The following is a 72,089-nucleotide window of genomic DNA, read 5'->3' as shown; positions in this document are numbered from 1 at the left end:
ATTTTTATGGTTTTTGACTGAAAAGGGTTCTTCTATACATTTCTGTGAAGAAGGTTTTTGAGCCGAACTTTGGAGTTACTGCCTATATATTACGCTTCAAGCTTGAACTTCAAATTGTGCATTGCCTGGTTCTGTAAACTCCATCATTGTAAGACCTGGAAACATTGAATTCTCATCCATGAATTCAGTATTGTTGGTATACTTCCTATTTCAAAAATCTAGCAAGCTACAGTGTAGTGGACTAAGCAAGGGTTATAGCAGCATTTTGGTTGAACAGGTTGTAAAGGTGCATGGAATTTGTTTAGCATGAAAACTATTTCTCAGGACTGGCACTGTATTCAATAAGGAAGTTATTTTTTAAGGGCTCAATTCACTGTTAATTTAAAAACAACCATAAAAATAGATGCGCAATTGTATTACATACACATTTCAGGGCAAGGCCATGTCTTTTAGCCATTTGATAATGTCACTGTGCTGTGGCGTGGGCAGCCAGTGTTCATTTCCCAGCTCCAGCAGTTAAGCTTGGCAACTCCACCAGTTGCTTCCTGCTGGTGACAATATGTGTGTGTGATTAACATTTGACAGTCCTCAAACATGGTCAGTAAATATGATGTCTGTCATCACACCTTTGCAGTAAGTACTAGGAGATGGTGACTCCAGGTAAAGTTACCAAAGATCACTGCTAATTTTAATTACCATTTTACTAGCATGCAAGCTAGCTATACTGACCATTGGCTGTATTCCTGCTGCCCTCAGATAGGCTTGTGTCACAACTCTCCTACACACTACTCTTGACTACTCTTACTTCTGCCTGGTCTCCAGTTATTTTTTTTCTGTAATTCTTTAGCATGCAGTATTCAACTGTCATACAAATTCACTGTCATACAAAATGAACTGCTTGATGACTGCTAACTGACCTACATTAGACACACATCTGAAATGTTTTCTCTGTCACAGAGTGACTGTACAATTGTAATCCTCCTGAATCTACCAGCTGTATTCGACACAGTTGACCAGGTCCTCTTAAATATGAAGTATCCCAGGAAAATGGATGTGATTTTTTTTAATCAAGATTTTCACAGTATACAAAGTACAAACAACACCAAACCCCTAAACCCACCCATACCACCCACCCCTCAGACCTGCACCCATGAAATAAAGCTATTTGTATTCCAAGATTATATAAAAAGCGGAGATACATAATAAAAATGATAATAGAAAGAAAACAAACAGAAAAAAATTAAAAAAGAAAAAAAGGGGGGTGGGGTGGGGGAGAGACATACTACAGAGTTAGATTCTCAGGCTCCATATTTTCCACAAATATCAGGAAGGGCCACCACATCGTATATAATCTCATTACGGACCCTTGGAGAGAATAACATCTTCTCTAGCTTCAGATATTTCATAACCTCTTTGATCCATTGAGAGTAAGTAGGGGGAAGAGTATCTTTCCACCTAAACAATATTAGTCGCCTGGCTAACAAAGTGCAAAAGGCCAGTATATTGCATTTGTAATTATTTAGTTGGACGTCCGGCGGTGCAACCCCAAATAATGCAATATAAGGGGAATGGTCTATTGGCACCTCTAGAATTTTAGAAAGAGTATCAAAAATAGATTGCCAAAAATGATATAGCCCTGGACATGTCCAAAACATATGTAATAAGCTTGCAGGAGCTTGTTTACACTTATCGCAGGTAGGATCCAAATTTGGTCTGATTCTAGACAACCTAACTTTGCACCAATGCATGTGCAACGATGCAACGATGTACTAATTTGAATTGTATAACAGCATGCCGTTGAGAGATGGATGATGAATAAATTCTTTGAATAATTTTCTGCCAGATTTATTCTGAAATTAGTTCATCTAAGTCCTCTTCCCACCTACTCTTAAGATCATCTAAAATTGTCAAATTATGTAGATTGAGAAGATCATATATCCTACCTATAATCTGCTTGCATCTGTCCTGAGTTTGAAAATAGAGTCTAACAGGGACTTGGGGGGATGTAAAGGGAAACAGTCGAAATGTGAAGCTACAAAGCTCTGTAACTGTAGATATCTGATTAAATGCTCCGTTTGATGACAAGGGGGTAAACATGGTTTTTAACTATTGGAACGGATAGTGAGGGATTGTGAAGTGTAAATGAATGCTTAAACTGGTTCCAAATTTTTACTGACTGTACAACGATGGGGTTGTTGCTATAATAAGAGATGGGCTTTTCCAAAGGGAGTTTGGAGCACAGCAACACTGGTAAGGAGGTAGTGCCGCAGGATAAACTCTCTAAGATTAACCATTTGGGGGCATCAGAACCGTCTATGTCTTTCAACCAATACATCAACGCCCTAATTTTAGCTGCCCAATAGTAGTACCGAAAATTTGGGAGTGCCATACCACCCTGAGCTTCTGCAGTATGCTTTTCTGTATACGTGGGGGTTTTTTATTCCAAATGAAGGTTAATATAAGTATATCTAAAAATCTTCTTAAAAAATTTGGTCAAAAAAATAGGAATACTTTGAAATAAGTATAAAAATCTAGGTAACACATTCATCTTAATTGTATTGATCCTTCCACCCAGAGAAAGGGGCAGCAAATCCCAACGTTTGATATCCTGTTTCAAACAAGATACCAAGGGCAGAAAGTTGGCCTTATAAAGGTCTTTGTAATTATGTGTAATCCAGATTCCCAGATACTTAAACTTCTTTGTACTAATTTTAAAGGGAGTTGAACTAAAGAAGGTGCTCTTGGCGGTTGCATTAACTGGTATCAGCTCACTTTTAGAAAGATTTATTTTGTAGCCGGGTAATTTGCCAAATTTACTTAGTAAGTCTAACAATCTAGGAAGACTTGACAGAGGGTCCGATATGTACAGTAGTAAATCATCTGCATAAAGCGACAATTTATACTCCTGGCCTCTATGACCAATTCCTTTAATATGAATATCTTGTCGCAGGGCTAGTGCTAGTGGTTCAATAGTGACGGCAAACAGGAGAGAAGACATTGGGCACCCCTGTCTCGTACCTTGTTGCAATTTAAAGTAAGCGGATAGATTATTGTTTGTACACACAGCAGCCATTGGGGAAGAGTATAGAGTCTTAATATAAGATATAAATTTTGGACCAAAACTGAACTTTTTAAGAGTGTAAAAGAGATAATCTCACTCCACCCAATCAAAAGCTTTTTCAGCATCAAGTGAAATCTCTGGAGTAACGGATGAAGAGGGATTGTAGAGGATATTTAGAAGGCGCCTTATATTGAAAAATGAGTACCTGTTCTTCATAAAGCCTGTTTGGTCTGTAGAAATGATTGAGGGAAGGGACACTTCAAGACGGAGGGCCAAGAGCTTTGCAAAGATCTTTACATCTGTGTTTAAAAGTGAAATTGGACGATATGAACCGCATTGAAGGGGATCTTTGTCCCTCTTTAGAATAAGCGAGATGGTTGCCTCGCGCATAGTTGGGGGGAGGGATTGAGAGGAAAGCGATTCCTGAAATACAGAGAGAAGAAGGGAGGCAAGTTGTTCTGAACAGGTTTTAAAAAAACGGACAGCCATCCAGTCCTGAAGACTTGCTGCTTTGCATACTCCTAATCAATTCTACAATCTCCGTAATAGAGATAATCGTCCTCCAGCTTCACGGCTAAATCGGGATCTACTCTGGGGATATCAAGATTATGACAAAATTATCTAAAGCAGACTCATCGTCTTGTGGCTCTGACGTGTAAAGGGAAGAATAATAATGATGAAAACATGAATTTATCTTTAAATGATTGGTGTGCTTTAAACCTTGTTCATTACTTATTTCAGGTATATACTGATTGGCGGCCCTCTGATGCAATTGATGTGCCAAAATTTTCCAGCCTTCTCCCCATGCTCATAGGAGCAGTGCCTAGATTTTAAAATAAGATTCTCCATTTGACGTGTTGAGAGAAGATCAAATTCCATTTTAAGTGCCAAGCATTGTTTAAGTACATCATCCGTTGGTGAATGGCTGTACACTATATCCAGCTTCAAAATATCATCTGTCAACTGCCTGAGGTGTTTAGTATCCGCTTTCCTATGCATTGCAGAGTATGAAATAATCTGGCCCCTTAGGTATGCTTTCATCGACTCCCATACTATTGAGGGCGACATTCTCGGGGTCTGATTATGGGCAAGAAAAAATACAATTTCAGATTTTATGAAATTTACAAAGGTTTCTTCGGAAAGGAGTAAAGGATTAAGTCTCCATGGGCGATAGGCACCACACCAGGAATGCGCACTCTCATTGTCAAGGGGCTGTGGTCTGAGATGACTATGGATTGTTATTCACAATCAGTTACCATGGGGAGAAGCTTCTTGTCAATAAAAAAATAATCAATTCGCGAAAACATTTTATGAACCAGGGAAAAGAAGGAATAACTTCTAGAAGTGGGATTGCAGAATCACCATATATCTAATACGCCGTATGTCTTAAGAAAATTTATTTTGTTATTTTGATTTCGACTTGGATGTTGCCATAGAGGAGCTACGATCTAAATTTGGGGAAAGCACGCAGTTTGTGTCTCCACCTAATATAAGATAATGCGTCTCCATGCTTGGCAGTCGGGAGAAAAAATGAATGAAAAATGCATTATCGTCAAAATTTGGAGCATAAATGTTGGCTAAAATAATCGGGAATCCATACAATCGAGCAAATACAATAACATAACGCCCTTTAAAGTCAGATTCTATGCTTGACATTACAAATGGTACATTCTTACTGATTAGAATAGCTACCCCCCTTGCCTTGGAGCCAAAATTGGAATGATATGCTTGTCCTATCAATCCTCCCGCCAATCTGGATTGGTCAGCGGTATGGAGATGGGTCTCTCGGAGGAAAGCAATATCAGTTTTGAGATGTTTAAGATATGTGAGCACCTTTTTACGCTTCACAGGATGGTTAAAAGACTTGACATTACAGCTTACAAAATTGACCGGGCAACCTTTAGATTATATGCATCCCCCATCAGGAATAATAATGGACAGTATATTATAAATACGCCCCCAAAAAGCGAAACAGAATCGAAAACATGTAAAACAATTAACAAAATAAACAAGTACACATACAGGTCTGATAGATCCCCAGCCCTCGTCACCTAACTGAACATGGTGATTATAACACCCCTTGTAGAAAAATCCACACATAACATCTTAGTAGTGGGGTACAATCTAGTGTCCAGCAGGCCAGCCCCCGCCAACCCCCTTCTTTCTTTCAATTTGAAAGAAAAAGAAGCGCATGAAGACATTTTAACATTCAGTGATGTCAGTGGAGCAAACATGAGTGCAGCCTCTGCTGCTATAATGGTATTTTTCACTTAGGCCATTGCTTTTTCCAGATCCAGAAATTCCTTGACGAGCAGGGAATAATATACCATAGCAAATGTCACGTCGGCCTCGGAGAAGGTTCCTGACATCACTGAACGCAGCACAGGCCTTGGCAACACTCGCAGTATAATCTGGAAATATTGGTTCTCCCTTGTATCGAAGCGGGCCGTTCTCTTGGGCTCGGCGCAGCACATCAACACAGTCCTGGTAGTAGTGGAGTTTGGCGATGATGACCCGTGGTTTACCATTGGACTTTCTCGGTGCCAGACCTCTGTGTGAGCGATCGACCAGAATGTCTTTTTCCAGGTGTAACACTTCTTTCAGAAGCTTGGAAATTGATGCAGTGGAACTCAAACCAGGTTCCTCCGCGATACCCACGATTCGGATATTACATCTCCGCATCCTCCCCTCCATGTCCTCACACTTCTCCCTCAAGTTCGCCATTTCAGTTTTGAGTCCAGCCACCGCAGTCTGTAGTGCATTTATCTCACTCAACCATGTTAACAGGCCTTCCTCCATGTCCTTGATAGTGGTCCTCATAGCATCCATTTCAGAGCAAATAGCCGTTGTGTTGTTTACAATTTCAGATTTAACCTCTTTTAACTCGCTTTTAAGGAAACTAAACTCTTCAGCGAGTGCGTTCTTTAGCTCCGACTTGAAGTCAGGCAGGAGCGTCTCCCAGTATGTCCTACTCCATTGCCGTGACTGTCCATCACGACTCTCTGTAACATGGTTTAAAAGCTTAATATCAAAATATGCACCTCTGCCTGACAACAGAAATTTAAGGCACATTAATCTATAAATGGTTCATTCTTTAAAGCAGAATTATAAAGAACGGAAAAAAATGTTCTCAGCTAAATTCTTAAAACAAGTAACAATGTTGAATTGCACAATATTTTGTACATTCTGGTATTTAATACAATACAAATAGTAAATCATATCACTGTGAAGTTTCCTGCTGCTGTACAAAATACAGGCCCATATCAGAGTGAATGTTTACACGAAAGTATATCAAACATAAAACAATGCTACTCAGGTGATGCGTTTTTGAGTGAGTCTATTCTAACTGGTCCTGTGCATGCCTTGATCTTACACTGTTACTCTGTTACTCCCATTCTTCTTTGCAAAAATTCCTTCAAATTGAAAGGGGATCTCCTGTGTACAGCTCTCTTTAGGTCATTCCACAGGTTTTCGATAGGATTGAGGTCTGGGCTCTGGACCATTCCAAGACTGATTTTCCTTTTCTGAAGCCATGCTTTGGTCGACTTGGATGTGATCTTTAGGTCATTGTCATATTGGAATGTGAAATTCCTCTTCATCTTCAGCTTTCTGACCGAGTCCAACAGGGTTTGTGCCAAAATATCTTGATATTTTGGAGCTATTCATTATCCCATCTATCTTGATCCCCCTGACCCAGCTGAAGGGAAGCAACCCCAAAGCATGATGCTACCACCACCATGCTTCAAAGTCTGTATAGTGCTCCTTGGATGATGAGCTTTATTGGCTTTTACACTTTAGGCCAAAAAGTTCAACCTTTGTCTCGTCAGACCACAGCATGTTTTCCCACATGGTTTGGGGTGGCTCAATGAATCTTTTGGCATAATTTAGACGTTCCTTGTTGGAAGAAAGGCTTTCCATCTTGCCGCCCTACCCCATAGTCCAGACATGTGCAGAATACGAGAGATGGTGGTCACATGCAAGGAGTGACCAGTACCTGCCAGAAATTCCTGTAGCTCCTTCAATGTTGCTGTTGGTGTCTTGGTAGCCTCCCTAAGTTTTCTCCTCGTCCTCTCATCAACTTTGGAGGGTCGTCCTGATCACTGCTATGTCTTTGTGGTGCCACATTTACTCCACTTATTGATGATGGTTTTGACAGTGCTCCATGGTACACCCACTGCTTTCGATATCCATTTATATCCCTCTCCTGATTGGTACATTTCAACAATAAGCTCTCGCAGTTTCTTTGGCAACTCTTTGTGGACCATGGCTCTCCCAGTAGGATGCAACCCCAAACATTCAAGCAAATCCTACAGCAACAGCTGACTTTAATCTGGGTTTAATCAGAATCACTTTCATTGATGGCAGGTGTATGCTATTTACCTACAGGCATGATTTTGAATGTGACTGCTGAACACAGCTAGAGCCCCCATTATGAAAGGGTGTGCAGACTTCAATCAGGGTGTTGTTTTTTTATTTCAAATGTTCCTAATAATTAACTATGTGCTTTTCTCTGGATTTTTGTTTGTTGGAAGATCACACTACAGATGGAAAAAGTGTGACATTTACATTGTTGTTATTTCTGTCTTTACATTTCAAAAACCTGCAATTTCATAAGGGTGTGTAGACTTTTTATATCCACTGTTACCTAAACTTTTAATCAAAATATTACCAGGTGCCAGGGGCTCTAGCAATCAACACACAATACAAGAATGACTTAAAATTTATAATGGCTTTTTTTCAGTAATTATCCACTAAGAGTCAAGGGTCAAGAGAGATTTTATTGTCAGCCCATCCATATACAAGTATACAGTAGGGTTGAAATAACATTTCCCTGGGACCCATGGTGCTACATTCAGTCAGTGAATAAATACACAAGACAATAAATAGACAAAATATCAAGAAATTAAATGGTAAAAGAGGCAGGCAGAAGTGTGCAAGTAAAGTGTCTTAAAGTGGCTACGTGCATTTAAACTTTGGGGTACTCAGTCCAGGGCAGTAGACGGGGGCATTCTGTGCTCCGTGTGTGGGTCCTTTCTTATACAGTGGCAGGAGGGGAGGAGGGGACAGCAAGGAGTTGAGGAGCCTGACTGCCTGAGGGAAAAAGCTGTTGCAGTGTCTGGTAGTGACCATACAGGTGCTCTGGCTCCTTCTGACAGATGGAAAGGGGGTGAACAGTCCATGGGAGGGCTGGGAGGGGTCTGTGGCAATGCAGGTTGCATGCCAGATGCAGTGTTTATTGAAGAGTTCATTCAGGGGACCTTAATGATCCGCTCAGGTCCTCACTATCTGCTGTAGGGACTTGCAGTCAGCAACGTTGCAATTCCCAAACCAGACGCTGATGCAGGTGCAGAGGATGCTCTCTATGGTCCCTCGGGAGAAGGTGGTGAGAATGGGAGGAGTTGAGACATTGTTGGGCCTTTTCAGTTATGGTGGTGGTGTTGAGTGTCCAGGTGAGGTCCTTTGCTATGTGCACTCCCAGGAACTTGACACTGTTGAGTGTCTCCACGGCAAAGCTGTTGATGTTGCTGTTGAGGAGTGTAAATAGCAGGGCTCTTCCTGAAGTCAACAACCATCTCTTTAGTTTTCTCAATGTTAAGAGACAGATTGTTGTCTCAATACCAGTCCACCAGCCGACTGACCTCTGGTCTGTATGTGGACTCATTGTTATTACTGATGAGCCCCACCACTGTCATCTGCAAACTTGATGATGTGATTAGAGCTGGGCTGGGCAGCACAGTCATGCGTCAGCAGTGTGAACAACAGTGGGCCCAGCACACAGCCCTGGGGGGCACCGGTGCTCAGCTTGACGACCCTGGAGGTGTTCTTTCCTATACTGCTGGACTGAGGCCTGTCAGTCAGGAAGTTCAGGATCCAGTTACAGAGGAAGGTGTTCATGCCCAGTAGGCTCAACTTTGCCACCAGCCTCTGCGGAATTATTGTGTTGAATGCTGAACTAAAGTCTATGTACAGCATTCTGGCATAATAGCCCTTTCTGTCCAGGTGGGAAAGGGTGAGGTGGAGGGCAGTAGTGATGGCATCATCAGTTGTCCAGTTGGAGCGGTAGGCAAATTGCAGTGGGTGCAGTTAGTCCAGGAGATGGGCCTCATGTGTCTCAGTACCAGCCTCAGTACCACTTTGTGATGATGGTTGTGAGTGCTACAGGCCGGTAGTCATTGAGGCAGGACATGGTTGACCTCTTGGGCACTGGTATAATCCTGGTTGTTTTGAGGCAAGCAGGTACTGTTTCTGTGCTCAGGGAGATGTTGAAGATGTGCATGAGAATGCTGCCAGCTGCTCAGCGCATTCTCTGAGCACCTGACCCAAGTATGTTGTCTGGTCCAGCAGCTTTACATGGGTTGACTGCTTAGAATATTGCTTACGTCAGCTGTGAATACGCAGAGGACTGTATTCATCTGGTTGCTTCATTAAATTGAAGGGGCCTGTGTATGAAACCAACGCGTTACCACAAAGGGGTAGAAAGTTAATTCTTTGGGTGAAATTCCCAAAGTGGCGTAGTTTGCATAGTAGCACCTGCTACATTCTGGCGTAGTCGGCAGGATTATACAAACAGAGACGTGCATTCTGTATTTTTGCCAGTTGGTTTGTCATTGTGAAGTGGTAACAATTGTTTGTAAGAAATTAGTGGTGTAAGGCAAAACAGCAGCTAGCAAAGCCCTCATCGGTACCTTAGAACCTCCTCAACAGCGACAGTCCAGCCTCATCATCATTGTACTGTGTGATTTGTGGTGTAACAATGGAAAGTGAATTGCAGGAACTGAGAGAGGTGATTCTGCAGCTGAAGGCCGATAACGAACGTCTGATACAGGAACGCGCAGAAGCACAGAGCCTTCTTCGGACCCAAACTACTGTGAATGAGCCTACACCCTCCACTGGTCCAATGTTTTTAAACCCCTGGTCACTGAAAGAGTATTGTATGTCCCTCGAGAAAGAAGGTGCCCTATGTTCCAAGGTAGTACTGGTGTGTGTATAGGAGAATGGATGGAAGAGGTGCGCTTGTGTATGTGGGCAAGGCATTTGTCCACCATTGATCAGGCATACTTTATTTATGACCACGTGGAGGGAGAGGCAAAGGACGAGATAAAATTCAGACCTAGAGCTGACAGAGAGGACCCAGAGAGAATTTTTGCCATCTTACAAGATCTTTATGGGTGCTCACAGTCATATGTAGCATTACAAGAACAGTTCTTTTCACTGAAACAATTAGAGGGAGAGTCCCTTCAGGAATATTCCCATGCTCTGATGGCGCTCATGGAGAAAGTAGTCCAGAGTGCGCCTAATAGCGTGCCTAACTCTACAATTTTATTAAGGGACCAATTTGTTGATAACGTTAATGACACTTCTCTTCGTAGAGAGCTGAAACATTGTCCGCCGTCATCCAGACTACACACTGCTAGATGTCCGGGGTGAAGCCATCAGGTGGGAGCGAGAAGGGATGCCCAGTGAAGCGAGGACAAGGAGTTATTCTGTTCCTTCCATTTGTGGCAGGCAGTGTGAAGTCCGCGGGAGGCCAGAGCTTAGGCTTAGTGCGGGATGGGAATCTGAAATGGCAGAATTAAGACAAATGTTGAAGCAGCAGCAAGAACAAATTAGTCAGCTGACACAGAGCGTGTCATCGTTGCAACACCCTCACAGGCAGTACAATAGGGAGGGCCCAATCATTTGTAGGAGGTGTGAAAAGCCAGGACATTTTGCACATAATTGTGTTAACGAACGTGTAGCCCCTCAGGTCCAGCCAACCTCCCATCTACCAGCCGTGCAGACTGCCCAGCAGCTGTCGGGAAACTGAGGCCCTCTGATCTGCGGAGCCACAGCTCAGAAGGGGCCCTCTCTAGCTCAAGTCCCACTATCCCGGTGAGCAACCAGCCTGTTGAAAAACTGTTAGGTTCTTGTCCACAAGTAATGGTAAAAATCGGGGGTGTGAATGTGTCTTGCCTGTTGGATACAGGTTCTATGGTCTCAACTATTACCGAGAGTTTTTTTTGGCAAAATTTTGAACCTTGGGGTGGGGAGAAACTTAAAAATTGTCACTGGCTAAAGCTACAAGCAGCAAATGGGCTTGATATCCCCTACATTGGCTTAGATGTAGAGGTATTGGGAAAGGTGGTCTCCAAGCAGGGGGTATTGGTGGTTAAAGACCCCCTGGGCGTTATAAATAAACAGGGAGTGCCAGGTATCATAGGAATGAATGTGATACGTGAATGCTATGATGAACTTTTAAGACAGCATGGCCCTGCCCTGTTCGATCTCCCCTCTGTGCAGCAAGGTGGCAATCCCTGGCAACAGGTTTTACAGCACTGTTACCAAGTCTCGGATACATTAGAAAAACTGGGTGTCCTAAGGGTTAGAGGCGGGGGAGTCATACGCATCCCAGGGGGCACTATGAAACTCGGAGCTGCAACGTGTTCCCAGCAATATGCTGACCCATTAGGTGCAGTGTTGTTTGAGCCCCCCGATCATGGAGAGGCCTTGCCAGCTGGTTTGTTAGTGTCTCCAGCTATGGTGACAATACATCGGGGTACTGCGTATATATTCCTGTCGTTAATGTGGGGGTCACAGAGGTTTCCCTCCACCCACGCACTAGGATGGGTGTATTGAGTCATGCCTATATTGTCAATCTGCCCAAAGGTGTAAGTGCAGTGCAGGAAAAGCCCAGCCCTATGGTTACAGCTAACCTCTCCTCTCAGACTGTTCAGGGGAAGCCAGTCCTGGAGTATACTGATGCAGTTGACTTGTCTGAATTAACTGACTTGGAACAACACAAAGTACGTTCTTTGCTGTACCGCTATCAGTCTGTGTTTTCTGGTCATGAGGGAGATTTCAGTTGTACTAACCTTATTTTCCATGAGATCCCTTTACTAGATGAAGCCCCAGTCCGCCAGAGGTACCGGCGTATACCTCCCTCAGAGTATGAGGCCGTTAAGGCCCATATTCGGCAGCTGCTGGATAGCCAGGTCATCAGGGAAAGCAGCAGCCCTATGCCTCCCCCATTGTCCTGGTGAAGAAAAAAGATGGCAGTCTGCGCATGTGTGTGGATTACTGACAGCTAAACTGCAAGACACGTAAGGATGCTTTCCCACTCCCTCGCATTGAAGAGTCCCTTGATGCTTTGTCTGGGGCACAGTGGTTTTCCACCATGGACTTAGCCAGTGGCTATAACCAGGTCCTGGTAGCAGAACGAGACAAGGCCAAGACTGCCTTTTGCACGCCCTTTGGGCTGTTTGAGTTTAATCGAATGCCCTTTGGGCTGTGCAATGCTCCAAGCACCTTGATGGAACGCATGTTCGGGGACCAGCGCTTTCAATCCTTACTGTTATACCTTGATGATGTGGTGGTCTTCTCCTCAACAGTGGATGAGCATGTGGAGCGTCTCGAGCTGGTCTTTGGTCGCCTCCAACAGGAAGGCCTGAAAGCAAAGCTGGAGAAATGCTGCTTCCTACGTAAGGAAGTCACTTACCTTGGGCATGTGATCTCCAGCGCAGGTGTCTCCACCGATCCCGAGAAGATCTCTGCAGTCTTCAATTGGGCGCGGCCTGTTGATGTCTCCGAACTGAGGTCCTTTTTAGGGTTCGCCAGTTACTATCGACGATTTGTTGATGGCTTCGCGAAACTGGCTGCCCCCCTGCACCGCCTGGTGGCCGAGATGACTGGACCAAGGAAGAGAGTACAGAGAACCCTGGAGGGCAACTGGAAAGAAGAGTGTGAGCAAGCGTTCCAAGAGCTGAAGGCAAGGTTAGTGGCGGCAGCTGTGTTAGCATATGCAAACTTTTCTTTACCTTTTATCCTGGAGATTGATGCTAGTCACAAAGGCCTGGGCGCTGTTCTTTCCCAGGAGCAGGATGGCAAGATCAGGCCCATCGCCTATGCCAGCCGTGGACTCCGGCCCACTGAACGGAACATGTCTAATTACAGTTCAATGAAGCTGGAGTTCCTTGCGCTAAAATGGGCTATGACTGAGAAATTCAGAGAATATCTGTTGGGACAAAAATGTGTTGTGTACACAGATAATAACCCCCTGAGCCACCTTACTACTGCAAAGTTGGGGGCAACAGAACAGCGCTGGGCTGCCCAACTGTCAGCGTTTGAGTTTACCATCAAATATCGTCCGGGTCGCTCCAATGGGAATGCAGACTCTATCTAGGCAGTATGGGTCTGACGGATCCGCCACCATTGAGAAGACCTTACCAGGGACACCACTTCCAGAATCCCTGCAACAGAGAGGTGATCAGATGGAGAAAAGGGAAGTGATACAGTCCCTCATTTCTGCATTACCATGCCACTCGGCTACTGATTTGTGTGTGTTGCAGGAAGCAGATCCTACCATAAGTGGCTTTCAGCAGTTTTGGCGGAGGGAACGGGCACCTGACCAGCACGACAGGAAGCTACTCTCTAAGTCCGTGCTAGAGTTGCTCCGCCAGTGGGATAGGGTGGTGGAGCTGGATGGGCTCCTCTACAGGAGCATTTATTGGCCAGATGGTGGGGAGCAAGTCTACCAGCTGCTCCTACCAGAGGCGTTAAGAGAAGAGATGCTTCTCCAGCTGCACAATGACCACGGACACCAGGGTGTGGAGCGCACCACAGAACTGGTGAGACAGAGGTGTTATTGGCCAGGGATGCACCAGGATATTAGGGACTGGTGCCACAGGCGTGAGCAGTGCACCTTAGCCAAAGCCACCCAGCCTCAGGTCAGGACCTTCATGGGTCATCTGCTAGCCTCTCAGCCAAATCAAATATTAGCAATCGATTTTACCCTTTTAGAGCAGGCCATCCCCACCAGGGATCAGCGTGCTTCAACCGTTGCTAGGGTGCTCATACATGAGTGGTTTTATAAGTTTGGAGTGCCATCTAGGATCCACTCGGACCAAGACCGAAATTTTGAGAGTGCCCTTATACAGCAGTTGTGTGACCTTTATAGCATCCAAAAGACCTGTACCACACCCTACCACCCCCAAGGAAACGGGCAGTGTGAACGGTTCAATCGAACCCTGCATGATTTGCTGTGCACCATACCCTTGACAAAGAAAAGTGAGTGGACCGAATACCTCCCACAAGTCACCTTCGCCTACAATACCACGACCCATCAAGCAACCGGAGAGTCTCCTTTCTTCCTGATGTTTGGTCAGGAACCCCAGTTACCCATTGACTTCCTGTTAGGGAGAGTGCGGGAACCTGCACCAGGTGGGGTGGTAGAGTGGGTCCAGGAACACCGGCGCAGACTACAGGTAGCCTATGATGGGGCAAGAGAGCGACTGAAGGCAGCAGCACAACGTCGGAAAATCAAACATGATCAAGGGGTAGGTGACGTTCAGCTGAAAGAAAATCAGCTAGTCTACCTGAGGGACTGTGGTGTAAGGGGTCGGAACAAAATTCAGGATCAGTGGAGTCCCACTGTGTACAAGGTCTTGAGGGCACCAGAAGAAGGAGGACCTGTATACACAATTGCACCTCTCGACAATCTGCAGCAGCTAAAACATGTTCACAGAAACATGTTGAAATTAGTCCCTACAAACCTTGCTCCTGATCTTACCCTTAGGAATGCTGATGATGCCCTGGCACCAGTAGAGAATTCCACGGAGGAGGAAGGGGATCTATGGATTACGACCGAGACATTAGCACCTGCAGCACAAGCCATACTGCCTAACCCAACCGTCATATCCCCAGTCTCTCCTAGGGATGGTCCAGGTCCCAGTGGTGTCCCACTGCGTAGAACAACCCGTACCACTGCAGGAAGGCACACTAACATCCACCACCTACCAGAGACAACAGTGGGGAGGGTAAGGGGTCATGCGGATTCCCAGGTACCTGGTTCTAGTGGTATGCTATCTGCTATATTTAGACCCTGGAGTTTGTGTAGTTTATCGTCAGGACGCCGATACAAAACCTAGGGGTATATTGTGGCATAGCTAGCTGGTTGGACGCTTAATGCGCGGCTACCAGGCAACCAGCTACTCGATTGGATGTCAGGAAACGCAATCAATTCCCTATCCCTATAAATAGGTTGTGGTAGCCAAATAGAGAAGAGAACGTCTTACCTGTTCGGTTCCAGTTTTCCGCTGGGCACTCTGAATCCATGTCCTGAGAAGGTAGGCTGGCGTCTTCATTCACTTGTCGTACTGCTTTTGGCAAATCTGACGAGCCTTGTCCATTCTAGGTTCCTGTGGACAGACGAGCGCTGCTTGATTGAGATCGCTGTCATTATATTCCCAAGGTTAAATGACAAACTAAATAACGGCATCAAGATGTAAAATATCTGTAGTTGAGTGTAGGTATCCCTGGCTTTTTACCCTTTTATTTGTTGCAATGATAGCTAGCTACATGAAGCATTCTACTCCGCATGTTATATATTGTTATATATATTGCACAAAGTGGGGAGGACCTGCTAAGAAAAGATTACATCGAGATACTACTCGTTTTAACTGCTTTTCCTATTTTTTTTAGGATTGCTGGCTGCTGTTTTGCCTGTGTGTTTTAGCTAGCTAGCTTTTATCAAGTGTTGCCTATTGCATATCAAGTCATCAGACACACAGACTTGCTACATAGCGTACTAGCCACTTAGCTAGGTAGCTAGCAAGCAAGCCCTCTTTCCCAGTAGCTAGCAAGCGACGGGTTGTTTACATTGTGTGTGGTGTTGGGTGATCGCTAACCTTTAGCTTATTGGACAAACCAACTGTAGAGTTGGGGCTCGGTCTCCGTTTTGTTTTTAAAATTGTTTTCCTTTTGGTTGATTGCGTGCGCGGTGAGAGACTCCGTGTCGGTGGAGATGGGTGACCGCGCGCTTCGGAAGGGGATCTTTTGTTCACTTAAGTGTGGGTGTGCAGACATTGAATTGCATGAGGTTGTTTCACTAACTTGTACTTCACCATTTTGCAGTGTGTGAGTGTCGGCCACGGTCACGTGTGCTTGGTTGGTCCCTTTCCGGTAAGTCACTGACTCTCCCCAGTAGCTCTCTCACCCGCAGGCATTACAGCCGTACCTCCCCTACTGGCATGGAGGAGGAACAACTATTTTTTTATTGATAAAATCTTTTTTTTTTCGTGTGCGTTTTAATACTTGTGTTTGCTTTTGCCTGGAATAAACAATATTTTTTTATGGAATTCACGTCTCTGGTTGCTTCATTAAATTGAAGGGGCCTGTGTATGAAACCAACGTGTTACCACTAAGGGGTAGAAAGTTCATTCTTTGGGTGAAATTCCCAAAGTGGCATAGTAGCACCTGCTACACATAGGAACATTTTAAACAAAAAAAAAAAAAAACACCCTGATTGAAGTTTGCACACCCTTTCATAATGGGGGCTCTAGCGGTGTTCACCAGTCACATTCAAAATCATGCCTGTAGGTAAATAGCATACACCTGCCATCAATGAAAGTGATTCTGATTAAACCCAGATTAAAGTCAGATGTTGCTGTAGGATTTGCTTGAATGTTTGGGGTTGCATCCTACTGGGAGAGCCATGGTCCACAAAGAGTTGCCAAAGAAACTGCGGGAGCTAATTGTTGAAAAGTACCAATCAGGAGAGGGATATAAAGAGGCCAATAGCAACACTGAAGGAGCTACAGGAATTTGCCAGGTACCGGTCACTCCTTGCAGGTGATCACCATCTCTCGTATTCTGCACATGTCTGGGCTATGGGGTAGGGTGGCAGGATGGAAACCCTTTCCTCCAAAAAGGAACATCTAAATTATGCCAAAAGATTCATTCAGCCACCCCAAATCATGTGGGAAAATGTGCTGTGGTCTGACGAGACAAAGGTTGAACTTTTTGGCCTAAACTGTAAAAGATGTGTTTGGCGCAAAGCTAATAAAGCTCATCATCCAAGGAGCACCATACAGACATTGAAGCATGGTGGTGGTAGCATCTTGCTTTGGGGTTGCTTCTCTTCAGCTGGGTCAGGGGGATCAAGATAGATGGGATAATGATTAGCTCCAAATATCAAGATATTTGGCTCAAAACCTGCTGGCCTCTGTCAGAAAACTGAAGAGGAATTTCACATTCCAACATGACAATGACCTGAAGCACATATAACCATGAGGTGTGGGGCACAGGCAAAGCTCAACTACGCCACCTTGGGAGTTTCGGCCAAGGAAATAGTTTATGTATGTAAACCCCAAGTATACACCTGCGCTACAAGAAAAGGGTTCCCTCCAGTTCTTCTATAAGGATAAGACAGAGACTTGTGATTCTGGGAAGCACAATAAATTTATTAAAGTTGAGAAAAGTCTATTTAAATACATTCCATCATTACACAGTTTAAATATATAAAAATATTATACTACTAAAATTGGGCTAAGAGCTGGTTGGGGAGAAGTATACTCACCACTAGGGATACCCGCATGTGAAAAATACTCACCTAAGTGCTCTCTCATTCACTCTCAAACCGCATACGCGTGCCTACGTGATTAAGTGCAGTTAGCATTAAGACACACAGTGAAGAGGAATACCAATATGCTAACCGCCCCACCAAACAGCTCCTTGCCCACTATACTCGTTCTAAAACAAGCGGTTAAACCTACCTACGACCCGTTGGTTTGCGCTGGATTGCGGGTAGAAACACGCCGCCACACACATAAAACACTAGGAGTTCCCGCAGTCTAACCTAACCCACTCCGTTGAGGGCGGAACTATCGACAGGCAAAACAGCAGCTAGTGTTGCAGGAGGGGACAACCTAAAACACAAGGACACAATCAACTCTGTATCGTCGCATGCATTATGCACACAGGAATTACCGTAAATGCTGGAGAAACAAATTTACGCCATGAATCATTACCTCGACTAAACACAGCAGGAGCCACTACTCCCAAGAGCTCACAGACAGAGGCAAACTATGGCTCCAGCACTGGCCGACCGATACTCTGAACAAACATAAAAGCTTTAGGTTAATAATACATGTATTGACATATTCGCATGCACTTCCCGTTTAATGCCGCTATGAACTAAACCTACCTATACACCCGACAGGGTAAAGATTACCTCGGTGGGCAAGCCCAGGACACAGGACAGCTGACAGCGTGCGGTCCAACACCACTGCACAGACAGGAAGCAGACGCAAGGTCGCTAAACAGGCAGGTATACGCAGCTTAAATAAGGAAAACTAAGTGGCTATGCGTAAGCTACCACACCCCCAATTATCTACGCCACGTAAAGTAAGAGGACAGCCTACCCACGTTACACACACATCCAAGTCAACCAAAGCATGGCTTCCGAAAAGGAAAATCAAAGTCTTGGAATGGTCCAGTCAGTGCCCAGACCTCAATCCCATTGAAAACCTGTGGAATGTCCTAAAGAGAGCTGTACACAGGAGATCCCCTTGCAATTTGAAGGAATTTGAACTTTTTTGCAAAGAGTGGGATAAAATTCCAAAGTCTAGATGTGCAAAGTTAATAGAGACTTATTCACAAAGATTTGCTGCTGTAATAAATGCAAAAGGGGCTTCCACAAAGTATTAGTTGGGCGGGGTGTGCAGACCTATGCAATCAGGGTGTTGTAGTTTTTTTAATTTATTTATTTTTCCTAATAATTAACTCTTTCTTTTTTCTTTCTCTGGATTTTTGTTTGTTGGAAGGTCACATTAGAGATGGAAAGAGACATTTATGTTGTTATTTCTGTCTTTACATTTCAAAAATCTGCAATTTCATAAGGGTGTGTAGACTTTTTATATCCACTGTACTAGATAAACTCAGAAGAGGTTTTGAAGACATTGCATTTTTTCAAATGGTAGATCTACCATATAGAGCAAGGGTGCAAAAGTGCATGTCATGTCACAAGTTGCAAGAACAGTGGTGCACACACAAGGTGACAGCCCACCCTATCGGAAAGCTAAGTGCCTATATTGATGCCTGAAAAGGGTGCTAGTCTTCTCCTTATCTGAAGCTACATGAAGCCATCATGATTTGTTTACTCACTTAATATGATGCCCGTGTTATGATGGAAAATTGTAGCTACCCAGACAAAGCAACCTCAATCATAGTTAATATGATGCATTTTTATTAATATTTTGTCAAGTTTCATATTCATTTTTGGGTACGTGAATCCCTTATTGAATAATTCAGTGCAATTTAGTAATGATGCCCCAAACCTGTGTGTTTATACTGTAGTATGTCTGTGGTACACAGCAGCATTGTTTGTATTGTAGTATAGAAAGGCTGTATTTTATGAGAAAATCTAACCACTTTCAATTCAGCACATTTTTACAAGCAAGGTGGCATCTGTGCTGTATGTAAATGAAGAGCAAAAAAAACAGTGAAACAGTTGGAGCAAAAGAAAAAGAGCAAAATATCCCGTACATGTAAGTTTCGTCAGAGGAATTACTGCAGGCTCATTTTATCATTCTGTAGTAGTGTGTAAATATCAATGCAGATGTATAAGAAAATATGCCCTCAAACAAGAATGTGGTGAAGTTTGGTGTAGTTTGGCTGTGGGTGTGGCACTGATGAGCATGTCTCGTTTGGTGAGAGGATTAAACACACTGATCCCCCCTCACTGACCGCGCCACATCCTCCATTGTGTTATGGATGACATGGCGTCCTCAGTACTGCAGCTCCAAATTCCACCACGTGTTCGGTAAGCCTGCCACCAATAAATTCTTGGTATTTAAAATAATAATAATGTCTTAAGTATGTCTTTAGCAGTGGTAACTAGAAAGCTGTATAGAACCAGTAGTTCAGATTTTCAGATGATAAGTGATAAGATTATGATAAAGAACATTAGTTTGAAATATTCATTGAAATATTTATGTAAGCTAAAAAGAACGGTTCCAAAGAGTGACAATAGTTTACATACTATTCATGTAGAAACTAATGAACATTAATCTCAAATGCAACAATGAACTCTTAATTATTCAAGTTATTTTTTTCTTAACACATAAATTTATTATAAATTTGCCATTAATTTGGATTCAAACACCACTTTATCCAACTGTAAGGAATACAAAATAATCTCATCAGAACAGTGGCTCCTTTATAATCCATGAAAATAATCACAATAAACATTCCTCGACTGAATGTTTCACAATAAAATTAGAAATTATATGTTATGATATGTGCCAACTTCTGTTTTTGGTGGTCAGTATAACTGCAGAGAAAATTCAAGAAAATAGGATTAAACTATTTCCTGGTCCAAGTTCATGAGGTGAATTGCAGATTCTGAATGGTCATGAGGATAGCATTTCAAAGGACTACCTGAGAGAGTGCAACAGACCCTTTGTGGCTGTTACACTGGTCCCAACGTAGGAACCACAAGGCATCCTTTACCCCACACAAAAATTGAAAGAGCAGATGCCCTTTGCATTGGCTCACTGTGAATGTCTGAAATAACATTATATAAAAATATATAGAACATATAAAGGTGTCCACAGGCTAATGTATGGATATGAGTCTGAGATATAATATAAAATATAAAATGCATCAATCAGGTTGATGGTTTGCTTCAGTATTATGAGAAACAATAGCTGTGAACTGTTAGCAGTAAATGCTGTGTCACAGTAAATGCTGTGTCAATGCTGTGTTACAGCTGTGGCGCCACTGATAAAATGTTCAGCATGATATGGGACTTAACCATCATAAGCATTAAGAATGAACTCCAAGCATGACTGGTTGAGTCCAAGTTCAAGTCCATGCACAGATGTCCAATCTGGAAAGACTTTTTCCATTCAAGTACAACTGAAGGCCCAAATGCTCATCAGATATTTGCAAGTGGTCCTTAAACAGCTCTTTCGATGCTTACAAAACCCACCCCATCAATAATCTTGCATGGAAACACAAATTGATGTGTTAGCAAAATATTTATTGAATTCCCTTTAAGTCATATTTGTACACAGCAATAGTGCTTCACATTCAGTTCCATGTAAATGATGGTATTCACCATTTACACAGTCCTTTACCTTATTGAAATGTGTGGCAAAAAAGGCAAACCTATTTCTCTAGTGTCACTACATGCTTAAACTGTCATGATCTGGGAGACACACAAGTGAACAGTAATCTTTACCACCTTGTGCAAAACAGTATGCCATTAATCTATATGCCAGCGTTATTATCCTCCTCTAATTTCTTAATGTTTCGCTCAACTAATCTTTCCTGGTGATGATTTTACCTGTGGTGTGAGATATGGCTGAAGTAAACAGAGAAATGTCAAGAACTAAACACAACTTTGCGAACTCTCAATGTCTAATGATTGAGGTGCTGAAAAGTATGTGTGGTGGAGGAAGCTTCTGTACTGGTTTGTAAACACCAGAATATTCAGCAGATCAGTCCCTACAATATGCAAGCCTTTGCTACTTTATTCTATTAAGGCAGTGGAATTGAAGATCATTCACAAAGATGTCTTTCTGGATTTTTTTCTCCAAAGATGAAAACAAAAATGAATAAATTCAATAAAAAACAAATTTCTGTAGTCACAGGTTAAGAGCTGAACTGTCCCACTTACATTGGCATTACTTTTACTCATTCAGATGCTATTCATCACCTAGTAAAGTTACATTTTGTCCCTTTTTCCTCCACTTTTTCATTTAAAATACAATAAAACACACGACATTCAGCTTAGTCAAGCATTAACAGTCATTACAATCTGCAAATTAAGGCTAAAACAATAATTGAAAATCCACTGTGTTGAAGAATCAAACAAGAGCTGTCTAGTCCCCTGTCCACCATTTCAACATAATGAGACATGGTGGAGACACACCAATTGTTAAAAAGTTGAAGACAGATGCCACACATTTTCTATAAAAGAGCATTAAAAAGACTTGTATAGGTCCAAAGCATACAAAAAATGCCAAAAGCATGATTTGGACAGCCTTAAATCTGTGTGGTAGTGTAAAAATGCGTCACACATGACAACAGAGAGGCAGAGAGCTTGTGGCAGAGAGGGGGGTCATTCCTGTGGCTGGGACCATGTCCCCTTGGTACTGGCTGGAAATGTCTGAAACTGAGGAGGGGAGCATTGGAAACAGACTGGCAGGGGGGCTGCGCTTCTTAGCAGGCTCCTTGGGAGTTGAGTACATTTTTAATCTCCAGCTCCAGCTGCTTTATCCGCACATCCCTCTGGGTCAGCAGCTCCCGTAGGCGGCGGATCTCCTCCTGTTGCCGGTAGTATGTCTGTAGGAGCTGGGGAACACAGAATCAATAAACTGTAAGACTATGATAAAACATTAAATCAATGTCCTCATCCAAGAACAGCAACCATAGAGCTTTCTCTAAAACTGGCATGACTCCTCACAGTTTTTCCCAAAGCCCTGCCACATTTCTTTCCAAGAATATTGCCCTTCATAGTCTGGCAAGTGAACAGCATTTAAGACAACCTCATTCTTGTAAGAATCAGTGCCCCCTCTCAAACTCACCATCAAAATGAGCAAACAATACAAAAAAAAGTTGTTTAAAAAGCAATTACTGTTATTATATTTACAAGAACACTTCTTCACTGCTGTAAGCAAGACAGTGGTTCGATCTTCATTAAATTCTTAATTCCTTATGGATGGTGAGAGCTGGTAGCTCATTTAACTTAACAAAGCCTTACATTGCTAGTAGTCATTTGGATAGTCTTTTTGACTATTCCCTCGTTCTTGGTCTAGTCCATGAGTACACAGACATAAAAACACGACAAGTGTGCTTGTACACACCACATTTGTGGATTCCATGTCCATTAATCCAATGAAATACAATGTCTAGCAATGTTTGCTGTAAAGTTTGGAAAACAGAATCCCTGTATTTTTTACATGATGGCTTAAATATCTCATTCTGGATAAGATAAATTAAGTACCTCCTACTTCTGTCTTGTGTTATAATTAGTGTGATTGCGATGCAAAGCATCGCAAGCACACTATTGTTATTCAATAGTTTTATTAGTGTGATTGCGAAGCAAAGCATTGGAAGCACACTATTGTTATCCGATAGTTTTATTCTTCTTATTCCACCAAATTTTGTACTGCTTCTCCTCCCAGAGTTTTTGAGATATCGACCCCAAACCAACTGTAACCCATCCAGTCTGACCCCGATCGGGTTGCTTGTATACAGCTGAGCCATACTCACACTCATTCTCTGGTTTTTGTCGTTTTTTCATCCCTTTTTCCCCATAGACTCCCGTTCATTTTCAAAATCACCCCCCTCACACTTCATGACCTTCCCACTCGGTCACTTTTCACCCTATAGCCACCGTACCTCGCATGTTGCCTCGGGACAAATTACCCAACACTCATCCAAGACCGTCTTGACCCGCACTTGTCTTTTTGTCATTTCTCTCATCAGTTTTTTTGCTCATTTATTCACCCCTCCATCCTCCCATTGACTTCAATTCATTTTTCAAAGTCTTACCGCTCGGTCACCTTTCTGCCTACAGTTTTCAGTACCTCATATACTGCCTCAGGTCATGCCACCCAACACTCACTGAAACCCATACTGACCCCACATTCATCTTTTACTCGTTTACTCATCCCTCCGTCCTCCCATTCACTTCAGTTCATTTTTCAAAGTCTTACCACTCGGTCACCATTTGACCAATAGCCAAGGGACCTGATATGCTGCTTTGGGTCATGTGACCCAACACTAACCAAAGGTGTGTGTGTCCCTAGCAACCATATTGTTTACCCTAGCAACAACCTAGCAACACCCTAGCAACCACCTTATATACCTTAGCAACCACCTAGCAACAGCCTAGCAACCACTTAGCCATATCCTAGCAAATGTCTCATATATGTTAGCACATTTTCGCTGCCGGGTTGCAATCACACTGCATTTTCTTCAGGAAATGCACTTATCCAGTTGCTTGTTGTGCTCTAATTAATTGTTAACTTAATTTCATATTCATACAGAAACATCATCAAATAGCGCCCCCCTTGTAAAATGTAATAAAAAAACAAAACAAACCCTTGATACAGCAGGTTTACTCTGCCAGTAATACCTCACTAATACCTCATTCTCAGTTTTAGGAGGGGAACACGTCATGGGTTCTTGTCCGTTGGACACAGCAGCTTGACTCTTGTCCTCAAATTCTTGGCAGGATTTTGAGTCGTTTAAGGTCTTAGGTTCCTTGCCATCTTTGGTCTGTAGATTCTCCTCGATAAAGGCCAACTGCAGAAGGCCGGGGCGACTCTGGGACCGCCTGGTATCCAAAGAGTTGCTAAAGGCTTTACCTGCTGCCAGATCTGGGTATGCATCTGCTGATTTACTTCCAGGCCTCAGAGACATCAAGACAGGGTCTGGAATAAATTGAGAAAAACAGCATTTATATGGCCAGTCAGAACTTTCCTTTGCCCGTTTCCCAGCTTTCATCTGAGCATTGAGTACATATTTTCTCTTTTTCTGTGGTAAAATCATGTTTCTGTTTTTTATAGTTTATAGTTGTTTTTTATAGTTTTTCTTGTTTAATTAAAGTTACTGTACTTAATTGCTTAAAGTTATTATTTTCTTTCAATATAGGAAGCTTACATCTCTAAAAGGTGTAAGCTGTTAGACTGGATTTGTTGAAATGTAATTTTTACAGCTGCTCTCTTCCTTTTTTGGAATTGTCAGATGTACATTAGGCTGTCTTTTGAGAGGCACACAGGCATCTGGAGAGCTGCAGGGTGCTGAGAGCAGTTAGCAGTACAACGAGGGAACAGTGGCCAAAAAACACGCCCAATCCTCGTGGAACAAAACCAGACACAACTGGCTGCCTTCTTCTCCTACAGGCTCCTTGTCATTGTCATCTTATGACAAGGCTCCTGAGTCTTAACTGTGGTACCTGTGCTTAAAACAATAACTGTAGTCAGAGGAGCCACTCAAGAGCCCAAGTGTTCTGCAGTTTGCTGACTGTAACTGCAGTGTCCAAAATTAATTGATTATTGATCAATGAATTTGGATTTTGTAATAATAATACGTATTTTTAGTATCTTGTTGGATTCAGCTAGAGTGAAATTGTGTTAAATAATGTGTTTGTTAATGTGACTTTCAGTTCTCTTTTATTGTAATGCAACGTTATAATACTAAGGAGTCATTATTTCACTGATTCAGTGTTTCTCCATTATAAAATTGAGAAAATCTTTAATACAATCATTTACTATGTGCCACTGCAATGTTTGAGACTGAATATGGAAGTGAGTGAAGAATATGATGAATGAATCATGTTGCCACAGAGACACATACCTTTATTAAGGCCTGTCAGCCATTCAGCTGCTGTCATGGCTGGCTTGCTCCCAGCAGTCATGGGGTAGATGTCTTCCTGGTAAGACTCTGACTGTATGGTGGAGATAAATACACCATTACAAATCTGTTTCAGTCTGGACCCACCTGTATGTATCCACTTTAATCTTGCACTTAGTTAAGACAAGTTCTCCACTACGACATGATGCTGCCCGGAAAATGTCTACATGCATTTAACTCCCCTGCAATATACATTACATTACATTACATCACTTAGCAGATGCTCATACCCAGAGCAACTTCCAAATAAGTGCATCAGTATGCTGAGAGTAGGTATCGAGAAGTATCACAAGAGGTCAGTAAGATACTGAGTTTAACACTAAGTGCTAAATTAGTGTAGAGTGCTTTTTTTAAATTTCCAAATTGCCAGTCACCTGTACGGCAAAAGCCCGTTAGTGAATTCAATAATGACTAATAATTGATCCTCACTGATAATAAAGATTGTATGCACATACATCTTTCTTGCTCTCAGCTCTGCCACACATGTACTTAGAACCCTGTCTCTGTGTTTAGAATCCTGTCTCTGTGTTTAGAACCCTGTCTCTGTGCTGCAGCTCCAGTCCTCTCACTCTGCGTGGGACTATCATGGAAAGTGGCTCGATGAGACTTTTGATTGGCACCAGCTTGTAGAATCTGAACACTTCACAGGACGACACATCCAGTCCACGCTTTGGCATGATCCCTTAATGATGGAAAACAGATGTTATTACTCAAGCCGCTCCCATACAACAGGGAGAAAATCCTGTGAAATCAGTGTGCTTACCAATGCCTTTCTGAGGTAGGAGTGAGCGGTACTCTGTAAGGAAATGCATGTAGGGCTTCTCTGAGCTGACTTCATAATACCTGATATTACCATCCCCCTGGAAGAAAACACAGTAGTTTTATGGGACTGATTGTATCCTGACGCTGTAGCGAAGGGCGAGAGCAGTCACCCCACCCAGCCTCAAACCCAGGTCTATGGGGTACTAAACCTGGAGCCTGGTTCTTTGGCGTTGCGGTCAAAGCTGCAGTTTGGTAACCTGCAGACCCGGGCTCAAGGCCGGGTGGGGTGACTGCTCTCGCCCTTCACTACAGACACCATTACAACACCAATGACAGAAGGGAGTTAAACATTAAAAAAATCTTATGTAACATTTAAAATTAAACAATGACCACTGCATTCCTCAAGCTGATGAGATTTGTCATTTGTTAGGTTGGTGTTTTCATCTTCAAGAAAGTTCATCCTCAGAACTTTCATCAGAACATCATAAATTTTATTACTAGATGCAATATCCAAATGTTTGTGTATGTGCTCTCCCAGCCTTAGTACTTTCATTGAAGATTTACATGTGGATGTGAAGAATTGGGCAAAATTCCTAGGGTATGGTTCTTAGTTGCAAATTTCAAATTGGTTAGGATATCTGACATTGTTCAGTAGTGATCATCCTTTTGGGTAAGACTTCACAGAGTCACACCTGTCTTCAGGTGTCACTCTGTGAAGTCTTTATGTTGATAGAGATGTGCATGCTGATTGGTGAGGGTGAGGGAGACTCACCTTCCCTGCCACATACAGCATGTGTATGTCAGGATCATAGAAAGGGAACAGGACCCCAGAGGAGCCATCCAGGTCCTCCTCCAGCAAAGGCACAGAGAGGTCATCCTGCAACACTCACAGTGTCAGAATCCCAGTGTGCAAACTCACTGGTAACCTCACAACATACTAGATCTCACCCTGAGTCCCTGTGCTCAAACTAATGGGTAACTTCACAACATAAACTATCCCAGAGTTATTTTATCACAGCCGGGGAGTTACTGCAAAAGGCACTGCATGAAAAACCGGATTTTCACCCCCGTGAACGCCCGAAAATCCCACTAATTCCCAGCAGTTAACGGCTGTTTACAGCCTGTGAAGTTCGCGTTGGCCTGTGTCATAAATTGGCGAGAACGAATCACTGGCAGTGGGAGGGGGGGTGGTGATGTGGAGGGCAGCAGCGGAGGTGCGAATGGCTCTAATTAGCATATGAATCGCTGTGAAACCGCCTGGCTATAGAACTTGCCTCACTCCAGCATTGGATGAAACCACAATTTTTTAAAAAGAAAAATCACTCATGATTGATTGGTAGATCTGTTGCTATTGGTCACCCTGGGCTATTATAATACAGGCTTGGGTAAACCCCTCCCTTACAAAAATAATTATAATAATAATTTAATTTTAAGTTATGTGTATAATTAATAAGCCTAGATCAAAAATATTGCAGTTACTAAAGACTATATATTCATGTGATATATGCTATATGTTGTATATATTCATGTTATTGTTATCCTATGGGCTACACAATAATCAAGGACATGAATGAATTTATTGGGCAAAGAAAAAAAACATTTGCGAGGAACATGTTAATTAAAAGTAAGAGCTTTATTGATACATAGGGAAAATAGCAAATGCACAAACACTAGTGTGAGAAAACAACTAAACTAAAGTAACTTTCAAAGTGTCCAGCCACTAGAACAACCTGGGGCATCAGATGCACCTTGAAATGTCTTTTTGCCACCTCGGAGTCGTATGTATTTGTCAGCATTCCGTCTGAATGTGGTCCAGGGTGCCGACGTCTGTGATGTGTAGCCGTGTACTTCCGATTAGCTTCCAGTCTCGTTGTGAGGCGAGCTCAGTCTGTGAAAACAAAATGTAAATGCGTCAGAGAATGTATTTATTTACTTTTATACAGAGTGCATGTAGCCTATTTTTTTTTTAATCTTACCCTTGCTCCGGTTCGTAGTGCCTGCAATTTGCTTCCGAGTTGTGAAGACAATGCACCACTTCCTATAAAATACAGCAAGACAAAAAGTCATTTTGTGAAGAAAACTTACACTGGTTCTGCTCAAGCACTCATAGCTTTCTCGCCCAGTTGTTTACACTCTATTCAGATCTGCTAGTTACTTTTAGCTTAGCAGTCACCGAATATATTCTTACCTTAATTTTGGGATTGTGCGCCCGTCTTTCACTCGTAGTCTCCTCCACACTTGGGCAGCAGTTGGATTCCAAAGCAGCCATACTCTCCTCTACGGGCAGCAATATGGTGTTCACTGCGGTGAATTGCTGATTCACATCCGCAGCAAACTGAGTCAGCTGTTATTTTTGTGTCTTTTTAATGCAAGCATAAAAGACAATTTTGAGAGCAAATTTCTCGCATTGCAATCAAAAATAAAGTTTGTCTTTTTTGCGTCGCAAAAAGTTTTGATTACGAATCAGTCCCCTTCGGTTGGGTCAAAAAGTTATATGAGTCAAAAAGCAAGTTGAACTGGACATAATGGGCGGGATGAACGCTGATGAATGAGAAAAGAGTTTCTATTGGTGGGTTTGAGTTCAGATCGACAGCATGGCTACACCCATAGATATAGAAACGTAGATACCTCATTTGGCCGCTGCAGTATGTTGCCGCTATGCGTCTGTGTGATAGCCATTTTGGAGCGGTCAAGATCCACTAGTAAACGAATACAATGTGTATTGAGAGATGCAGACTCCTCTACAAAATGGGGTGTAACTTGCTTAAGTCTGAGCCGATTTTCATGATTTTTTTTTGAGAAATTGAACATGATACTGGTTTCTTATTGGAATTAAATTCAGTTACTGGGGGTAGATCTAGTCAGCTCTATGTCAAAACATTAACCTTCTGAATAGCCACATTTTCCTCTGGGACATTCAGACTCTGATTTATGAATGAGCAACACCAAGTGTAAATTATTTAGAATTTCAGCTTTTGTGAGTTTCTCCAAAAATCAGTGGCAGCTGGTGAGCTGGAAACAGGGGAAGCCAAAACACTACCTTTAAATCTATCATTACTCTCAACCTGTCCCCCTTTATCCTCACAGAATAATTGACACCAATTGCGTAATTAGAATAAATGATTATTATTAAACACCGCAGATTGAAATTTGTGTGCTATTGCGAAAGCTACAACATGAGATTGTTTAACAAGGTTGGCATTTATCGATTTAAATTACATTATATGCTCATGACACATCACAGCTTTTATGAGGTCAGTGTTCTAAACGTTATTGTTCATTGCACTCAACCTAACGTAAAAGTTTATTCTCAGTAATTTAAATTGATTTAACTAAATTTAGCTCCGTTTTGTAATTTGAATTTTGTAACACAAGAAAGCTATAATGTGAAACATTTAAGAGAAAGATTTGGGATTACTTGTCATTCTTGTTAATTAAACAATCTCATGTTGCAGCTTTCGCAATAGCACACAAATTTCAATCTGCTGTGTTTCGCGAGTGTAATCATTTGTTCGTAAATGTACACGACTGGTGTCGATTATTCTGTGAATTATATCAGGGATAATCTGATTATTTTGTTCATTTGAAATGTTCATTTGTTCATCTATTTATACCAGAGATTTTCTTAAAATGGAGTTCGTACCTTTTATAAAAAGGTGTCACCTCTGGATCAGTGGTGAGTAAAACCCCCCCACCCCCACTACCCTGATTTGCATTGTATAGCTCATAGCATTTTCATTTACATGTGAAAGCCGCCCCTAGACCTAGAGGATGGGGGGTCAACTGCAAAGCTTCGCAGGCTTGTAATACTGCCAGAAATTCAAACCCCACGTCAATTCCTGGCAGTTCCCGACAGTTTTCTGTGCTGCCTACAAATTCCTGGGAACAGTCATTAACCTGAATTTCCACGGCAATCTACACTGCTTCTTACTGACGAAAATCCCACTTTTCATGCAGTGAGGCAGCAAGATCATATGTAAAAATATCTTGAAAATTCAGAAGGAACTAAATACCCATCTACATGCAAATGATGTAAACATGTGCCAGAAGGTGAAATCTAGGCACTGTCATCAGACAGAAAGTGGTAATAAGAATGCTACTGCAGCATAGGTCCACTAGAGGGCATCAACAACTGAAGCACAGTCATCACCTGATCCCACAGAGCCATCTGTCTGTGGTTCCACCGAGAATTTCCAGTTGAAAAGATCATCTTCAGATTTCCTAAAAAGAGCACTTTGTTGGCTTTATGGGACTTGCAGTTAGCCTCCTGAAAGCATGGAAACAATAAGGAGATGAGAAAAAAAAGAGAAAAAATCTTAAAAAAAAAAAAAACCGAGAAAAAGCTTACATGGCTACAACATGATCTGACAAAAGATATATTGTCATTGTGTGAAATAGAAATGAATAAAATGGCATTAGCTGTAAGATTGCTTTACCAGCCACCACAGAGCTAAGACAAAAAAATTTCATGACTCATCCATTTTGACCCTAGGTCTGTAAAACTATGCTTCCAGCCCTGGTTTTGTGAAGGTGTCAGTTTTGGCTGTGTGGTGCTGGACAGGAAGAGAGCATGGGACCACATACTTCTGCTAGCATTCAGCCAGGACCATGCATCAGGCACTCGCACATAAAGCATCACACAGATCACAGCACTGATGGATCCATCTCAAACCCACCACTGTTGCTAACACCTCAACCTTACAGCTAAATAGAAAAGAATTCAACATGAAAAGTATTGTGAACTATATATAAGTGTACACATTCATAATACAACTTTAGTGATTCAGTAGTAAACTAATACTCAGAGGATTCAGTAAAAGCAGAAAGGGGTATATGAGGGTAAAGGGTTCAGGAATGGTGATTTCACACCTGCAAGAGGGCCCCGGTGCGAGGGTCTATGACCCGGATCCTCTTGTCCTTGCAGGAGGTGGCCATCCTGCTGCCATCAGTGTTGAAGGACATGGACAGGACCACATCTATGTGCAGACCAATGGTCTTCACTGGGTTCTTGATAACCTGCTCTGGGGAGTCTAAGTTCCATACCATCACCTGTGTGGACACAGCAAGGCAGTGGTCACTGGCTAGATGTAGTGTGCTTCACATTTACCATATTAAAGCAAGAGGACTTAGGGCTGAGAGTGTTTCACATATACTGTCTTAATGCAAGAGGCTTCAGGACTGAGAGTGCTGCACATATACCATCTTAATGCATGAGGCCCTTATGGCTGCACATATACCACATACCTGAAAAGTGTAGAGAATCTTGAGGTCCTCTCCTGGAGAGACGGATTTACAACCTAATTCTGCAGCAGTTCTAAGTAGGACATGCTATTCACTACACTCTCCATGAGAGATGATCCTCAAATCAATCCCTTGAAAAAACTCCAATTAGAGGAGATAATGTTGAGGGACAGTAATTAATTCAAACTGCCCACATAAAGGCTCCACTGAAAAGTCCTTGATACCAGAAAGTAGAGGTTGATATTGACCTGCTTTATAGAGTGTTAACCCATTTGCACACAAGGCTGACGCTAATTTTGCTTTGTGTGATTGTGCCTTGCAGCAGGAGTGTCAGTACCCCTGCTCTGTACCTGGTAGTCGTAGGCGGTGCTGAACAGGATGTTGTTGGCGGTGGGATGCCATTCAATCAGCCCCACCCTGCGGGCGTGTCCCTGCAGCTCCTTACATGGCACTGTGATATTCTTCAGCACACCATGCTTTGGAATCTCCCAGATTTTCACCTGGGACACAATTGAGTCAGATAAACAAGATCAACTACATATAATACAAAATATTTTGTAAATAATTTGGTCTTTTTATCAGTACAGTTTCTCTACCCATGACCCACAGTTTACAGTTGCATAGTAACACCTGCACCCCACTGTCTCCCACTCACACACTACAAAGATGTGGTTCATCTCACCCTCCCTGGAGAGAGCGCAGCTGCATGAGTACTGACCATGGTGTCCTCCGAGCAGGAGGCGATGCAGAAGTCGTTGAAAGGGTTCCATTTGATGTCCAGCACTTTTCCTCTGTGTCCAGAAACACGTGGGTGATGAGGGTCCACCTTCCCAGTCTGTCAGAAAGAACAGAGGCTGTAGCCTTCCCAATCCTACACTGATCCTGATCCCACCATGCTGGTGGGCTCAAGCCAGGGGACAAGTGCTTCTTTAACTTGGTATGTGCTGAAGAACAGCGCTTTCAGATTACTCACAGCTATCAAGCTATATCTGAAAGATGTACACTGGTTTGAAATCATAGACAGTATCAGGCACTACAGTTATTACTTCTTCAACATAAAAATCCTAAATAAATAAATGAATAAATTCCATCTTAGGTTTTGTTTGTGAAAACAGTATTTTGCCCATGGTAATTCAGAGGTGCCAGCTAGACCCGTGCCCTAAATTGCATGTGCCCTCAGCTTACCTTCAAGAAGCACAGAAATTTAACTAATTGTATTCTCCCTTTAATTTACTTTCTGTGCTCGGGTTATATATACCTAAAAATGCAAACTTGTGACAAGCAGTGTATCCATAAGAATTCCATCATCTCAATCCAATTCATTATCATACACACAACCACAATACACTGAGTACACACACCCAGTGTACAGTACATAGTACTGCTACCTCAATGCGCTACATGTTACTTTCAGCCCCCTTCTTAGTCTTTGGTAAAGAGCTGGGATGGCAAACAACAGAACAGGACAAATTAAATTTTTACTAAGATAATTATATAATATACTGTATATCATATAATAGTGTCATCATAGGGATTATATTAATGGATTGTAAATTCATGTACTTTTCTGTATATATAAAACAGGCCATTATAACAGATTAAATAACAACACAGACTTCTGAAACCATTCAGAGATCACACTCAGAGGTACTGCTCAGTCAGAGAGAGCTTCAGTAGGAGTGACTCCTCTTCACAAGTCAGGACAGGAATGTCATAAATACCACAGCATACCAAAGGACTCTCAAGACCTGAAAAAGGCAGCAGGCATGCACAGAGTTGTATGCTGTCTAAAGGCCCAAATTTGACTGAGCAATGGTTTCAAGAAATGAGTAAATACTTCCATGGTGTTTCACCAAGTTTCAGCAATTCAATGTACCATGTTTTATGGCAGCAGTTCTACAACACTGATTACTTTTTAGAGTCATTTACAGAAAACAACTAATTCCTGGATTACAATTTCAAACATTACCCTATCTCTGATAAACAAATTCAATTAAGTTGGAGATTGTACTGGATAATGAATCTGCCTCTGGTCTATGTTCCAGTAATAAATCTACTCTTTGTACAGAAATCCTCACACAGGTGACTATTAAAACTAAGCCCTCAAAACTAAGGATATCCTGTGACATTGCTGGTGTGGAGGATGACATCACTACAGAAGCACAGTCTGCCTAAAGCATCAACATGTAAAAACAACAGGAATAAAATGTGAGACAGAGTGAAGGTGTATGAGCTATTGCCCCTTATTGGGGAGAGGTTTGTAAATGTATTAGATTACATCACAGGCTGGGTGAATTTGAGTGCAACAGAACCATGGATCAGTCATCTCTGACGCAGATATCCAGCGGAATTTGAACATAGCTCAGGCTGAGACACAGCAACCAATCAACACACAGAATGTACTCTTACAAAACCTTTATGCTACTCAGAATTACTCAAATTAAACTGTTGAGAGAACAATTATTTTTAAGAAATTTTAATGGTGAAAAACCATTAGAAGAATGGTTAGGAAAAAAGGATGAGATGCTGTATGTAAGTCTCCCACATTGTAACTATATTTATCCAAACTGGAGCCCTGAAAGATCATGGTAAAAACATACAAAGTGCAGGTACTTCTTCTCTGCCTTCAGAAGGATACTTTAAAACCTGAGGTCAATTCCATTTTCAATTCAGTCAATTCAGGGAATGAAGTGAAAATGCACCAATATTTTCCAATTAATCAACTGAATTTCAATTCATTTCCTGAACTGAATCTGACTGCTCTTTAGTGATAAAAGATTCCTTCTATTGCTAGCTGGCAATTGACATTAATATTAGAACAGCACTTGTAATTGGTAAACCAGTACTACCATGGGCTGGTTGACAGGGAGGGTTGTAACAGCAGCATATGAGGATACATGTTGTAACAGTACTAGAGACAAATTATTAACAGAGAATAGTTGTAACAGCACTACAGATAGATTATTAACAGAGGATGGTTGTAAGACCAGAAGATGGTTGCAACAGCACTAGAGAAAGGGTGTTAACAGAGGATGGTCTCACATGGTGAAGAGAGATGACCAGGAAGGCTCCGCCCCCTGCACACTCCGTGATGACTGCGATGAAGCATGGGTTGACCGCACAGAGGTGGTTGCCATGGACACTTCTGGTGATAGGGACACCATCGTAGCAGTTTTCCTTGGTGGCAGGCTTACCGAACACGTGGCGGAATTTGGAGCTGCGGTACTGAGGACGCCATGTCATCTATAACACAATGAAGGATGTGGCGTGGTCAGTGAGGGGGGGGGGGGGGGGGTACCAGTGTGTTTAATCCTCTCACCAAACGGGAAATGCTCATCAGTGCCACACGCACAACCAAACTACACCAAACTTCACCACATTCTTGTTTGAGGGCATATTTTCTTATACATCTGCATTGTTATTTACACACTACTTCAGAATGATAAAATGAGCCTGCAGTAATTCCTCTGACAAAACTTACATGTACGGGATATTTTGCTCTTTTTTTGCTTTTCATTTGCATATAACACAGATGCCACCTTGCTTGTAAAAATGTGCTGAATTGAAAGTGGTAAGTTTTTCTCATAAAATACAGCCTTTCTACACTACAATACAAAGTGGATATAAAAAGTCTACACACCCTTATGAAATTGCAGATTTTTGAAATGAAAAGACAGAAATAACAACATAAATGTCTCTTTCCATCTTTAATGCGACCTTCCAACAAACAAAAATCCAGAGAAAGAAAAAAAGTTAATTATTGGGAAAAATAAATAAATTAAAAAACTACAACACCCTGATTGCATAAGTCTGCACACCCCACCCAACTAATACTTTGTGGAAGCACCTTTTGCATTTATTACAGCAGCAAGTCTTTGTGAATAAGTCTCTGTTAACTTTGCACATCTAGACTTTTATCCCACTCTTCTTTGCAAAAAAGTTCAAGTTACTTCAAATTGCAAGGGGATCTCCTGTGTACAGCTCTCTTTAGGTCATTCCACAGGTTTTCAATGGGATTGAGGTCTGGGCTCTGACTGGACCATTCCAAGACTTAGATTTTCCTTTTCTGAAGCCATGCTTTGGTCGACTTGGATGTGTGCTTTAGGTCATTGTCATGTTGGAATGTGAAATTCCTCTTCATCTTCAGCTTTCTGACAGAGGCCAGCAGGTTTTGTCCCAAAATATCTTGATATTTAGAGCTATTCATTATCCCATCTATCTTGATCCCCCTGACCCAGCTGAAGAGAAGCAACCCCAAAGCAAGATGCTACCACCACCATGCTTCAAAGTCTGTATGGTGCTCCTTGGATGATGAGCTTTATTGGCTTTGCGCCAAACATATCTTTTACAGTTTAGGCCGAAAAGTTCAACCTATGTCTCGTCAGACCACAGCACATTTTCCCACATGATTTGGGGTGACCGAAAGAATCTTTTGGCATAATTTAGACAGGCTTGGATGTTCCTTTTTGGAAGAAGGGGTTTCCATCTTGCCACCCTACCCCATAGCCCAGACATGTGCAGAATACGAGAGATGGTGGTCACATACAAGGAGTGACCGGTACCTGCCAGAAATTCCTGTAGCTCCTTCAGTGTTGCTGTTGGCCTCTTGGTAGCCTCCCTGATAAGTTTTCTCCTCATCCTCTCATCAACTTTGGAGGGTTGTCCTGATCTTTGCAATGTCTTTGTGGTGCCACATTTTCTCCACTTATTGATGATGGTTTTGACAGTGCTCCATGGTACATCCACTGCTTTTGATATTCATTTATATCCCTCTCCTGATACATTTATATCCCTCTCCTGGTACATTTCAACAATTAGCTCCCGCAGTTTCTTTGGCAACTCTTTGCGGACCATGGCTCTCCCAATAGGATGCAACCCCAAACATTGAAGCAAATCCTACAGCAACATCTGACTTTAATCTGGGTTTAATCAGAATCACTTTCATTGATGGCAGGTGTATGCTATTTACCTACAGGCATGATTTTGAATGTGACTGGTGAACACAGCTAGAGCCCCCATTATGAAAGGGTGTGCAGGCTTATACAATCAGGGTGTTGTAGTTTTTTTATTGAAAATGTTCCTAATAATTAACTATGTGTTTTTTCTCTGGATTTTTGTTTGTTGGAAGATCACATTACAGATGGAAAAAGTCTGACATTTACATTGTTGTTAGTTCTGTCTTTACATTTCAAAAACCTACAATTTCATAAAGGTGTGTAGACTTTTTAATCCACTGTACATGTGAAATGTAAAATGCACTTCAATGCTATATGCTATTGACCAGTACATCTCTCCTGTTATATGCTATTTACCAGTACATCTCTCCTGCTACAGATTACTGACCAGCACATCTCTACAGCTATACGCTACTCACAAGCACGTCTCTACTGCTATATGCTACTGACCAACACCTGAGAAAACACAAACATGGTTCTTAAATCATTATTTCATTGATTTCATAGAAAAAGTCAGCAATTACCCATATTGCCCCTGTGAAAAAGTAATTTCCCCCTTAGTTTTGAAACAAACAAATCAACAAAATTTAGTTGATAATTAGATTCAGGTGACTGAACACAGCCAGGCTTGATTGCAACCAACCCTTTTGAATTAAAATGTCATATATACTGAACCTTACCTTCAGAGAGAAGTAGTCAGCACAAAGCTTCTACAGGCACACAATGTCATGATCAAAGGAAATTCCAGAACAGCTGAGAAAAAAAATTGTTGAGATAAATCAGTCTGGAAAGGGTTACAAAGTCATTTCTAAGGTTCTTGGACTTCACCAAACCACAGTGCGGGCCATTATCTCCAAATGGAGAGGACTTGGAGTGGTGGTGAATATTCCCAGGAGTGGCCAACCTGCCAAAATTTCTCCAAGGGCAAATCAGCACCAGACAGTCTCAAAAGATCTCAAAAACTTCCAAAGAACTGCAGGCCTCTCTAGCATCAGCTAAGGTCAGTATTCATTCCTCAATAAGAAAGAGACTATACAAACACAGGCTTCATGGAAAAATAGCAAGACGGAAACCACTGCTCATCAAGAAAAATATAAAAGCTAGTCTAACATTTGCTAAAAAGTACCTGGATGATTCCCAAGAATTTTGGGATAATATTCTATGGACAGATGAGTCAAAAGTAGAACTTTTTGGAGGGTGCAAGTCTTCCTATGTCTGGCATATAGCGAATACAGCATTCCACTGTAAGAGCATCATACCTACAGTGAAACATGGTGGTGGCAGTGTCAAGGTATGGGGATGTTTTGCTGCCTAAGGACCTGAGCGACTTGCTATCATTGAAGGAAGCATGTATTTTGCTATGTACCAGACAAGGAGACCAGGAGAATGTCTGACCATTAGGTGATGCAGCAGGACAATGATCCAAAACACAGAAGCAAATCCACATCTGAATGGCTACAAAGAAGCAAAATTAAAATTTCAGAGTTGGCTAGTCAAAGTCCTGACTTGAATCCAATAAAGATAATGTGGCAGGACCTGAAAAGAGCAGTTCATGCTCAAAGACCTACTAGTCTGTCAGAGTTAAAGTAGTTCTGCAAAGAACAGTGGTCCAAGATTCCAGATTCCTCCACAGAGATGTGCAAGGCTCATATCAAATTATATGAAGCATTTTGCTGTTAAGGGTGGTCCAACCAGATATTAGGGTTAATAGGGAATTTACTTTTTCACAGTGGTGATATGGGTGTATGTTACAGTATCTATTTTCCTGAAGGAACAAAATAAACCATTCAGTGCTGCAAATTTGCAATAACAGAGAATATCAAGAAGGGGAAAAATACTTTTTCACGCCACTGGGTATTCTGGTTTTGTACCACAGACCAGACACATTCAGGTAATGACAACTGGACATGCTATATTGCCCATTGGTACAGAGTTAACCGAATATTTTCCATCATTGACAGAATTTTTTTTTAACAATGACGGAAAAATCTGAAGGCCGTCTGCCATTTTGACAGATTAGAACGCTGAGGGTGATCTACTATAACTTTAAGTAATTCACACCCCTGTCCAGTTGGCTAGATGCTAGACTAGCTATTGTCTAGTCTTGTCTTTGATCTCACATGCATGACCTCGTTATTTACATTTACATTTATTTATTTAGCAGACGCTTTTATCCAAAGCGACTTGCAAAAGTGCATACAGCAAGTATAGCGACAGTATGGGCACAGGGTGTGTACAGTTCCACAATGAGACAGTTCTCAGCTAAGAGCAAAGTCTGTCTGAGGACACAGTACTATCAGATTTCTACAATTACAGCCTATAGGGCAACTAATACGATACACCTTCAAACGGCAAACTGCAACAACTTCAAACGGTGCAATGAGCGTCAGGGTAAAGGTGGCAACAAGAAACAATTTTAAAAGCACAATTTAAGAAGCATAGCAATTTACAACAGCACTGATTGGGGGGGCAGCAATTGTGTGCTGGGTCAGTCCAGGTAGAGTCTGAAGAGGTGCATCTTCAGGCCCCGTCTGAAGAAATGGGGTGAAGGAGCTGTCCGTAGCAGGACAGGGAGTTCGTTCCACCAATTGATATTTGATATCAATTTAATAAAACATACTGAATAAAACAAGGTACGGTGATATATTTTCTACATCTTTTAGATGAAATTGCCACATTTAAATAAAAAAAATGTAATCACATTTTCAAATGAATAAGTTATTTAAACAAAATTAAAAATAAACTAGTCTACTGGGATTTCTAATACCACTCAACAATCTCAGATTAACAGCAGCAGATGGTGTCATTTATGTATAATGACATTTAAAAGTCTAGTCCTCCCATGTAAGACAACCCCACTTTTCAAATGTAATTTCTGAAGTAGAAAAACTTCATTCAGGCCAATATGGAAAGTCCAAGTGTTTCTTCAACACGATTTAGTGTATGAATTGTGGCAGTAGGTCAAAAGGTGCAGCAGATGTGCCTATTTTAAGTGCTATAAACTGATTGTATCTTAGCAGCCATCACATTGGGCATTGAACTATGTGTTCACTTCCCAGTTAGGACCTGACATGTAATGATATAATGATCTACAAAAAATTGGTTGGGATATTTGCTTTTCTTTGTGTGGTCTGTGCCTTGTGATGTCCATTGGAAGAAAACAACATTAAAATCTAAGTACATGGACAAATGGGTGTTTAAACCTGTTTTTCACAAAAGAGTTTCACAGAGGTTTCATAAGTTCCCAGTTAGGATCCTTAACTTTGATGAAGCACAAGAAATTTAGTTGAAATATCTGCTTTTCTGCCAGAGTAATGGGGATTTAAATGTTGTTGTTTTTTTAATGGTATAGCGCCCCCAAGCGGCCAAATTTCATGAAATTTGGTGCATACCCAGTATTCCTAATATCAACAAAGTGTACCGAGTTTGGCATCACTCCAACAAAGCACTGCTGAGATATGTCTCACTTCCTGTTTTGGTGTCTTCACCATGGAATTTCATTGGACGACAGCAGCCATATCGTTTGCCCTAGCAAAATTCTTTGAATAACTTTTGGTCAGACCCCTCTGTAGATGATATGTACCAAATCTGGTGGTGATAGAATCAACGGTCTAGGACTAGTTAAGTAGGTTTTTTGAAAATTTCAAAATCTGATTTTTTTTCAAAAACCCAATACAGTGGATGAGTCTATTCAATTCATCGTGACCCAGGGATTCGGGGGAAATAAGGATCACAACTCTAGGACAAATGGTTCAAAAGTTATAAGCAAAAGTGTACTATGAAATTTGGCCTGTTGGTGGCACTACAGGGAATGACAGTTCGACCCCAAATTTGGTGCCTGGATACCTTGCACTGTGCTCTATGAGGGTGCCAGATTCCACCAAAATCCACCTAGGGCTTCTATGGCCTGCCATAGAAAACCATTGAAAAAGCGATAATACCAAGAAGCCAAAAAAACAAAATGGCCGACACACAGGGTTCATAATTTCCCAGCTAGGTTCCTTTACTGTGATGATGCACGAGAAAATCGTCTGAAACATCTGCTTTGGTTCCAAAGTGATTGGCATTTGATTTTTTTTCCTCTGTTTTTCTGGTATAGCGCCCCCATGTGGCCAAATTTCATGAAACTTGGTGGGTACCCAATATTCCCCCTGGCAATAAAGTATACCAAGTTTGGCATCACTCCAACCAAGCATTGCTGACATATGGCTCACTTCCTGTTTTGGTGTCTTTGCCATGGAAAAATTCAAAGTGGTGGAAAATCCAATATGGCGGACTTTAATGGCAATGAGAGTGCAATCGAATCGCCATGACCCAAGGATTCAGGGCAAAAAAAAGATCACAACCCTAGGACAAATGGTTCAAAAGTTATAAGCAAAAATGTACCTTGAAATTTGGCATGTTGGTGGTGCTACACAGATGGATGGATTGAACCCAGATTTGACACCTGGATACTTAGGACTGTCCTCTATCAATGTGCCAAATTTCATAAAAATCCACCAAGGGGTTCTATGGGCTGCCATAGACTCTTTTATTGCGAAAAGTATAATAGTGAAAAATTCTAACAATTACAATAGGTGCCTAGCGCTTTCAGTGCTTGGCCCCCAATAAGCATTCAATAATAGTTGTCTACATTTAGGCTGATTCAGTGGATGGAAACCAGAATCTCTCAACTATCCACAAAGATAAAGTTGTCCTGAAAAATATAAGCTTGCAGAGACCTCTGCTATAACACACTTGGCAGCTTTGGTTGTTACACAATGTGTAAACAATATTGAAACAGGACAAAATACAGAAAACAGCAGAGAAAAGGCAACAGACAGGAGAGGAGGTGCAAGAGCAGAAGAAGCCTAAGGTATCAAAATTCACACTAGGGGTCCAGCAGTCCCACAGAGCCTGAATTTTGTATGTTCAATTGGAAGCTCACACACACACATTGTATGTGCATGCATATCAGGGCTGTACAGTGCAACAGTTTTGCTCGCATTTGCTATTAAAAATTATGTATTAAGTGACAGGCATATGTCACTTTAAGAGTAAGATGCAGATGTTGGTTGATGTCGTAATGCAATGTAACAAATTTGCCGGTATTTTCTGTTTTGTTTACAGTGGAGCTGCACGGTTTTCTTACCTTGTCGAATTACAAGTTTAAGGGAGAAACAAGTAACAAATTATAAATTTATTATACCTGTTTCTACTATGTACTGGGGCTGGGCGATATGGACCAAAAATCACATCTAAGCATTTTTAGGCTGAATCGCGATACACAATATATATCTCAGTATTTTCTGGGTGGGTTAAATGTTCAGTTGTAAGTCAAAGCCACATGGGAGACATCACAAGCAGTGTTTTCACTAGGATTTTTTTCTTGCCGATCCGATGTCCGGAAAGAATTTATTTTACCAGACACATTTGAAACTTACCAGTCACGCTTCAATAACAGTCTATGTTACAAACGCAAATACAAAGTACACCTAGGTTGATGAAAGAATGACAACGGCCTCAAATCAGTTTGAATATTTAATGAACAGTAACGTTTAAGAAAACGAACAGTAACGATTGAGCAAAACCTCAACATTAGCTGAACTGTAGGCTAATACGAAACATCTGTAACCTGTAACATCTGTAGCCTGTGTAGAAAAATGTAGCCTACAGGCTACCAGGTAACATTTTATTTACTCCTTTTTTCATTGCAGCAAAGTCCTCTGCTGCTGAATTGAAATCAAATGTGTCCAATGTGTCTTTGCAGCTTGCGATGCGCATAAGATGTGTTACTCTCTCCTCCAGACGACTTCGCAGCGCCGTCTTAATTTGATTCTGCAAAGAGAAGCCCCTCTCTGTTGGTACAGTTGACTCAGGCAGAACACAGGCAATTGTTGTGGAAAATTTCCGATTTCTGAAGTGTATACCCCATGTGGAAATTGTAAGCATTGCCACTTTCACCCCACCAGAGAAAAGCGGAGCTTGACGTGGTACGATTTAAGCTTGTTACTTGGTGGAGATAAATTATTGCCAGCAAACATTATAAGCATTGCCAATAGATGTTAGTTTTTTTATTTTAACTGCAGTTATTGATATATTAACTGAAGTTATTGATATATGAGCCATTTAATCTATTAATTAAACAACCTAACACTATAGGCCTTAAATAAATAATAATGTATCCTAATATACTTTGTATGCCTGTGAGCGGAAACTAGAAAGAAGGGTCAAGAGAGCACAGGAGACTGTGGGAGGGGTATGCAGCTGTGAGATACCTGTATGCCAAGTAAGGCCTGTTGTGGGGCTGTTAATGAGAGTTGGACACTGTCCGAGCGCTGCTCGGAGGATGGACCCTTAGTGTAAGATAAAAGAGTTGGACTCTAAAAAAGGGGGGTCGCAAACAGGGATTCTTTATGGAGTATAGCCAAGGCAGAGCAGGTCAAGAAAGGACAGTTATTTTTTATAGATTAGATAAGCGCAGTCTTGGAGATAATAGTGTACAGCCAAGGCGGGGTAATTATTTTTAATTAGACAGGTGTGATCTTGGAAAAATAGGGTACAGAATGTGTGTTATGAAACTGAAGGAGGGGGTCTGAGTCTAAGCTCCAGGAGGGGCTAAGGGAATAAGCATAAAAAGGGAGATGCATTTGGGGATTGGGCTGACTGTTTGGGGGGGCTGCTTGCCAGACTGCTTGCCTGACTGCTTGGGGGGACTGCTTGCCTGGCTGCTTGGGGGGGCTGCTTGCCGGACTGCTTGCCTGACTACTTAGGGGACTGCTTTGGAGCACTGCTTTGGGGACTGCTTTGGGGGACTGCTTGGGGTTATGACTGATGACGCTACTGCTCTGCGCGGACCAGCCCGGTTTACTGTATGTGATTTTGAACCATGTACAATAAACCTTTTGCATCAAACTCTGAGGAATATTTTGTATTAATTTTTGGAGATTGTCCATTTTTGCATGTGATATAGCTTCCTTGCGGCGCATTAGCAGATAACGGCAGGGAGTGGTGAGGTCACCACACAATTTTAGCCAGTGTAGCCCAGTCGGGGTACAGCTTGCTGAACTCATAAATAAGCACGTTTCGCTGTCAAAACACAAATGTCCTGTTTACAGCTACGTTTTGTATGAGCACTATTACCATTATTACCGGACAGTTTTTAATTGTTCGGTTTTTTATAACTTTTACCAGGCAAAACCCGGTAATTACCGGCTAACGGAAACCCTGGTCACAAGCACTTTTATTAAAACAGACTGTGATCAAAATAAAATGCAAAGACAGGGTTTCCTTCCCTCTTTGAAAACATACAGCTGAAATCCATGTTGCAGGAGAACTTGTGAGCGAGTGGGGCTAGGTTTGTGTGCAGACACAGAGGGAGAGTGGGTGCAGGGTTGCACGGAAAGTGTGAGAGAGAAGAGATGCAAACACTGGCACGGCTTTACGGAAGAAATGGGTTAAGTAACGCAACATCAAACTATATGGATATAAATGGTATTGTCTCATCCTATATCTCTTTTGAAAATATATCGATATACCTTAAAAAGTCGATATACCACCCAGCCCTACTCTGTACTATGTACTATGTATTTGTTTTTGCATTAACAAGAATAAATTAGTTTAGTTTAACTCAATCATGCGTCAACCTAAAGTTCATTTGTTGGCTGGAAGTACATCATACAGTATCTTTGCGATCTGCAAATTGGCGACAGAAATAAATATTAGCTACTGAGGCCTACTAGTCGATGTGTTGTAGGGACATGTACAATGATTGTCTTCTGCACAACTTCATTAGCTACTCGTAAATACGTTGCCAAAGACGTGGTGGAGATATGGTCCAGTATGATAGGTAATGCAAGGACTATCTTTGGCTAAAGTTAGCTCGGACCAAAAGCAACAATGAAAAGATATTTCTTGTTTGTGAATGGGCAACGAGAGACAAGTGAACTTGACATATGCAGGTAAAGCTCTACTTGCACTAACTAGTTACTAGTGCCATCATTGGGCAAGATTAGGGTACAACACAAAGTAGCAAATATCGCAATATCATTTTCTGACTTACAAAATGGATCGTAATATTTTTGGATCGCAATATATCAGATTTTGATTTACTGTCCCATCCCTATTACATATTTGGCTTGTATCAAAAATAGTCATTTTGTTTTCATTTGTATGGTTTTATGATATACATTGACACACTGTAGATTCCTTCAAATTCATAAGGGGTGGAAACCAAAAGAAATTCCAAAGATAAACCTATAGGAGGAGGTGTTCTACAGAAGTGATACCCGTAAGGTCAAATGACACATCTGTGACTGTCTTCTGAACATGCAGAATCAGAGAGATTTTCATTTTTATCTGCACTTACACTGAAAATGCAACAGGATGTGGAAGACAGTGAGGTCTGTAAGGTATACTTCAGGTAATGAAAAGAAACACCCTGAAAGACCACAGTCCATGACACTCACTGAAATGAAAGCATGTAACTCACAAACTGTCAAATTGAAAACAGAAAATACATAACAACTACTCTTAATATCAAATATACCTTATACACAAGACCTGTAATCATACCTTCAGTGTTTCTAAGTAAATAATGAGTTCTTTCTGATTCTGTAAATGACTTTGTCTTGCCTACAGTGTGTCAGCCCTCAGGGCTCAGTGCATGTTTGAGATACAGCATACAGCAGACACATTAATGTCATTTTGGAGTAGGGCTGCAACTAACCACTATTTTGATAGTCAAATAATCTATCAATTATTGAAACGAATAATTGACTATTTGGATTATGAATCGGACAATTGTTCAATGGCTCTTATTCATCTATCGGCTTTTGAATTCAGCTTGAGGTTGTTTTAGGCATATGCTAACTAACAATAAAGACAATAAGAATGAGAACTTCATTCAAAAATATGTCTTTTATGAATGGTGACTAGGGCTAAATCAGTGAGGGCAGTTGCTTGCTAGGGAGTACAAGTCTGGTTCCTTTGAAAAAAAAAACCATCCATGGTAGCATTATGAGATCCAACAAACCCATAACTTGTTTGAATCAATTCTAACGTAACCCACACTGGGTATGCACGCATAGACACGAGTTGTGGAAATCTTTTGCAATTTAGAAAATATCAAATTCTCCATAAAAACGATGCAACATTTATGCAGTGAATTTCTAAACAGCAGATGGGCTCTGATTTAACATTGTAAAGTTTGGACACAAGTTAGGATCATTGTGAATAATAGGTTGTTATTTGCTACAATGTATGTTCAACCTCAATAATAATCTATTGATCAAGAGAAAATGTATTTCAAAATAGATAACGTTACAGCTCATAACGTGAAGTAATATGGCTTTTAACATTAACATTAACTATGCTAGCTAACTAACTAACTTAACAAGATGAGTCTTAATTATCCAGAGAGCCACCGTGCCACCTCTTCAGATGCTCCAGCATAACTGATGTGCTCCCATGTCAGGCAAGGTCAGGTTTGCAAATGTTGCAGTTCACAACCTTCTTGGCAAAATTAACCCTTTCGTGCGTACAGTCACATAAGTTACATGTGAAAGGGTGACATTCTGCAACACTTTTGAGGTCTTTGGGCGTGAAGTAAAGCAACGTAGCTTCGGCTACTTATCTGAGCATTGTGAGTCAGCACGAAAAACACACGTGATGAGATCACCAACTAATCAAAAATTAAATTCGTTGGCAACTAATTTGGTCATCAATTTTAGCCGACTACGTGGATTATTTGTTGCACTCCTATTTTGGAGACTTACAATCTTAAGCAGTCATGGTTTGGATAGCTGAGTAATTACTGCGACAACTGTCGGTTAAGTACTTTGCCCAAGGGTACAACAGAAGCTCCCCAGCAGGGAACTGAACCAGCATCCTTTGATTACAAGCCTTGCTCCTTATCACAACAGCACACTTCTGTCACATCCTGCATGCAGCTCGGCAGCATGCCGCCCCCATTCCCAGGCACCAGAAAGTACATGTTTCTGTCAATATATCCTTGCTTTACACACATGTCCACTGCTCAATCGCAAGTCTGTAAGTGAGAAGCAGTACTGGGGGCTGTACGTATGAGAAAAATGCAGTATGTGAAAAATGTATGCCCAGGCAAACTCGTGAACTGGCTCGTGTGTATTTGTCACATAGTAAGAAAAATGCCAAAGAAATCAAAAGTGTGGCCACACTATATTAATGCCATCACAGCGAAATGCAACATATGTGGAAAGGAAGTTGCAGCAAAGGACGGCAACACAACGAATTTGATGAAGCACTTAACTATGCACGGCATCAATTTAAGAGCAGAAAGTTGCTCCGTGTTTGACTGTAAGAAGAACGAACCACAGCCTTCTTCCCCCTCTCAGTCAAGTCCGCCTACTTCATCACCACTGGATTCCTCATCATCTGATATTACTGAGGACAGCGCTGTGGCTGGGGTTGTAGCAGGTAAGCTAACATTTAGCAAACAGAAATTCAGTTAAGTTGTACTGCTAAATTGTTCATTTATATGGTTTTATTATATGCTAGATAAATCAAAAGGTGAAATGCATTAAGACTGAAAGCCACTGGCCAACTTTAACTACTATACGGTAGGTTAGCTTGTACTTGTCCGTTGAGTCAGCTAGCTAAACAGCACGGTTATCTCTTCACATTAGTCTCTTCTCTGGTTCACTCAGGTGTGAGGAAGACGATGCCAGTCAATCCCTTCACACTGGCAGAAAAAGGGAAAATGCCCAAGGAAAAGCAAGATGAGTGCCACAGGGCAATCACCAACATCATTGTTAAAGGTTTGCTGCCTTTTTCTACAGTGGAGGCCCCATGGTATAGGTGAGTAAGCTGTAAAGGGTGTTGTTTTAATTTATAGGTTGTTGGCCAATATAGCCTATGTAATCTTTTAGCCTAGATAATGTTTTTTTACATTTACTGTAAGCAAAAATAATGAAACCATGCTATTGTTAATGTTTTGTGTTTTAATGTCAATTATAGGGAGATAAGAACCCTAAACCCCAAGTATCAGTCCCCCAGCAGAGACATACTGTCAAATACACTCATACCTGCATGGTATGCAGTAGAGAAAGAAAATGACAAGAGAGAGTTGCAAGCCGTGAGGGATGTGGCTGTGACCGCGCATGGGTGGACCAGTGTGGCACAGGACCACTGCTTGACAGTTTCAGTGCACTATGTGAAAGAGGGTTCCATGAAGGAGAAAATCCTCCATACAAGGGCAGTGTACACATCTCAGACAGGAGATGTTATAGCAGAAGAGATAGGAGATATTCTGGATGAATTCAGTGTAAAGGACAAAGTAGTAGCCATCACTGTAGATAATGCAGCAAATATGGACGTGGCAGTGGAAAAGATCAGTGTAAGAAAAATTGGCTGCTTTGCTCGCACTCTTAATGTTGCTGCTCAAAAGCTCTACACCATACCCTAAGTGTCAAAGTGAGCAGGAAGAATCAGAGCAATGGTGGTGTGGTTGAAGAGGTCCAGCCTGGCTAAACCTGTCCTAAGAGAGAAGCAGCGTCGTAGGACAACTTAGTGCAGGATTTCTTGGCTAAACCATTTATTAAACTATTACTACAAATGGATAACCAGTTTGACACACCATTTTCCTTTCTGTCTCTTTCTGTAGGTCTTCCAGAACATGCTGTTATCCTGGATGTGAAGAACAGGTGGAATAGCCTGTTCCTAATGTTGGAGCGATTCCTTGAGCAGTTCCCTGCCATCCAGGCAGCCTCCATGGACCCACGGTTAAAGAAGTCAATGGAGAAGGACAGGTAGAGGAGGATGGAGATCAGTATTGGCTTATTCCACAAGCAGTGTTAACTATTTTGCTCATAAGATTAACCTTGCTAATAAAAGTGTTTTTATATTTTTCAGACTAGAGAGAATTTCTGATGAGGATTTCAGAAAAGCAGAAGAGTTTGTCAAAGTTATGAAGATACTTTATACTTCAACCATCTGCATCTCAGCTGAAAGGAGTCCAACCCTCGGTCAGATTCTTCCAGTCTTGGGGAAACTTCAACACCATTTCACAGTTACTGCAGAGGACTCCTCCTTTACACATACCATCAAGGATGAGATCTGGGATGACCTCTCAAAACGATACCAAGTGTGTATCATAATCTTATTGATTTGTCAGTTGTTTTTATTAGGTATACTCAGAGACCTAACTTCTATACTATGTTCTTGTCTTGAAGGATGAGAGCATCCTTTTTGGAGGCAGTTTTTGGAGGAGGGCACGGCCTTGGACCCAAGATTTAAGACAAAAGTGGCAGACGGAGTGTGGACCAGACTAGAGGAGGAGCTGATGAGTCGGGCCTCTCAACAGGTGTTTATTTTTATTATTGGTAATCTTTTTCCACTCTTCCATTGTAAATCAGATCAATGTATATGACACCTGTAATCTATTGAATGCAGAAAAAAGGTGAAATGACCCAGGCCCAGCAGATGGAAGAGGACCTTGAAGAGACAGCTGGTGACTGTGATGACAGCTCATCTGATGAAGCCAGTATAGCTGCAGTAGCAACACAGGTAAAAATATATACAGACATCCTGTTTCTTCTGCTTCATTTTCAGAAGAAAATTACCCAGTAATAGTGCCTTATTCTCTTTTTTTTGCAGAAGCGGACAAAGCTTTCTGCCCTCGAGGAGCTATTTGCTGAGGAAGACATGGCAATTGAAGTGAGAACAGAGAACACTGTCAGGACTACAGAGAAGGTTCAGGAAGAGATAAGGTTCTACAAAGGTTCTACAGAGGTCTACCATCTACTCTATCCTCAGTGAGTCCAGTGACTTGGTGGTGGAACATGAAGGACACTCTGCCAAATCTTTCAGACTTGGCAACCAGGTATCTCTGTGTGCAAGCATCTTCCACACCCTCAGAGCATGCATTTTCTACTGCTGGAGGCACCATCAGCCAGGAGTGGGCCCGTCTGTTACCAGAGAAAGCAGACATGTTGATTTTTCTGAAGAAAAACTGCTGAGTGCAGTGCAGCAGTGAGCATTAGAGTTGCGGTTTTTGCCCTGAAAAATATTAGCACTAATCTGTATCTGTTGCATTTTGTTTCTTTGCACTATAATACTGCAGTGGTTCAGAAGGTACTGCAGTAATCTCTTAGCTTGATATTAACTTAATATAAATTAACAGTATTGTCTAAAAGTTAACAGATGTGCATGTTGGGGTAAAAAGGTTTCTTTTTATGTTATGTTTTGTGAGCTGAAAAATAAAATATTTGTTTTGTAATGTTTAATGTGTTTATGTTGAAATTGATTTGAAAACGTATAGGTATCGAAAAAAGTATCATTCAGGAACCGCTATCGAAGTCAAAGTATCAGTACTGGTACCGGTATCGAAAAATTTAGAACAATACCCAGCCCTATACACTACCCACCCTGACAGGGCATGGAGCAACATGTCTCTGAGCCGTGCACAGCTGCACACTGCTACACACATCCCCACACAGCAGTACACATCCACACCAAACCAATGCTTCAAGTGCCTTCTTGCCACAATCCTCCATTGCACAAACAGCCCAGCAGTGAGTGTGAGAATATGTGTGTGTGTGTATGCATGACAATGCGTGAGTGTGTGTGCAAGTGTGTGTGTACACTGCCTTAATGGAGGAGCCTAACAGTATGTAGGTGTGCAAAATGTCCCCTGCTCTGCTAATCCACCCCTCCTCATTGTCCCACAGTCTGAAAGGACTTCCATCTCAAAACATCCTTAGAAATAAACATTGCAGGGGCTTTAATCTCCTCTACTGCTGGGCCCAACTCTTTGTGTGACACACACTACATCTGACCACATCTGCAACCACTCCCCAACAGCCCATTCTAATCAAAGCAAAATTCACCATGTACAAGACTACCCTCTGATCATATCTCCTCCCAAACAGACAGTTTCACTTCTTTAAGTCAGAATCACTTCTTTAGCCATTAGTACAACACTCTAAGCAGGAGTTGGAAAGGACAGTTAAGACCTTGAACATCTGTCTACAGGTTTTCCACAAGTGTGGGCTGAGTTCATTCTGTAAAAAATATTATGGAACTTTACATGTAACAATGAGGATTAAATTACACAATTCCCAATATCTGAATAGTCAGGAGCTGGAAAATTGACCATGTCTGGGTCATAGGGTTGCCACCTTTGGTTTGTGAAAAACCGGGACACTTGGACCTATATTTGTCCTGACGCAGATGCACTCCCTGACGCAGTTGCACTCACTCTGGACTAGGGCTGTGACGATAACCACATCACCGCAATACCGCGGTCATGAGACACCTACGCCTTATTTATTTATTTTAGGCCTGTCAACATTAACACTTTAACGCTCGTTCACGATTAATCTGGAGACTTTAACGCGTTAATGTTTTAACGCAAATTAATCATATTATCAAGTTTGACCGCAACTTCCTTCCGTAATTCCAGCACGGATATTTACCTGGCTGAATTACTGAAAGGCGTGGCAAACGCAGATGTGCTGAACGGCAAATTTTGTTTTAACCCTTTCGCATGTAACTTATTTGTTATGGTATGTAGTGCGCGTAAGTTTCTTATAGATTTCAGTTAGCATTTGCTATATTTTTAGAGTTAAGCTGCTGTTTCCTCAAAGCTAAAATTAGATAGAATTTCTCCAATTTAGTGTTCTAATGGCACCAGTTTTAGCATATGCGCTAAACGGCTAATCACACCGGTGTGACTGTACGCGCGAAAGGGTTAAAACGAAATTTGCCATTCAGCACATCTGCGTTTGCCACGTAAAATAAAAAGACCGTAAAATAAAGAATGAGTATACATTTCGATTTTTTGCAGCACTTTATACAAGCAGTGATTGTAGTAGATAGCCTACCGACATCATGAATGTTCAATTATGTTGCATGTTTAAAAACCATTAGCTTAATGTTCCCTTACCATCTTCTTATTTGTCATTTGATTTGAAAAATAATTAAAACTGTTTAAATGCGGCTACATATAGCCTACCTGTTCACGCTGCTTCAGACGCCATTATTGTGTAGCCTACAGAATTATGTGAATTAAAATATAAAATATTAAAATGTTAAATGTAAAAATGTTAAAATGTATAATACAGTGAAGTTGTAATCAGCCTTCCCAAGAATTTTGCAGAAAAATAAAGTTGTTCATGTGCAAATGTTATGGGTTGGCTTTTTGTGTTGCGCGGGGGTAACACTCTTAACTTTCTATTTATTTTGTTGGTTTTGTGAAATGGGGGGAGAGACGGACGAGGAGGACGACAAAACAAAATTGGAAGAGCCACCAGCGTCAAAGAAAAAATGACTTGCAACATACAACTGGTTGAAAAGAGAAAACTTTTCTGAATGGGTAAGGCCCACCCAAGGAGACCCGTTCTCCGTCACCTGTGTTTTGTGTCCAACCAAAATTTCAGTTAAATATGAAGGAAAAACAGCACTGGAGTTTTGTATTAAGCAAACGCAAAAAATGTAGTTATTTTAACTTTTATGACAAAAAAAGGTTCATCAGAGGAAGACAGGATAGCAATAGCGGAGCTTAGCAGTGTATACCACGGAGTGCTTCACGGCCACAGCTACTTATCTACGGATTGTGGCGATAAAGTAAGTGCGAAAAAGAGGTGAGAAATGTCAGTGTTAGTTTGCCCAAATTCATTAAGTTAATTAGTTGTTTATAATCTATTATAATACATCCAATCATGTTTTCATTTCTAAAGGGAGTATACCTTTGGACATATGATTAGATTTTATTGTAGATTATCATTAGACAGTATATGTTAAAGTAAAAAATCTATTTAATGTAGAAAGGGACAGCAGCAGACAAAGGAGTCCAGAGTGAGTGCAACTGCATCAGGAGTGCGTCTGGACAAATATAGGTAAGAGAGGCAACAGGGAGTCCTACAACTGTTAACATAGCATATTTGCAAATATGGTTTAACCCCCACCCCCTCCAAAAAAAAAAAAATTGGTCCAAGTGTCCTGGTTTTTCACAAATCAAAGGTGGCAACCCTAGGCAGAGTACAACACAAGCCACACACAGGGTCACAATATTAGAAGTGCTGCATGATCGGGTTTCAATAGTAGGCCAGACAAGGTACAAGCTAGCTGATAAAAGACAAGTGCATTAAAAGAAGAGTGCTGATGAAGGCCTGGACTTTGGCTGACCCCATCACTCTAGATCAGTGTTTCCCAAAGAGTGGGTGGTGCAATGTTTTGACTGGGAAAACACCTGGTTTGAAGAAGGAATTCTGTTTTTGTGTTTTCTTTTCTCAAAGGTTGTATATCTGTAAATGGCTCTCTGTCTCATTTCCTCTTAGCCAGTGGCTGCTATTAGGTAAATTGTGTCATTGGTGGTAATAGGGGCATGTTTCTGTTTTTGATGCTATATGGCAATGGAGTGAATGGTAATCTCTCCCACTTAAATGTGGCTGTGTGGGAGACCTATTTGAATGTTCTTCTGACTACAGGGCAGAGAATCTGTACCTCTTCCACCTGTGTGTGGCAGGTGGGTCCATTTGGCCTTCAGTGCATGTCTGATACTAGAGGCAGTCACATGCAATGACATAGAGCAGGATTCCCACCAGCAGCATTTTTAAAGACTGTACAATCACCCCGCAGCATAAAATCATATGATTACGTACATGGATACTGCTAAATTAACTTGCATTTAAAATGTCTTATTTCCATTCAATCAGCAGATAATCAAGAAATATTTTACTTTTAATGAACATGCTGGACCCTTTTTATACATAGAAACTGGTATTTAAATGCTATTTATCACAGCAAGTGTTTTTAAAGTCAAGAAACAACTCCCTTTTTCTTTGGTAGAGCTCTACAACACCTATCAAAACCTTTCAAGGATATACTACATGCCACTCATTTCAAACCAATCATGAAAATATTTATTATTTTCCTCATTTATTGATATGATATGAACCAGGATGTGAGCAAGAATTCCCACACAATGGGCAATGTGTTCCAGTCTTTTCCTATTCCAAGACCTAAAAGAGATGGACTGGCACTTCTCCGCATTTCCACTCGGCCCTTCAAGCTTGCAGGGTCCCCGGTACAACTCGTTGCAGTTCCATGTTACACCGCAATTTTATAATTACTAAAGATACCCTTCTTGGTATTACTTCATTCTGGGACAAGAAACTCCATGCTCTTAATGTAAAATTGGTTTGGGGTGTTTCAGAGGAAAACACCTCCACATCACCTCGTCTCTTCAAATTTCGCTCACCAGTTAATGCATTATAAATCTGTACACAGGGCCTGTTTGACTCCATATCACCATTTTAAAATGGAACTTTCTGAAGACAGAGCTCTGTGGATGTGGCGAGCACCTTCATGCACATATCCTGGGAATGCCTTGTTATAGTGTGTTTGGACATATGCTGTAGATGTACTCTCCTGCTTAGTGTGGATGTGGAAAGTACACCAATTAAAAATGAAAATGACGGGTTAAATTTCACAATTTATTATACTGTTACTCTTGGATTGGATATCAAGACTCTGTAATAATACTTTGGAGCAGACCCACAAAATTGGTTTGCAAAATGCATTAATACTTTTAAATTTGCCTTTATCAGGATATACTTATGTATTTAGACAACTCTGCATGGAAAGTCATGCTTATAAAGTTTCTTCCACTTCTGCTCTATCAATAGGAATCCATTTTCTTTCCTTTTTTCCTCCTTGCAAAACATGCATCAGAATGATGAAGACACAGAACAGAAGTCACATTCACAAACAATCACAGCACACTTATTTGAATATCAGTCAGAGAGGCACTGCTGATTATACAGCAGCCTATCACAGGACACTCATTTCAGTATGCAAGTCTTTTTTTATTTCATAAGTCCAGGACATTAGTCATTTGCATGTGCTGCACATATGGTTAAGATGAGAGTCCAAAGTTTAAAGATTGCAAATTATCCCAGCTGAATAACTATGGTGCTTTTGCCACAGCTATAAAGTGCTGTGGGGAAACACTCACATGAAGCATTATACCTCTTTTAGAACAACTGTATGCTTGTTATTGTCACATGTTTATAGATATGTATCTATTGCACCTTGCCTTAATACCCTGGTAAGCCACTCTCTGCAAGGCTCCACATACATAATACATAATGCCCTGTAGCAAAGGGCGAGAGCAGTCACCCCACCTGGCCTCGAACCCAGGTCTACGGGGTACCAACAATGTGACTTTGACTGTGACGCCAAAGAGCCAGCATTGTCTCCACAACCTTTGGCAGGATAGTATGAAAAATCTGAGAAAATCAGAGGGGAGGACAAAGGGGATAGTTCAGATTGATGGATAAATGTGGAGTCATCATCTCTCGGCCATTTGCAGTGGATAACAGGCTTTCAGGTGATGGTATCATCGACTGAATACTGAACCAGGAAATTGTATCTATAAAGTCTATTAAAATTATACTATGAGCAGACGTGAACAGTCTGATTCCGAAGTCCTTTAGAACAGTCTTTCCTGAAGGTAGCCTAGTCCTGCTAAGTTTCATTTTATCTGCTGATGTTGAACAGTTGAATGACAGTTTAACCAAGTCCATTTTTCAAAGAAAAGGGACAGCCCCTTCAGCTATGTGTGAAATTCAGATGGCCTCCAATCACAGAATTAGAGCACACACATACAGCACACTGCACTTTGCTCCCAGACTATCCTGCAATTTAGGGATCTGGTCCCTGCTGCCATGACTCTGCTGTTCCACATATATTTGCCTATTAATGCTAACATGTTTACTTGTGGAATAAATTTACAATCAATCAACACATTACAATTTTTAAAATACAATTAATCAAGATTGTCCCCAATAACAGCATCCTGCAGTTTTAATCAGCTACCTTCACTGTTAACCAAAAAAGAACACAACAACAGGACAGCCTGGCTTTGATCCTAGTCATGCCATCAGTCAACAGTGACAGGCAGCCCACAGCAGTGGGACAAATTATCTTTGCTACAGCAGGGATAGGGGTGGGTAGATTCCCCTAGTCTCATACTTCTGTCAGGTGTCTCACCCTGTGATCTGTCAGGTAATGGGAGGTAATGGGAGAGGTAAAAGTCAGGGATAATGCTCAAATCCACAGAGCAGTGAGGAAACATCATCCTCATCATCACTACTGAAGTACGACAGAGTGACTAATGGAAGCAGTACGGAAGCTGTGAGAATCTCCGGGCAGGGAGGAGTGTTTTTCAGCCTCTTGGTATATGAGGGTGTGGCATGACTGCAAGCAGTGCCTTTCACAGGCCTTCAGCACATTTGAGGCAAACTGAGAATTCAGGAGGTCATATTTTTTCTCTTTCTGGGGTAAGTTGCTAATGAATTGAACTGAAGCCTTCAGTTATGGTGCTGAATTAAAAAATAGAGAGGGGGGCAAACTACACCAAATTCATAACTGCCACTCATAAAAGACATCAGTTGATCACATTACGAAATAATGTTCTTAATTGCTTTTTCACCAAGGTGCTGAATGCATCCCATAAATGTGTTAGAGATCACACATTCTCGCAAGATAATATTACTCCTCTGCGTGTTCATCATGAGATGACATATGCCGTGCAAGTCAGACTTGGAAATATTGGGAAATGTTTTCTTCAATCTTAGACATTTTTGTTATCTAGTGTTCAGTAACAGTATCTACAGTAACATTATGTAGGTAACAAAGTACAGGGTTTAATTCTTTAAAATTCTGCAAAGATTGTATTATAACTAACTACACTTTCTTGTTGTATTGTGCCATGGAACAACACAGGCCTTAATGAAATGTCTTTGTAAAACCTGCTAATTTAACCATGCATTCCAAGAAACAAGTTTCCCGTTTGCTCATGCTAACTGAATGGGATATGCATAACATGTTCATTGCATATCTTTGGATATTCTGGTTTAACAATTCAAGTCAGATACAACAACAAGTATCAACTTCACCTTAGCTAAGAGCTTTTGTAGAGGTGGTTAAAGAGCACTTTGATTAGGGGACCAAATGCTGCATATGCTTCTATTGTTTCTATTAGTTTAACTTTTCCTCTACTGCCTTTTTCACAACAAAGGCCATAACTTTGAATAAACAAGCAATGATAACAGGGGACAGGGAGCCATGTCAGCCATATTGGATTTTCCTTCTTTCTAAATAAAATACACTGGCTACAACATCTATTACATCTCAACATCTAAACATCACGTGCTACTAGTACAGCTGTTCAATTCCATTATACAGGCACATTACCACTTAAAGCAAATGGAATTTCAAATATCCCGTCTATCCATTTGAGAAGTTAATTCATGAGATATTTTTTGATAAAACAGTTTGTCTTCCATAAGTTAATCAATTTAGGCAGTTTGTATGTTAACTTAACAATGAGCACATTTCACTCACCATTGTGTATATCAATGCCAAATTCAGCTAAAACTTTCACGTATTACACACTGCTCATATTCACTGGAGCACATTCAAATACAATAGGTAAACACTTACAAATCTTCTTGTAATGAACTGTTTGTCCAATTATTGTGAAATTAGATGTCAGCAACAAAAAATGTATGATGTGAGGGTAATATGTAAGTGAGTGGATTTTTGCTTTTGGGTCAATCAGCACAAAATGTAGAGGATGGAAACCTGGTAGTGCTACTAAGCTACTACGGCTTCTAACTAGCCATCTACTGTATACACCTAAATGCGACTCTTGTTTAGCTGTAACATTAATTGGCTACTTTATGTAAGAGATAACTACTTTCTGTAAGGCCAACTGACTCATTTAAAACTCACTGCTAGTAAATGGCTGAACAACTGACTTTTTCATAGTGCACACATACAGTACTGTGCAAAAGTTTTAGGCACTTGTGAAAAAGTGATGTAAATTCAGAATGCTTTCAAAATAATGAAATTAATAGTTTTTAATGTATGTATTTAACAACATACCAAGTGCACCAAACAGAAAAATCAATAGTTAAATCAATATTTGGTAACACCACCCTTGGCTTTCAAAACATCACCGATTTGCTTAGGTATACTTGTGCACAGTTTTGTAAGGTACTTGGCAGGTAGGTTTTTCCAAGCATCTTGGAGAACTTGCCACAGTTCTTCTATGGATTTTGGCTGTTTCAATCCTTTCTGTCTCTTCATGTAATCCCAGACTACCTCAATGATGTTGAGATCGGGGCTTTGTGGGGGCCACACCATCTATTGCAGGACTCCTTGTTCCTCTTTTTGGTGAAGATACTTTTTATCACTCTGGCTGTATGTTTGGGGTCATTGTCATGCTGCAGAATGAATTTAGGACCTCTCAGACACCTCCCTAATGGTATTGCATGATGGATAAGATGCTTGCTTTTCTCAGCATTGAAGAGGCCACTAATTCTGACCAAATCCCCAACTCCATTTGCAGCAATGCAGCCCCAAACCTGCAAGGAACCCTCCATCATGCTTTACTGTTGCCTGCAGACACTCATCCTTGTAGCGTTCTCCAGCCCTTTGACAAATGAACTGCCTTCTTCTTGAGCCAAATACTTCAAATTTGGACTCATCGGTCCAGAGCACCTGCTGCCATTGTGCTGCATCCCAGGTCTTGTGTTTTCGGCATTGGTGAGTCCTTTGGCTTTTTTTCCACGTTTGAGGAATGGCTTTTTGGCTGCAAGTCTTCCCTTGAGACCACTTCTGACCAGACTTCTCCAGACTGTAGATGGGTGTACCAGGGTCCCTGTGGTTGCTGCCAGCTCTGAGCTGATGGCACTGCTTGACAGCTTCTGATTGCGGAGGGATGTCAACTTGATGTGTCTTTCATCTGCTGAACTAAATTTCCTTGGCCGACCACTGCGTTTCTGGTCCTCAACCTTGCCCATTTCTTTGTGCTTCTTCAGAAGAGCTTGGATAGCACATCTGGAAACACCTGTCTGCCTCAAAATTTCTGCCTGTGGTAGACCTTGCTGATCACCTTGTGTCATGCCTCCATGCTCACCCTTGTCATGGTGTAAGATTAGCAATCTGTTCTGCAACCTCTCCTTTTCAGTATGGCCTCACCCAGTTTTATTCCCTCTACACAGGTGTTTCTGTTTTAGTTAATAATTGTGGTTAAACCTGCTTATGTTGCTAATGACTACCACCTGTTTTGTTTAGTTGTTTGGTATAGTTGTTTTATCATGCATTGGAGTATATGCCTACAAAAAAGGTTTGGAGGGTCTGGAAGGTTTTGTGTTAGTTTGCCACTTTCTTTATTTAGTCTTAGTGGCACATTTCACTATTTTCAAAAGAAATGTTCAGAAATCTAAAATATGATATTTCTTATTGACACACTAATGGAGAAGATAGAACTGTTTTAAGACAAATGTTTTGTGAAAAATCTTACGTGCCTAAGACTTTTGCACAGTACTGTAGGTATAATAACTTTCAATGATAAAGATCATGGTAACATTTAATATTAATCCACTTTGGAATTTAAAAGTGTTTTGGGTATACTGGTGTAAAATGATTATAATTAATCTTAGTTTTAAAGTATTAAGGCTAAAATAAAAATAAAATCATTTTTAGTTTAAAATACAGTACATTTAAAATTTTGTGCAACCTGACCAACAGATAATACTTCATTGAGGTCAGTCACTGATTTTTGATGTAACCATCCCCAAAGAAGAAGATATCTGATATTGTTTGTCTCTAAAACAATCAATCACACAATAGTTGATTGGCGACGATAAGGATACATGAATGTTCAAGATTTTCTCCTCTATCATTATGTCATAACTGAGTGGTCTAGTGTTCACGCCTGAAACGGTTATTGCAATTTACCCTCATGGTTAACTTAAGGACAAAGATGCCGTTTTTCATGGACCATACTTTGTATTGTAAAGTAGTTTAGAAAATTTTTCTAAGGATCTCATTCCTTTTTAAAGATGCGCTGGAACTCTACACAATTCTGTGCTGCGTTCTTCTAAAAAGTTTGTCTAACTTAATTACTGCCAAATGGATTGGATACGACCCCTAAATTAAAGATTCGGTCGGATCTTTGAACCTCATACGCACGCGTGCAGTTCAAGAGCGGTCGCTGCGCCCTTTCATATAACTTCAAGACTTTCAAGTTGCATGCGGGGTCCGAAAACCGGGACACAACAAGTAACAAAGCATTCCCAGTGTGAATACGTAAAATATGACAACTGACATAACCGCTGCCTGACTACAACTGATAGCATAGCACCCAATGTGATGCACTTTTCATAAACGCGCTGAATCTTGCATTGAACTCCTGCCTGCTTCAGCCGTCGAGCTCCGTGTGTTTCATGCTATAGCCGCACTCACTTGAAACAATCAGTAATGAAAAACTAATCTAAACGGTTTGTGTAGCGGGTGAACACACATGCGAGAGACGTCTAGCCCATTTAAACATCAGGAGGTAGCTAACGGTAACGTCAACAAGCTATTTCCTACCTTTGTGATGGTCATGCAAGACGTATGCAGGTGATACGATTCTAAACGAGGCGTAGAACAGCAACACTTAACCTCGGAAGACTCGATACGCCAAATGTCTTGTCAGGCTTGAGTAGGCATCCGTAGGGATCCGACGTTTATACTGGGTGTGTGATGTTCGTGCGTAAATCACGGCAGTCGACTAGCTTAAGAGGTTACCATTAAGAAGACAGGGCGCTCTTCTGTGTAGCACTTTAGTTAATCATAGCGCAGTGATTCTACACAGAGCACGCGCTGCAGAGTCGATGGGAAGAGATGGAGGAGAGACAGGAGAGCAGGGGGAGGAGCCCGGGCTCTTGACAAAGGATTGCCGAACTGTGACCTGCGCGATGTAATTGCACGATGTACGCTGTGACCATATTTACTGAATTTCTCGCGTATAAGTGGACTTGAATTTGTTGTACTACTATATCATTATAATTCATTACCTGAACAACCTTCATCGGTTTGAATTGATTTATACAATTCAAAGGTAAATTATTAATTATTGTCAGCATAGTCACAATAACTATTATCTGCTCTGATTTCCCTTTAGCTGAGATAAATGTAATCATTATTTTCACTGAATCAAGAATGGACTTCAGAAAGTACAGGAATTAAGGTGTGGTATTTCCCTTCGAAGCTCACTCATAAATAACTAATACTATTTAGATCGAAGTATTAAGTGAAAGATATTTTCAGTGTTTAAGGTAATGTTTAGAATGACTTTTATCTGCACCATTTAGATTTTTTTTAATGACTGAGTATTTAAGAGACAAGAGACAAACATACGATACTGCAGTGAGCCAGACATAGGAGATACAGCACATTTGATATTGCAGTGAACCAGACACAGGAGATACAGAGCCAGTGATATTGCTGTGAGCCACATACCAGAGATATATGTTTATATCACAAAAAATTGAGGTTTTTTTTATTATTATTGTACTCAACCCCATTGTGTCCAATATTAAAGTGAGAAATAACTATGCTGATTCTCATACTACCTCATCAAGAATCTGAGAATTACTACCTAAGAGTCCTGATAAAAGGACTACAAAAATCCTACTTCAGGGTAGGCAATGGAAGTTATTTATGAAGTTTCCAGCCCCTACTCTCAGCAGTACAATACCATTTTCTACAAATAGATGTCAGTTGATTTTTACGATATGAGAACTGCTGCACACAAATGTCTGTCCTAATATCTGTCCTAATGGAACAAACTGTGAAAAATTTCATCACTTCACTTGTTTGCCACAGTTCACATGTTGTAAAATTCAACTGAACTCTACTCATAGGAAATGGTCTGACTCCCAGCTGAGAGCAGGAGTAGGAAGCTTCAGAAAGAAATGACATTACATTATGTCATTTAGCAGACGCTCTTACCCAGAGCAACATCCAAATAAGTGCATCAGTATGCTAAGAGTAGTTATTGAGAAGTCTTACAAGAGGTCGGTAAGATTTAAGTGCTAAACCAGTGTACAGTGCTTTTTTTTTTTAAGAAAATAGGGATAGATCGGATAGATAGAGATGCACTATATGACCAAAAGTATGTGGACACCCCTCCTAATTATTATTATAAATACGAACAATGATTCTAAAAACTGTGAAATTTACTTTGTGAGCACTTCTTCCACTGGGTGTCACTATGGTACTACATGTCTCAAAAACACACTTTCAGTATCGCTGCCAGCTGTTGACATACACATTTATAAATATATGCACATTCCGTCATGGGCATACAATATTTTAACTGACAATGACTAAGATGAACCTGTCTCTGTGGAAAGTGTGCCATAATAAATGTTTATTTTTTTTAACTATGTTGGGTATCCAACACAGCATGTGATGATTTTCTGTCTTGGCTCTAAACTGAAGGCAAATATGATACCACTTCAAATCACATATTGCATCTTTATTTCCAGAGGCAAAGTGGATTGGCTTAATACATCTTGAGAGATATGCCATTTTGAGTGGTATTGGCCTTTACTTTTTCCTTCACAAAGGTAGCATTTGATTGCAGTGAAATATTTACATTGTATTAAAACATTAAGTTGGAACACAAGTCACAGAAATATTAATGATGGATGCATCTTTTTCTTTGTACTTATTTTTCATATTATTGTTATATTACATAAACAAAGAGCTGCATCACTTGATCCGTTGATATACTTGGTATTCACATTCATGAAAATACAAGTAATCTCTCAGAAGTTAATGTCAATAACAAACTCATTAAAATAGACAAAATACTGCAGCCATGGAGAGGGAAATATTTGACAATTTATGGCAAGATCACCTTGATTAATTCCTTATTCGTATCTCAATTTCCATATTTGTTTATGACATTACCTACACCAAGTGAATCATTCTTCAAACTATATGAGCAAAAAATCTTCAAATTTATATGGAATGGTAAACCGGATAAAGTTAAACGTATGTATCTATACAATGAATATAGATCAGGTGGCCTAAAATTGTTAAATTGAAGGGCCTTGAACCTCTCACTTTCTACAGATAAAATACCCCCAGTTCCCATAGCTTAATGATGACATTCTCTGCAACGTATCCCCCTTTTTGAAAGAAACCATACAAAGCTGGCTGCAATTCCAATTCCACCCTCCAGAAAACACAGAACAAATCTTACAACAAATCATATGGCTTCCAATTCCAATATCCTGATAGGGAGAAAGTTTATTTTTTGGAAAAACTTGTTTGACACTGGCATTATTTTTATAAAAGATATAGTAAATAAGGAAGGTAAACTAATGTCCTATGAAGAGTTCACCAATATTTATGGTAAGGTTTGCCCTTTACAAAATTTTAATCAACTGATTGCAGCCATACCACAAAAATGGTAAAGAAGCATTGGTAAAGGAAGTGGCCAGGAGCTAGTCTGCCGACCACATATGAAAAATTTAATTTAATTGGACTAAAAAGACGAGCATAAATAGAATATTATATCAGTTTCATGTAAAATCAAAAAATCTAATAGCTGCTACACTCTCGGAAGTATATGCTAGACCCCTGTTTTTCAACCAATGTGCCGTGGCACACTAGTGTGCCGTGAGAGATTGTCAGGTGTGCCGTGGGAAATTATCCAATTCCACTTAATTGGTCCAGAAAAATGAATTTTAAGTTGCGCCAAAGAATTGATTTCATACAGCTCACATTAAGCGTCTATGGTTGCGCTATTGGTGGTAAGCAAAGTCAACGTCTACTTAAAGTCTTCTATGCCTGTGGGTGGCGGTAGCGCAATTAGTAATGACCTTGTTGATTTCAGACAATAGTATTAGAGATGCAGGTAGCCGTTAGAACAAGCGACAACGCTAACAACAAAAATGGATAAATATTTGAAGAGTAAAAATACAGACTCAGGACTTGATCCTGATCAACGTCCTTCCAGACCTAACCCAGATGAAGAGCCCACTACAAGAAAGCAATTTTTGGTTGACTGCTGCCAAGGAGGTTCCAATCGTGGCAAACAGCTATTTCAACGTTGCTCCCATTTTCCACAACATGATAACAACTTTGATAGGCTACTATGTTTCATTTTGTAACATTTGGGATGGCGGTGTGCCGTGGGATTTTTTCGAAGTCAAAAATGTGCCGTGGCACAAAAAAGGTTGAAAAACACTGTGCTAGACTGTCCGATTCCATGGAATCAGGTGTTTAATCAAATTTACAAAGCAACAATTGACTCATCTATAAGATTCTTTCAGTTTACATTTATTCATTTAGCAGACGCTTTTATCCAAAGCGACTTACATAGTACAGTTACAGTTCTTTACAATGTTATCCATTCATACAGCTGGATATTTACTGAGGCAATTGTGGGTTAAGTACCTTGCCCAAGGGTACAGCAGCAGTGTCCCAGCGGGGATCGAACCGGCAACCTTTCGGTTACGAGTCCTGCTCTTTAACCACTATGCTACACTGCCGCCCCAGTTTAAACTAATATATAAATTTTTGGCCACTAAAAAGATGCTTCATACTTGGGGAATTGAAGAGTCATCCTTATGGAGATTCTGTCAAGAAGAGGTTGAGTCGGTGGATCATTTATTTTGGTACTGCCCCTTTGTGGCACTGTTCTGGACAGGGGTTCAGCGGTGGTTGTCTCCATACTGTAGTCAGTTTACACTAGACTTGCCCGCCGTGTTGTTGGGCGATCTAAGAAATGGCACCCAAATAATAATTAATGTTATAATACTTTTGGGGAAAATCTTTATTTTTAAGTCAAAATCTGTGGAGGCTTTGATGACAGAGAGATTCAGACTCTTTATAAAACATCACAGCACAACTGAGGGTTACATGGCACAAGAAAACAGTAGGCTAATTGTATATAAGGACAGATGGAAGGCACTGAGAGTGGCAGCAGGCTGGGAATAAAGAATAACATAGACATATGTAGATATGTGTGAATATTGATATGTGATTTGGATAAATGTACTTACTATAAAAAATGTATAATGGAAAAGAAATGTGTAAATTATTAGCACAAAAAGGAAAAGGCGTTATGAGTGGATCGCATAGTTAACCAAATATGTCAAGTAGCAAAGAAGTGAACAGCTACAGGAAATATGGTTAAGTTGTCCCTGTAAGGGGGGTTGGAAAATGATGGTCTGCGAAGTGAAGGGGAGGGGACTAGGGCATAATGAAAGAAGGAAATTTTGTCCTTAAAATGTATGTTTTGTTTTGTAAATATATATGAAGATATAATAATAATAACTAGAGGTCGCAAGCTACCTCAAATGCTTCCAAGCCCCAAAGGTGTAAAAAAGATGTATAACAATTAATTCAATTCAATTTAATTCATTTTTATTTGTATGGCGCTTTTTACAGCACAAGTTGGAACAACGCACATTTTCACTGTTCCTAGGCCTGAGACCCCCTGAGAGCAAGCCTCAGGCAACAGTGGCAAGGAAAAACTCACTATCAGGAAGAAAAGTTGAGCAATGAAACTGATAAGAATTCACCTTCTTCCATAACAAGGCCGCTTCGGTTTTACAAAACGCATTCACGAATGTTATTCACAGTACCATCAAAGCAGCAAACACTACATTAAAGTAGACTATGAAACATTTTCGCTGCAGTGAAAAACGTATCGCTTTTTCCAACGATAAACAGAGTTTAACACAAGATCAGCTGCAGCTGAGTTAAGCGTATTTACTTTCAGCGATGAACCGAATCTAGCATACTGGTCAACTACGTTTTCATTTACAAATACAACGTTATTTCATACTGACACATAATAACATTCGTTCAAACAAGGGCGCTTCGATTTTTACAAAACTAATTCGTGAAAGTATTCACATTGCTCGCAAAGCAGGAAACACCCTTTTATATCCAACTACGTGATGAAACATTTCCATTGCAGTGAATAACGTTAGGAACTTTGGAAACATAACATCTTGCTTAGCGTAATTAATTCAACCAGCTATACTAACAGGCTACACGAGGAGTACTGAAATTCGTTCAAACACGTAAACAAGTATTGTTAGCAAGCTAGGCGAGTGACTCAGCAAAACATTAGCAAGCTAGCTAGCTAGCAACGAATTCTTTACCTAGCTATATAAAAAAGCTGCGCGAACAATATTGAAAAGGACGATGTAATCGTTGGTAAAGTGCAGAAACATTAACTTAGCTAGATTGCTAGATATGCGCAGGATGTTAATACAATAATGGGATGATTATAGACACAAGGATGACAAAATATTCACCGTCATACGATGCTAGCATGCTACAATACACTAGCTGGCTAAGTCGCTAAGACAGATATTACGAAAGAATTCATGAGAACAATGTAATCGTTTCTAAAGTGCAGAAACATTAACCTAGCTAGCTTGTTAGATGCGCGCTGAATGTTAATACAACAATGAGATCATTGTAGACACAAGGATGACAACGTATTCACCGTCCTACGATGCTAGCATGCTACAATACGCTAGCTGGCTAAGACGGTGATATAACGAATTACGAGGTGTACTGAGAAAAAAGTAATCGTGCGTAAAGTGCAGAAACATTAACTTAGCTCGCTTGCTAGATGCGCACAGAATGTTAATACAGCAATGAGATGATTTTAGAAACAAGGATGACAACATATTCACCGTCCTACGATGCTAGCATGCTATACTACACTGCTGGCATGCTACAAAACGCTAGCTGGCTAACTCGCTATGCCGGTGATGAAATAACGTTGTATCTGTAAATGAAAACGTAGTTGACCAGCAAGGTTAAAAGTAGTTAGGTAGCGCGTGTTGATGTTTGTTAGAAGAACGGTAATACAGTAATCGTTCATTTCACCTTTCTGTAAATATAACAGTAACAAGAAAAATGCAATCGTTTACACAACAGTTAGCTACAAGGCAGCGCAATGAGTCGCTAAGCCGGTGATATTACGAATTGCAAAGTGTATTGAGGACAGGAATGTAATCGTTTGTAAAGTACATTGGCGTTAACGTAAGTACTTAGCTCATTTGAAGACCAAACTTGAGATTGGTAGCATAAAAACCCTAAATTTTATAAGGTTCCTGTATGCCTGTTTGCACCGCCATCTTGTTGTTGCCAGTCTTGTATAAGTTTCTTTACAAAACACCCATTGGCGCCTCTCATGGAAGATCGCAGTACTGCAAGTCCTGCCATAGACTCCCATTATATTTTGAGATCATATTCTATAGAATTTTTTATAGAGAGGGGCTTCGCCCCCCACATCTGCAAACTTTATGACAGAATTGCATGCACATATGCCACAAACCTACCAAGTTTGGTGTGAATAGCTGTTACCATTTAGGAGTTATAGGCGTGGGAAAAATGTGTTTTCATCGTTGTCGGGGTCAAGTAGGGTTTAGACCCAGGTAACGTGCAAATTATAGTAGATATCCACAAACCCCGTGCAATTTGATTAATAGACCCTTTGGGCTACATCCAGGACCAGTTTTCACATTCCCAAGACTTACGGCCTAGGAGGCTTATCGCTTAGAAAAACCCCCTAAAAAAGGGGTTTTTTGTAAATATCGGGGTGAGGAGGCCTTTGGCCCCCTCCAAAAGTTTCCATGCACAACTTCATATAATGACAGACAAGACTACCAAATTTGGTGTAAATCAGACTTTTATTTCTTTATGTTTGGCCTGCCAGAAAAACAGAAGGAAAAAAAAAAAAACTAGAGGTCGCAAGCCACCTCAAATGCTTCCAAGCCCCAAAGGTGTAAAAAAGATATATAACAATGAATTCAATTTAATTCATTTTTATTTGTATCATGCTTTTTACAACACAAGTTGGAACAACGCAGATTTACATTGTTCCCAGGCCTGAGACCCCCTGAGAGCAAGCCTAAGGCAATAGTGGAAAGGAAAAACTCACTATCAGGAAGAAAAGTTGAGCAATGAAACTGATAAGAATTATCACGTTCTTCCATAACAAGCCCCCTTCGGTTTTACAAAACGCATTCACGAATGTTATTCACAGTACCATCAAAGCAGCAAACACTATATTAAAGTAGATTATGAAACATTTTCGCTGCAGTGAAAACCGTATCGCTTTTTCCAACGATAAACAGAGTTTAACACAAGATCAGCTGCAGCTGAGTTCAGCGTATTTACTTTCAGTGATGAACCGAATCTAGCATACTGGTCAACTACGTTTTCATTTACAAATACAACGTTATTTCATACTGAGACATAATAACAAGTCCTGCCATAGACTCCCATTATATTTTGAGATCATATTTTATAGATTTTTTTATGGAGAGGGGCTTCGCCCCCCACATCTGCAAACTTTATGACAGAATTGCATACACATATGCCACAAACCTACCGAGTTTGGTGTGAATAGCTGTTACCGTTTAGGAGTTATAGGCGTGGGAAAAATGTGTTTTCATCGTTGTCGGGGTCAAGTAGGGTTTAGACCCAGGTAACGTGCAAATTATAGCAGATATCCACAAACCCCGTGCAATTTGATTAATAGACCCTTTGGGCTACATCCAGGACCAATTTTCACATTCCCTAGAATTACGTCCTAGGAGGCTTATCGCTTAGAAAAACCCCCTAAAAAAAGGGTTTTTTTGGAAATATCGGGGTGAGGGGGCCTTCGGCCCCCTCCAAAAGTTTCCATGCACAAGTTCATATAATAACAGACAAGACTACCAAATTTGGTGTAAATCAGACTTTTATTTCTTTATGTTTGGCCTGGGAGAAAAACAGGAAGAAAAAAAAAAAAAAAAAAAAAAAAAAACAGAACGAAAACAATATGCTTCCCAGCCCTGTGGGCTTGGAAGCATAACTAGAGGTCGCAAGCTACCTCAAATGCTTCCAAGCCCCAAAGGTGTAAAAAAAGATGTATAACAATTAATTCAATTCAATTTAATTCATTTTTATTTGTATGGCGCTTTTTACAGCACAAGTTGGAACAACGCACATTTTCACTGTTCCTAGGCCTGAGACCCCCTGAGAGCAAGCCTCAGGCAACAGTGGCAAGGAAAAACTCACTATCAGGAAGAAAAGTTGAGCAATGAAATTGATAAGAATTATCACGTTCTTCCATAACAAGCCCCCTTCGGTTTTACAAAACGCATTCACAAATGTTATTCACAGTACCATCAAAGCAGCAAACACTACATTAAAGTAGATCATGAAACATTTTCGCTGCAGAAAAAAACGTATCGCTTTTTCCAACGATAAACAGAGTTTAACACAAGATCAGCTGCAGCTGAGTTCAGCGTATTTACTTTCAGCGATGAACTGAATCTAGCATACTGGTCAAATACGTTTTCAGGAATGTAATTGTTTGTAAAGTACATTGACGTTAACGTAAGTACTTAGCTCATTTGAAGACCAAACTTGAGATTGATAGCATAAAAACCCTAAATTTTATAAGGTTCCTGTATGCCTGCTTGCACCGCCATCTTGTTGTTGCCAGTCTTGTATAAGTTTCATTACAAAACACCCATTGGCGCCTCTCATGGAAGACCGCAGTACTGCAAGTCCTGCCATAGACTCCTATTATATTTTGAGATCATATTTTATAGAATTTTTTATAGAGAGGGGCTTCGCCCCCCACATCTGCAAACTTTATGACAGAATTGCATGCACATATGCCACAAACCTACCAAGTTTGGTGTGAATAGCTGTTACCGATTAGGAGTTATAGGCGTGGGAAAAATGTGTTTTCATCGTTGTCAGGGTCAAGTAGGGTTTAGACCCAGGTAACGTCCAAATTATAGCAGATATCCACAAACCCCGTGCAATTTGATTAATAGACCCTTTGGGCTACATCCAGGACCGGTTTTCACATTCCCAAGACTTACGGCCTAGGAGGCTTATCGCTTAGAAAAACCCCCTAAAAAAAGGGTTTTTTTGTAAATATCGGGGTGAGGGGGCCTTCGGCCCCCCCCAAAAGTTTCCATGCACAAGTTCATATAACAACAGACAAGACTACCAAATTTGTTGTAAATCAGACTTTTATTTCAATACGTTTGGCCTACCAGAAAAACAGGAAGAAAAAAAAAAAAAAAAACAGAACGAAAACAATATGCTTCCCAGCCCTGTGGGCTTGGAAGCATAAAAACAGAACGAAAACAATATGCTTCCCAGCCATGTGGGCTGGGAAGCATAAAAAAAACAGAACGAAAACAATATGCTTCCCAGCCCTGTGGGCTTGGAAGCATAATAAAAAGGATAAGGGGAGAGAAAAATAATGGGGAGGGGGCAGGTAGGATGAAGGGGTGGGGGGCGGTAACTAGAGAAGAGGTTGGAATACTGACCATTGGTTTTGGGTGGAGGATAGGTGGAGGACATTGACTTGCTAGTGGTGAGACAAAAGACTATTGATAAATATTGTATCTATTTTTTTCCTGTTTTCTTTTTCTTTATTTTATTCAGTTTATCCTTTTTTTCTCTTTTTTGTGTCTTCACCTTCATCTACTTGCTGTAATTCAGTAATATTATTGATCCTGTTGCCTTTCTTCTTGAGCTTAATAAAGAAGTCCTCCAATGAGGGGGGGGGTGGTGGTGGGCAAAAAAAAAGAGCTGCATCACTTGGCCTATTCTCCTCTTTCACAGGAAGATTTTTACATTTATTTATTTATTTAGCAGACGCTTTTATCCAAAGCGACTTACAAAAGTGCATACAGCAAGTATAGCGACAGTACGGGGACAGGATGTGTACAGTTCCACAATGAGACAGTTCTCAGCTAAGAGCAAGGTCTGTTTGAGGACACAGTACTATTAGATTTGTACAATTACAGCCTATAGGGCAACTAATACGATACACTTTCAAACGGCGGACTTCAACAACTTCAAACGGCGCAATGAGCGTCAGGGTAAAGGCGGCAACAAGAAACAATTTTAAAAGCACAATTTAAAAAGCACAGCAATTTACCACAGCACTGATGGGGGAGGGTAGCAATTGTGTGTTGGGTCAGTCCAGGTAGAGTCTGAAGAGGCGCGTCTTCAGGCCCCGTCTGAAGGAATGGGGTGAAGAAGCTGTCTGTAGCGAGACAGGGAGTTCGTTCCACCACTGGGGAGCGATGTAGGTGAAACGCCGATGTCTGGCAGAACGAGCACCTCCTGCCTTGACCATGCAAGGAGCGAGGCGTCCAGTTGCTGCTGAGCGCAGGGGTCGGGCAAGATGTCAGAATCAGCTCCATCTTCTGTGAGCATGTTACAGTGTGAGCATGCTTATACTCTAGCTCATTCAGAAATACGTGAGGGTTCAACTAGCAATGTAGCTAGCCAGTTTGTAAGTGCGTCCTCTGACTGAAAATAGTTATAGCTGTATCGGTGGCTGGTCTGTGACTTTCTATAACCCAGAAATGATAGACATCTAGCAAATCTCCACTGGGGTTAAAGTCTGTCTTACCTACTGTGAATTTACATCATGTGATTGCTGGCTCTTGAGGTTATATTCCTATATTATTAGTGTTATTAATCTTTTGGTTAGGAGATTTGTTGGCTAGCTTGCTAGCTAACGTTCATGCATTTACCTTCCCAGCTAATTAAAACCAGGAAATGAATAAATTAGATGAAAGTCTTCTGCTAGGGGATAAATACATAATTATGTATATAGCACATGGAATATAAACTGGGGAGACTTAAGTCACTGGTTAGCAACATAATTAGAAATTATGTTTGATTACTTAACTGTTTATGACACTAGTAAAGTATAGATAAAAAAGAATGAAATCAGGCACTATAAAGTCTAGATATTCTGACTAGATTTCACATGAGGCAGCTCATCAACTATGAAAAATGTTGCTCTGTTTTGAATGTTAATGAAATTAGAAATTAGAAATAAAATTAAAAATGACCAGTTGACACAAATATATAGTGGGGCCTAATTTAATCATTTTTAGAGTACATCAAAATACAGCTGTTGGTTTGATTATATTTTTGCTCCCCAGCTGTTTCCAATGTTCAGGCAGTGGGCTTGTAATTGTTTACAGAACACTGTAACTACTCCGTGTGCATTGAGCACAGTTACAAAACAGACACTCAATTTTCAAAACTGTTGTTTAATCATTGCTTCAATCATACAATAACAGCTGTTTTATTGGTAGATAAAATTATTGTCACCATTGGATGTTTGGCAAACAATACTAATAAAAATGACAAATGTCATATGCATCAGTAATATTATTTCCTGGGCAGACTCCCTTATTCATAAATATCTTTTATTTTTAAGCAGTGTCCATTTATATAGCAGCATGCATACTGAACGCCTTGCTCAGGTGTACAACAGATGTGGCACACCAGGGAATCAAGCCAGCAGCCTTCATGTTCCACTTAATCAGTTTACTTTTGTTCTGTTACTACTATATAGGCATTTTCAAAGACCTCTGTATTAACGGGGAAAAAATTAAAACAAAATTAACAAATATTCCTTGTGTGTAAATAGTTCATCACTTCTACTTTACAGTGACAATGCTACTAAATGGTAATGATCACAAAAATATTTGACAACAGATTGTTCTCTCAATTATTTTCTTTTTGTTTTGTGGAATATAAAGAAATGCAATCTACTAGCACATGCAGTCAACTTTGCCAACACTGTTCCTCTTCATCACATATGAACCTGACTGAAAATAAAAGGAAGACTGTGCTGTCCTCAACACGAATGATGGATTTTGACAGCCAGATAAACGCCTTTTCTTCACCAAGACTCCATAGACACAATAATTGTTGTCCACAAGTTTATTAGCTAGGAAAGGGTGAAACTGAAAATAATACGGAAAGTATAATCACTTAATTTGTCTTACATCTGACAACAGGCTAACACATGCTTGGCTGGCATTGTAAATAAATCATCACAGAGTTTAGCTAGCATAGCTTATAACTCACAACACAATGAAATTCCACAAAATAATAATGTAGAAATAAAGGTATGTATAAAAAACAAAAGATACATACGGACGATGCTACCACAAGCGTCAGATGTAAACAGATGGACATCGATAATTATCGGCAGGTCT

General features: G+C 40.8%; 1 protein-coding gene across 3 annotated transcripts; it reads right to left on the bottom strand.

Annotated features, from left to right (window-relative positions):
- Positions 1-21,889: 21,889 nt before the first annotated feature.
- Positions 21,890-59,901, bottom strand: coro2a (coronin, actin binding protein, 2A). Of its 3 annotated transcripts, XM_036516813.1 has the most exons (13): positions 59,608-59,901; positions 36,882-36,954; positions 34,289-34,489; positions 31,965-32,081; positions 31,597-31,746; positions 30,875-31,054; positions 30,156-30,272; positions 26,778-26,882; positions 26,007-26,103; positions 25,813-25,925; positions 25,187-25,277; positions 23,975-24,261; positions 21,890-22,174 (listed from the first exon to the last, which is right to left on the bottom strand). In XM_036516813.1, the coding sequence occupies exons 3-13, from the start codon at positions 34,487-34,489 to the stop codon at positions 22,043-22,045; spliced, it is 1,590 nt and encodes a 529-aa protein (XP_036372706.1). In that variant the 5' UTR covers positions 36,882-36,954; positions 59,608-59,901; the 3' UTR covers positions 21,890-22,042. The 3 variants fall into 3 exon arrangements, with proteins under 3 accessions (XP_036372706.1, XP_036372705.1, XP_036372707.1); XM_036516812.1 differs by lacking the exon at positions 36,882-36,954; XM_036516814.1 differs by lacking the exons at positions 34,289-34,489; positions 36,882-36,954.
- Positions 59,902-72,089: the final 12,188 nt, after the last annotated feature.

This window comes from Megalops cyprinoides, chromosome 22 (assembly GCF_013368585.1).
Source record: "Megalops cyprinoides isolate fMegCyp1 chromosome 22, fMegCyp1.pri, whole genome shotgun sequence".
NCBI classification, from domain to species: Eukaryota; Metazoa; Chordata; class Actinopteri; order Elopiformes; family Megalopidae; genus Megalops; species Megalops cyprinoides.
This window is presented reverse-complemented; position numbering and strand designations above follow the sequence as displayed.

Coding starts and splice junctions, on each gene's coding strand:
- coro2a (XM_036516812.1), bottom strand. Junction 30,273..30,874: donor GCACCGGGGCCCTCTTGCAG/GTGTGAAATCAC, acceptor CCATGCTTTCAG/GAGGCTAACTGCAAGTCCCA. Junction 26,104..26,777: donor TGCTGTATGTGGCAGGGAAG/GTGAGTCTCCCT, acceptor GTTTTCTTCCAG/GGGGATGGTAATATCAGGTA.